The sequence below is a fragment of the Eubalaena glacialis genome, chromosome X, assembly GCF_028564815.1.
Source record: "Eubalaena glacialis isolate mEubGla1 chromosome X, mEubGla1.1.hap2.+ XY, whole genome shotgun sequence".
NCBI classification, from domain to species: Eukaryota; Metazoa; Chordata; class Mammalia; order Artiodactyla; family Balaenidae; genus Eubalaena; species Eubalaena glacialis.
Genome location: NC_083736.1, coordinates 67,228,561 through 67,300,649, shown reverse-complemented (window position 1 = coordinate 67,300,649; position 72,089 = coordinate 67,228,561). Strand labels below are relative to the sequence as shown.

Here is a 72,089-nt window from a genome sequence, read left to right as displayed (position 1 = left end):
GGGTTCCATCTTCCTGTCAATGGTTGTTCATTTTGTCCATTAGTTGTGATTTTGGTGCTCTTGCAAGAGGAGGTGAGCTCACGTCCTTCTACTCTGCCATCTTGAACCAATCTCCTCCTGAATTCTTTATATATTTTTGATATAATCCCTTGTCAGATATATGGTTTGCAAATATTTTTTTCTCATTCCATAGGTTGCCTTTTCCCTTTTTATGGTTTCCTAGCTGTACAGATGCTTTTTAGTTTGATGAAGTCTCATTTGTTTATATTTGCTTTTGTTTCTCTTGCCTGAGGAGAGATATACAGAAAGGTATTGCTAAGAATGATGTCAAAGAGTGTACTGCCTATGTTTTCTTCTAAGGGTTTTATGGTTTCATGTCTTACATTCAAGTCTTTAATTCATTTTAAGTTGATTTTTGTGTATGGTGTAAGATAGGAGTCCAATTTTTTTCTTTTGCATATGGATATAAGTATTCTTCAACACCATTTATTGAAGAGATTATTCTTTCCCTATTGTGTATTCTTTGTGCCTTTCTCAAAAGTTAATTGATTGCATATACACGTGTTTACCTTGTTCTTCTATTCTGTTCCATTGATCTATGTGTCTGTTTTTATGCCTACAGCACTGTTTTTATTAATGTAGCTTTGAAATATAGTTTAAATTCCAGAAGTGTGATGCCTTCAGTTTTGCCTATTTTGCTTCAAGATTTCTTTAGCTATTCAGTATCTTTTATGGTTTCATACGAATTTTTTGATTGCTTTCTTCTATGTAGGTGAAAAATGCCATTGAATTTTAACATATATTGCATTGAATCTGTAGATCACTTTGGATAGTATGAACATTTTAACCATATTAATTCTAATTCTTCCAGTACATGAACACAGGATATCTTTCCATTTATTCGTGTTTTCTTCAATTTCTTTCATTAATATTTTATAGTTTTCAGCATATAGACCTTTCACCTCCTTGGTTAAGCATATTCTTAATTAATTTATTTTTTGATGCTATTGTAAATGGGATTATTTTCTTAAATTCTCTTTCAAATAGTTCATCGTTAACGTATAGGAACAATACTGATTTATGTATATTGGTTTTGTATCCTGCAACTTTACTGAATTTATTAGTTGTAACAGTTTTGTTTTCTTTTATTTTAGTGGAGTCTTTATTGTTTTCTATATGTATCATATCGTCTTGTAAACAGAGAAAGTTTTGCTTTTTTTTCTGATTTGGTTACCTTTTGTACCTTTTTCTTGCTAATTTCTCTGTATAGGACTTCTAGTACTATGCTTAATAGAAGTGGTGAAAGTGGACATCCTTGTCTTGTTTGTGATCTTCGAGGAAAAGCTTTCTGCTTTCCACCATGAATATGACATCAGCTGTGGGATTGTCATATATGATCTTTACTATGTTCCTTTATATTTTATTTTCTGAGAGTAAATAAGTAACGTAAAAAATAAATAAAATAAGGGACTTCCCTTGTGGTCCAGTGGTAATGAATCTGCCTTCCAGTGCAGGGGACGTGGGTTTGATCCCTGGTCAGGGAACTAAGATCCCACATGCTGTGGGGCGACTAAGCCTGTGCACCACAACTACTGAGCTCATGCACCTCAATGAGAGAGCCCGTGTGCCACAAACTACAGAGTCCATGCTCTCTGGAGCCTGCGCACCACAACAAAGTGTCTGTGCCACACTGAAAGTCCCTGCACGCCTCAATGAAGACCAATGTGCTGAAACTAAGACCCCTTGAAGCCAAAAAAAAGTGATTCAGTTATACATATATATATATATTCTTAAAATAAATAAATAAAAATACAGTAAATATTTATTTATTTATAATATTTGCTTTATTTTTATCACAAAAGAATGTTGAATTTTGTCAAATGCTTTTTCTGCATGTATTGAGGTGATCTTATTTTTTTATCCTTCAATTTTGTTTATGTGGTGGATCACATTTATTAATTTGTGTATGCTGAACCATCCCTGCATCCCAGGGATAAATACTGCTTGATTACGTTGTATGATATTTTTAATGTGCTGTTGAATTTGGTTTGTTAATTTGTTATTGAAGATTATATCTTTCTATGAATTGACCACATTTTCATTATGAAGTGACCTTCTTTGACTCTTAACATTTCTGACTTAAAGTCTCTTTTTTCTAACACAAGTATAGCTACCCTTGCTTGTTTTCTGTTTCCACTTGCATGGAATATTTTTTCTATCTCTTCATTTTGAGCTTATGCATCTCGTTGAAGCTGAAGTTAGTCTCTGATAGTCAGTATATTGTTAGGTTTTTAAAAAAAAATCTATCTAGTCACTCCATGCCTTTTGATCAATAAATTCAGTTCATTTACATTTAGAGTAATAATTGGTAGGTAAGAACTTACTAATGTAACTTATTGTTTTCTGGCTGTTTTATAGTTTCCTTGTTCCTTTCTGCTTCTCTTGCTGCCACTCTTATCTAATGTAAGCATTCAGTGCTATAAATTTGGTATTACTTTAGTCATTGCACAGAAGTTGATATGTAGTATTTTTTTTTCATTTAATACCACATGATTATAAATTTCCTTTGAGTATTCCTTTTAACTGTGATTATTTAGAACTGTGCTGTTTATTTCAAAAGTTGTTGAGGTTTTACTGTTTGTTATTTATTTGTACATTTATTCCATTATTATCAGAAAACATACTATGTATGAGTTCAAAACTTTTAAATTTGTGGAAGTTAATTTTATAGCCTGATGCATTCTGTACAGTTATTTTTCCACTTACAAAATATTTTGCCACTTTCTTCTGGTATCCACAGTTTCAAGTTGGAAGTCCGCTACCTTTCTAATTGCTGTTTCCCTTTATGTAATGCATCATGTTTCTCTAGCTGTTTTCCAGAGATTTTTTTTGTCTTTAGTTTTTATAAGTTTGGTTATTATGTGTCTTGGTGTTGCTTTCTTTGGATTTCTTCTATTTGGGATTTGTTCATTTCCCTAAATCAGTATGTTTATGCCTATCATCAAATTTGGGAAATATTCAGCCATTATTTCTTCAAATATTTTTCAGCCTCACAATCTTCTTTCCTTGTGGGATTCTTATTACATGAATGTTATGTATTTTGTCATTTTTCCATGGTTCCCGTGTCTTTGTTTTTAGTTTATTTTTGGCATATTGTTCAGATTGGGTAATCTACTGATCTTTCTTTGAGCCTACTGATTTTATCATCTGTTGTTTCCAACCTATTTTTTACTCCATTCATTGATTTTTAGTTTAAGTTACTGTATTTTTTCATTTATAGAATTCCCTTTGGTTCTTTTTATATATTTTATTTCTTTGTTGAAATTTTCTATATTTTTATTTGTTTCAAAAATACTCATAATTGCTTGTGGAAACACTTATATTATGGCTGATTTAATGTACTTGTCAGAAAATTCCTTCATCTGAATGATCTAGTTTTGGTATCTGTTTATTTTCTTATCTTATGTAAATTGTGGGGGTTTTTGTTTTGTTTTGTTTTTTAGCATGCTGAGTCATTTTTTTATTGTATCCTGAACATTTTAAATTTTATTTTGTGTGACTCTGGTTTCTATTTAGTCTTTCTTTAAAGTCATGAAATCACCCTGTTTTAGGTATGGAATACATGTCTAAATAGGGATGGATGTTCAACTCCGTGTTATGCCCCACTGACATCACTCTTGCAAATGCAGAGTACTGACTCACACACCACCTTTTTGATGGTGAGTAAAAATAGAACTTCAGCTTTCTTCTGAGCTTTACTTACACCTCCTTGGAAACAATAGATCACTTACTGGAACTGCCTTATTGCAGCTTCATGGGAGTGGAGGTTTAACTCTCTGCTAGGCACCACTGACAACAGATTGGGAGAAAGTACTGTATTGACTAGCACACCTTCTTACTGCCTTGCTTCATCCATTGTTGTTGGGGGTGGAAAGGTATCTCCTCACTTGTCCTAGCTGACATAAGTGGAGAGGAAGATTAAGTGCCAACTAGTACCACCTCACACCATCTCCTTCTGTCTTGGTGCTGCTATGTGGAAGTGCAAAATCAGAGAAGGGGAAAGCAGCATGTTGTTTAACATTACCTTGTACTGCCTCATTCCACCTCTCTGTGGGCAGGTGGAGGTGGGTGTCATCTTCCTGCTGGTCCCTACTGACACCAGGGTTGTGGAAAAGCAAAGTGCCAAGCAGCTCCACATCATACCACCTTGTAGTTTCCATGTGAGGGTGGAAGTTGAACTTTCTACTGAGCTTCACTGATACTACTCCTGTAAAAGAAGGACATCAACACACAGTGCTTTACACTAGCTCATTTTGGCCTCCTTGCCACCTCATTACTACTAAGTCAGGGTGGAAATTCTGCTCCCCACTGGGCTCCACTGACATTGAAGTGGGCGTGTGGACTGCCAACTAGCACCACCTCACACCACCTGGTGTTCCATGGTAAGAGTAGCAATTTAGCTTTCTACTGTGCCCTGCTGAAACCAGGAGTTGGGAAAGCAGTGTGCCAATCAGTGCTACCTGTTTGCTGTTGGTGGGAATGTAAGTTCAGCTCCTTGCTGGGACCTGCTGACACTATCTCTGCAATAGCAGAGTTCTAATTCACACTGCCTGTTGCTTCTGGGTGGAAACAAGAGTTTAGCTCCTTACTGGGCCCTGCTGACACCAGGAGTTGCAAAGCAATGTGTTGACTAGTAGCACTCCTTTGCTGTCCGGTGGGGTTGGAAGTTCAGCTTTCTACTGAGACCCACTGACACTACACTGGTGTGGAAAGGAAAGTACTGACTAGCCCTGACCTTCATTGTTCATTCTGCTTTATTGATGCTGGGTGGGCATGGAAACCCAGCTCCTTGCTTGGCCCCACTGATACCACCCAGGTGGGTGAGTCCAAGCATCCTTTACTATCGCCAAGAAGGGATTGAAAGTTCAGTTCCTTGTTGAGACCCACTAACACCATTTATTGTGTCTGTCGATAATTCTGAGTTGCAGTTTTCTCCAATGCCCCATTCAGTAAATGGAAGGCAAAATAAAGACGCAGGCAACTCACCAAGTTCCTAAAGTTTCAAGGTACCTAAACAGTCTATTACCTTCTTTCCACATTTCAGGGCTATTTTATGTTTTATAATATCCATGCTTTTGAATTGTTAAGAGAGGGAACTAGAGAAGATAGGGGTTACTCCATTCTGGCTAGAGCCCAGTAGTATATATTTCAATTGTGTTTACTTCTTACTGTTAGAATATAAAGATAAAATTAATTTTTGCACACTGATTGTGGTTCAAGGTTCTTCCTAAGTTGACATGAATTTGCATAATTATTTGGACTTTACATGTACACAATTTTGTCATCTGTGAAAAGTAACAGCTTTTTCCCATTTATAACAACCATACCATTTATTACCTTTCACTGCTTATTGCAGTGCCTAAGATCTCCATTGCAATAATGAATTAATGCAGTGATGATAGACATTTCTTCTTTGTGCCAAAATGTAAAGGGAATTTATTAAATATTTCCCAATTAAATTTCTGTCATCTGTACGATTTTTGAATATGTTCTTCTATTAATGGAATCCTCTTCTATTCCAAATTTTCTGAGATTAAAAAAATTATACATCTGTATTGAATTTTATCAAATATATTTTCTCTGTATTTTTTTCCTTCTATGTGATTTACAATGATTTTTGAAGATTAAAGAAATCTTGCATTTTTGGACTGAATACTAGTGAGTGTTGTAATATAGTATTTTTCATATATCCCTGCAAGTTATTAGCTTTTATTTTGTAGAATTTTTGGATCTTGCATCTATATAGGCTTGTAATATTCTTTCTTTTCTTGTAGTAACTGAGTCATGTCTTCATATCAGAGTTATGCTGGTTTTCTAAAACAAGCTGGGAACTGTTTGATATTACATATTCTCTGAAAGATTTTGTATAAGGTTATTAAATAAAAATCTTCTTCTTTAAATATTTGGAAGAATTAACTAGTTAAGCCATCTGTATTTGAAATAATTTTTATGAGATAAAGTACAAAAAAGAATTCAATTTTTTCAAAGAATGTTTAGATTACTATTTTTTTCTTTTGTTATTTTTTCCAATAATGCCATCCATTTAATCTTAGATATATATATAGTTTCATACAGCTATTCATAATACTTTATTTTCAATAAGAGTAGACTCGTAAGGTATTCATTTTTTCATATGTGATTTTGGTAATGTGTATTTACTTTTTCTTTCATCTATCTCTTCAATAAACAAAATTGGCTTTGCTTATTGTCTCTATTTTGTGTCTGTTTCTATTTTTTTATTTCTTTTATTATTCTTTTATTCTAAATGTTTGGGTTTGTTTTGTTATTTTTTTTTCCCCTAGTTTCTGAGATGAAAGTTTATGTGACAGGCAGAAAAATGTCCTCATTAAAGATGTCCAAATCCTAATTCCGGGATCCTGTGAGTATGTTGTCTTACATGGCAAAAGATACTTTGCAAAAATTATTAAGTTAAACATCTTGAGATGGTAATGTTAAGTTACATTATCCATATGAGCCCAATGTAATCATAAAAGCACTTTTAAGATGGAGGAAGAGGGTCAGAGTCAGAAAAGTTGAGAAAATAGAAGCAGAGATCAGAGTGATGCAATAGCTGGTTTTGAAGATAGAGGAAGGTGCCATAAGCTAAGGAATGCAGGCAGTATGTAGAAGGTATAAGAGATAAGAAAACAAAGTCTCCGCTGAAGCACTCAGAAAGAATGCAATCCTGGTGAGACCTTGACTTCAGCCCAGTGAAACCCATTTCAGATTTCTGATGACCAGAATAACAAAGATAATTTTGTCTTGTTTTAGGTCACTAATTTTGTGGTCATTTGCTACGATAGCAATGAAAAACTGATGTGATTTTAATACTATCAGTTTAATAGAAAGTAATATGTTTCTAAAAACTAAAACTAATGGTATATATTTTTAACAGAAAACTAATAATATTTTGGTACCAGGAAGAGAGGTGCTGCTGTAACAAATAATTACAAATGTAGAAGTGACTTTGGAATTAGAGTCTGGAAGAATTTTGAGAAGCATGTTTAAAAACAAGTCTAGGGCTTCCCTGGTGGCGCAGTGGTTGAGAGTCTGCCTGCCAGTGCAGGGGACATGGGTTCGAGCCCTGGTCTGGGAAGATCCCAAATGCCGCGGAGAGGCTAGGCCCGTGAGCCACAACTACTGAGCCTGTGCGTCTGGAGCCTGTGCTCCACAATGGGAGAGGCCGCGATGGTGAGAGGCCCATGCATCGCGATGAAGAGTGGCCCCCCCCAAAAAAAAGAGTGGCCCCCGCTTGCCGCAACTAGAGAAAGCCCTTGCACAGAAACGAAGACCCAACACAGCCAAAAATAAATAATAAATAAATAATAAATAAATTTTTAAAAAAAGTCTAGATTGCTTTGAATAGACGATTAGTAGAAATACAGATGTTAATGACTGCTAAAACTCAGAAAGAAGTGGGAGCATGGTACAGAAAAATATATCATCTTAGATATACCTGAATCATCATGAACAGACTGTTTCTAGAAATATGAACTTTAAGGCACTGCTGGTAAACACTCAATGGAGATGAGCAACATGTTATGGAAATTGGAGGCAAAGAATTTCATATTATATAGTGGCAGAAACTTATCTGAATTGTGTTCTGAAGCTATTCTTTTTGTAAAAAGAACTTGTAAATGATGATTTGGATTTTAGCTGGTGATATCTACAGGTAAAGTGATGAAGTTGCAGCATGATTCTTCTTGCTGCTTACAGTAAGTGCAAGAAAAAAGAAATAAACTGAGGGAAAAACTGTTAATTAAAAGAACAAGATGAAGTTAGGAACCAATAACAGGAAGAAAACTGGAAAATATACAAATATGTGGAAATAAACACTGTTAAAAAGCAATAGCCAAGAAAGAAATCAAAAGGGAAATTAGAAAACACAGTGACAAATGATTATAAGAACACAGCATATCAAAATTATGGGATGCAGCAAAAACAGCTGTAAGAGGGAAATGTATAGCTGTACATGGTTAAATTTAAAAAGAAGAATGATTTCAAATAAATAACCTAAGTTTTCTCCTCAAGGAACTAGAAAAAGAAGAACAAACAAAATCTAAAACTAGAAGAAGAAAGGAAATAATAAAGATTAGAACAGAGCTAAACAAAATAGAGAATATGAAAACAGAGAAAATCAAAGAAAGTAAAAGTTGATTCTTTGAAAATATCAATAATACTGACAAACTTTAAGCTAGACTGACAAAGAACAAAAGGAAGAAGATGCAAATAACTAAAATCAGAAATAAAAATGGGAAGGGATGATTCAAGATGGTGTTGATGAAAATATTCAAAAAACAATCTATAATAGGAATATAAAAGAGTTTTATTTGAGCCAAACTGAGGATTACAGCCCAGAAGACAGGGTCTCAGGTAACTCTGAGGAACTGCTCTGGAGGAGCATGGTTTTAGGCACAGTTTTATATCTTGTCAGAACAAAGAACATTAAACAAGTCAAGAATACATTCCTTCAAGTTTTCAAAAAAAAAAAACCCCCAAAAACACAAACCCACAACAGATCAGCACCTACACAATGAGTCAGTATGGCCTTGGCACCTGGGAAGGGAGTCTTATCATTGAAAGGGTACCAGCATTGGCATCCCAGGAAGGGAAACATTTAATCTTCATTTTTAACATGGACATTCTTTACTTCTGGTCAATGCCCCCTTTTCTTTAATAATTAAAGCAGATGTACAATGTATGTTTGATAGGCCACACACAGGTTGTTTTAGTTAGCATGAAATTCAAGTTAACTCATATATAAGCCAAAATGACTTTCCCATACCTCAGTATGTGAAAAATTTTTTATCAGTGATGAAGTAGGAAGATCCTGAACTTGTCTCCTACCATGGACACAGTGAATCTACAGCTACATATGGAAAATTTTTCTCTGGAAAAGACCTAAAAACTAGCTGAGTAACTCCTTCACTTCAGACAAATGAGAAAAAAAGCCACATTAAAGTGGGTAAGAGAGGCTGAGACACAGTCTCACCATAAACTCCACCCCTGGTGTGATGACCCATTATTGGGAGGGAACTATCAGATCCAGAGCTTCTCCCTGAGGCACAAAAAGTTTGTACCCACATCAGGCACCTCAAATTTTAAAACATGCATCTGAGAAATAAGCCCCCAAAACATCTAGCTTTGAAAACCAATGGAGCTCATGTTCATGAGATATAAAGGGCTTTAGCAAGCTGAGAAATGGCTCTTAAAGGGCTTATGAGTGGACTCACGCCAGGACCCAGCACAAAAGCAGGCACTTGAAAAGTGCCCAGACTTTATGTGAAAGAGATTCATTTGCTTATCATAAAGTATCGGCTGAAGGGCAGGCGCCTACTGGGATACTCTCCAGGAACAGAGGCTTGTATGTGCCATTTTCATGCTCTCTCTCTGCCTTCCTAAAGTCAGTGGGCACCATCTTTTCTTTTCTTTCTTTCTTTCTTTTTTAAATTTATTTTTACTTTAGACCTTTTTTGTTGTTGTTCTCAGCAGGCACCATCTTTGTGCTCTCCCTCTATTGCACTTCAGAGCACCTGTAGCTCCCTGATGGGAGTTTTACACACATCTGGTACCCTGATTTTTATTGCTGGTGTCCAGGGAACACCACTTGATTGCAAGTCTTTGGAGGACAGGGGAGTTTGTGTTTCTGTTTCCCCTGGGACTGTAAGAATCAGAGAGAGAGTTCATCACAGACTACCACCCCCAGGACACCGCACAGATAGATGACTAAAAAGATTCCCTCGTCTTTCTGAAAAAGAGGTCTGTTTGCTTGACTAGGAGCTTTTGTCTGAAGGGCAAGCTTCTGGTCTGGCACTCTTCTAGGTGTCTATGGATCTACTCTCAGTGAATGGAGGTCAGTGGATGCAATCTTTGCCCTCTCCCTCTGCCTCACTTGAGCTCATTGGTATCTCCCCGAAAGGAGCTTATAACCTTGTCTGGCATCCCTATTTTTGCAGTTGCTACTAGGGGACACCTTTACATTACTTGGCTCTGGTGGCCAATGGAGATTATGCTCATGTGTCCCACAGGACTGCAACTAATGGAGAAAGAGTTCTTAAAGAGCTACAAACCTCAGGGCACAGTAAGAGGAAACATCCAGGAGCTCAGCCTTTCTGTGAAAGAGGCTGTAGGTTTATAATCATAGTTGCATACAGAAGAGCAGGTTTCTATTTAAATACACATCTAAAGGCTGACTGTAAACCTCTCTAGAGACCTTGGAGTACAGATACTATCTTCACACTCTTCCTCTGGTATGCCCCAGAGCACCAGTATCTCTCAGAGGGGAGTTCTTGCACATGTCTGGTGCACCAGTTTTTTATATCTGGTGCCCTGTTTTTTGCAGCTGCTGTCCTGGGGATGCCCTTGATTATATGGCTCTGGTGGGCAGGGGCCTTGCATTCCTGTGTCCCATGGGACTGTAACAATCAGAGAGACAGTAATTTGCAGGCTTCCACCCCCAAGCCATTGCACAGACAGCAGACTGAAGCATACCCAAACATACCCACAGTATTTCTTTGAGTGAGGCCTATTTGATTGTTCTAAGCTTGGGTCTGAGGGGCAGGCTTCAGCTTTGGCACACGACAGAGGCCTTTGAGTGCATGCATTTGGGAAACAAACAATGCATTTCAGAATTGAGATGACTCAAGATTTTGTTCATAAGCCAGGGGGAATCAACAGGCTCTGGATCTCTCTGATGAAGGCTATTTTTCCATCATTGCTTAGGCTGTTCTATTTTATTATTTACCTATGATGGGCCCTTGCTGTGCAACTGAGTTTTAGTTTCTGTGTATATTTCTAAGAATTATAGAAAGGTAAACAAGTGCAAATTAAAATTTTGCACAGTATTCTCTATAACAAACTGAAATTTAAATATATTTGACGTCAATTGTGTGGGAATTATGGAAATTTTATTGCCAAGGAATGCTCCCAAGTGAAAGATGAGAGAAATATTTCTTTAGTCCCTAATTGCATGCTTATTGTATTTTGTTTTTCAGTCTCTTCTTCTCAATGAGATCTTGATTATTCCCAAACTTTCCATTAAAAAAATCAACTGTCATTTTGCCCTTTATTGGTCCTCTCCTTTACTTCTTTCCGTTATCTTCTTTTTTTCTTGATGTTGATCTTGTATTTGAGCTAGAAATATCCCTATCACTTACAGATTTCTCAGGAAAGAATCTAGATTTTGTGGAACATAAAGCTTATATAATCTGGGATGAGGGAACTCTTTGAGAAAAATTCTATAAATTTATCATAACCAGACAGAGCTTTAGAAGGGACCTGTGCAAGTGAAGGGCCCTGAAGTTTGAGTCTGTGGTAAATCCTCCTATCATTATTAATCCATTCCAGACTTGTTCTTCCTTTCCATTGATTTCTCATTATAAATTTACTGGAGGACAAAATGTAACAGAGCTTTGGCTATTGTTATTCAGTACCCTATTTTCACCAACTATGAGGCAGTCAATTGTGTAAAGAAGCAGCTGTGAACTTGGTAGAAACTCTCAGAGATAAAATTCTTATCAATGTACACCTGTCTCTGAACAAAATTGGCACTAGATGAGATTGGCACTACATGGCACTAGTGTGTATGTATATATATATATATATATATATATATATATATATATATATATATATATATATATATATATATATATATATATATATATATATATATATATTTCCAGCCTTAAAAAGGAATGAAGTTTTGATACATACTACAACGTGGATGAAACTTGAACTCATTATGCTAAGTGAAATAAGCCACATACAAAAGGACAAATATTGTATGGTTCCACTTATACGAGGTAACTTAAAATAGACAAATTCAAGGAGACACAAAGTGTAATAGAGGTTATCAGATGCTGGGGGAAATGAGGAATGGAGAGTTAAACATAAGGGGTACAGAGTTTCAGTTTGGGATGATAAGGCTCTGGAAATGAATATTGATGATGGTTGTACAACATTGTGAATGTACTTAATGCAACTGAATTGTACACTTATAAAATGGTTAAAATTGTAAATCTTATGTTATATATATTTTAGCACAATAAAAATTCAATTATAGTAACTTTTACAATAAATTAATCATAAAAGAATATATAGGGTTACATTTAACAAAGGAAGTACAAGATTTATTTACTGAAAATTACAAAACATTGCTGAGAGTAATTAGAGAAGTCAAATAAATGGAGAGAATTTCCCTGCTCATGGATTGGAAGACTCAGTCTTGTTAAGATACCAATTCTTCCCAAATTGATCTATAGATTCAAGGCAATCCTTATCAGAATTCCAGGCTTTTATTTTATTTTTTTTTTAGAAATTAACAAGCTGATACTAAAATTTATATGGAAATGCAAAAGACTCAGAATAGCCAAAACTCTTTTGGAAAAAGAAGAAAAACAATGGAGGACTTTCATTTCTGAATAAAGAAATTAATATAATGATACATAATCAAGACTGTGGTACTGGCATAAGGATAGACATATAGATTGATGAAACTGAATTGAAAATCCAGAAACAAATCCTTATATTCATGGTTGTGGTGAGTTTGAGGATTTGGGGACTGATCAATGAAAAGACAAGGAGACAAGGTGATGGTAGTATTGTACAACAAGCTTTATTGAGTGGTGTCTGGACCAGGGTTGCATGAGAGGGTAAGTTTCTCACAGCAGAAGACCTTATACAGACTTTTCAATGGGCCATAACCCAGAGGGTGAAGAGGGTAAGGGAATTCCTGGGAGAGAGGTAAATCAAAGAGGGGGCTTAAGTGTCTAGGCGCTGTCCTTCAGCAGAAAGGTGGGCAGTCTTTGGATCAGAGAGCTCCAAAGGGCAGCAGTTTGGGATCTTTTATAGCTACAGAGTTTATCTCTAGCTAGCAGATGTTGGGTGCAGTTTTGTAGGGTAACAGGCAAGCTCTAAATGACCAAAAATATGCTTATTTAGGTATAATTAAAGCAGTTAGATTTGTGAGAATTTGAGTTTGGTTCTGAGGGACTTTGAGCTAAGGGTCCTAGCCTGCTATGATGAATAAACAATGTAGGGGCTGATATACAGGGGTCATCTTTGGTCCATTTATATAACAATGGTCAACTGATTTGTGATAAAAGTACCAAGGCAATTTATTGAGGAAAAGATAGCTTTTTAAACAAATGGTGCTGGAACAAATAGATATCCATATGCAGAAAGCTAAACCAGGGCCCTTGAACTCACACCATCTGCAAAAATTAACTCAAAATGGATCACAGACCTAAATACAAGAGCTAAAACTATAAAACCTTTAGAAGAAAATATAGGAGAAAATCTAGGACCTTGAGTTAGGCAGAGATTTTTTAGTTATGACACCAAAACACAGTCCATTAAAAAATGACAAGTTGGATCTCATCAAAATTCAAAACTCTTGCTCTTCAAAAACACCATCTTAAGTAGGTGTAAAAATATGTGCAGCATACTGGTGGAAAATATTGCAAAACATGTATCAGATAAAGGACTTGTTTGAGAATATGCATAGAACTCTTATACTTCAATAATAAAAAGATAATCATACCAATAAAAATGGGTAAAAGATTTGAAGATGTTATATCAAAATATATGTGAATGGCTAATATGCACATGAAAAAATAATCATTAGGGAAATGCAAATTAAACCACAACAGGATACCTTTTCATACTCACCACAATGGCTAAAATAAAAAAAAGACTTGCACACAAATGTTCATGGTAGCATAATTCATATCAGTCAAAGTTGGAAACAGCCTGTATGTCTATCAATTGGTGAAAAAGTAAACATAGTGTGGTATATCCATGCCCTTAATTCCTATTAAGCAATAAAAAGGAACCAACTATGGATATATGCTATGACATGAATCTCAAAATCTTTATTCTCAGTGTAAGAAGCCATACACACAAGACTACATATTGTATGATTCCACTTATATGAAATATTCAGAAAGATAAAGCTATAAAGACAGAACGTGTATTAACATTGCCTATAATGGAAGTAGGAAGTATAATGGAAATTAACAGTAAATGTTCATGAACTATCATATTGGGATGATAAACATGTTCTGAAATTGATCCATGGTCGTGGTTGTACAACTTGGTAAATTTAAGATCATTGAATTATGCACTTGAAAAGGGTGCATTACATGATATACAAAATATGACCCAATGGGGTTATTTTAAAAATAAAGATGACATGAACATTTTTAATACCAATTTGTTGGTAGCAATATCTGAGAATTCCAATTTCTCTACATACTTGTCAAAGTTTGGAATACTCAGTTTTTTAAAAATTATAGGCATTTCAATTCTCTTTATGTAGTAATCATTTATTTTGTATATATATATGTGTGTTATACATATTTTACCTATTTTTGCTTAGTGCTCATTTTACTTATTGTTTATGTTTTTGTTTGTTGGTTTGGTTTTTTCAGCATTTTATGGTAAAATATACATAACATAAAATTTACTATTTTAACCATTTTTAGTTATACAGTTCAGTGGCATTAAGTACATTCACGTTACTGTGCAACTATCATCACCATCCAGAATGTTTGCATTTTTCTGAACTAAAACTCTGTACCCATTAAATAAAAACGCCCATTTTCACCTGCCCCTAGGCTCTGGCAACCACCATTCTACCTTCTGTCTCTATGAATTTGACTAGTCTAGGTACCTCATATAAGTGGAATTATACAGTATTTGTCTTTTTGTGTCTGGATCATTTCACTTAGCATAATGTCTTCCAGGTTAATAATCCATGTTGTAGCATATGTCAGAGTTTTCTTCTTTTCAAAGGCTGAACAATATTCCATTGTATAAACATACTACATTTTGTTTATTCCTCTGTCAATGGACATGTAAATTGTTTCTAACTTTTGGCTATTGTGAAAAATGCTGCTACGAACATTGTTGGAAAAATATCTGAGACCCTGCTTTCAATTCTTTTGGGTATATACCCAGCAGTGGAATTGCTGGATCATATGGTAGTTCTGTTTATTTTTTTTTTGAGGATCCGACATACTGCATTCCACAGCTGCTGCACCATTTTATCTTCCTCAGCAATACACAAAGTTTCCAATTTCTCCAAATCTTTGCTGACACATTATTTTTTGTTTTCATTATTTTATTATTTTCATAATAGCTAGCCTATTGGATGTGAGGTAGTATCTTACTGTTTTTTTAATTTGCATTTCCCTAATTAATGATGTTGAGCATTTTTTCATGTGCCATTTGTATCTCTTCTTTGTAGAAATGTCTATTCAAGTCCCTTGCCCATTTTTTAATTGAGTTATTTGGGTTTTTGTTGTTGTTGAGTTGTAGGACTCCTTAATATATTCTCTATGTTAATCCTCTATCAGGTATATGACTTGTAAATACTTTCCCCCATTCCCTGGGTTGCCTTTTAATTCTTTTGATAGTATCCTTTGATACACAAATGTTTCTAATTTGAAGTTCAATTTATCTATTTTTTTCTTTCATTGTCTATGCTTTTGGTTTCATATACTTTTGTTTCATGTAATGAAATCACACCATTCCCTTTGTGGTTTCTGTGGCTGCATGTATGACTATGAAGGACTCTTCAATCTTAAAATTAGATGAACATACTTTCTTTTTGCCCTTTAATAGTTTAGTTTACATAGTATATTTAAATAAGTGGATTTTCTTCTAAAATTACATTTTTAGAAACTAAGAACATTGGAATATGTTAATGAGAGGAAAAATTTGAGTCTATCCCAGTTTTACTTTAAAAACACCTCCAGTCTAAACACAACACTTATATAAACAGGTCAGAAAGAAAAGGACCGAAATGTTCACATTAGTTCTCTCAGGGTTGTGAGATTAGTAGTGATTTCAGCTATGCTCTAAAAATTTCCTTATTTTCCAAAATTTAAAAAATAAGCATATACTGTATTTATTATCAGAAAACTACAAGCACTGTTGCTACTACAGAACCAGAAAAAGAAAACCGGAAATGCAGGACTCTTAACTATGGAACTACCCAGATTGATACATGAGCCTGAAAATTGAATTTCGTAAATAATGTAATGATAAACAGTACAGAGAGATTAAGTAAAAAGAAAAATTTACCTACATACTGAAAGACTCTGTAAAGAAATACAACAATATGTAAACAGTGTTTATCTCTGTGATAGTAGTACGATAGAAATTAGTGTTCAAATCTGGAAAAGACAGTTAAAATTTTTTAATTGTTCAATTAATAAATAATCAGCATTGGAAATATGGACAAAGTAAACATCACCAATGATTCCTACCCAAAGGAAATTTTTAAATGACTTCATAGTATTCCATCCTATGAACACTCTAACATATATCTAACCATGTCTTTAATGCTGAGATTTAGATTATTTTCGATAACATTTGTCAAGCAAATGTTAAGATTTAAATATATATATATATTAATTTACATTTGAGCATTTCTTTTAAAAATTCCCAATGGCTTTAAACCCAGCATCAAGAAAGAGGAAGAGGCAAGTCAGTATTAGGACTGGGTTACTGACTATAAGCCAGACAACTGGTTTACAGTCTTGTGTGTTCACTTGCCATATAGTGGGATACAGCATTTTGGCTCTTCATCACAGGCCCTCTTTAACCCAACCTCCATCTAACCATCTAAACTCCTCCTTCCTGTCCCCACTCCCTACCCCAGGAAATGTTAAGAAGGATTTTCCAATCTCAAATTATTGCTCACTTATCATACAGCTTGTGGAAAGTACAGAAAACCAGAATATAGAATATTTAAATCACTGGCAGTTACACCACCCTGAGACCAGCATTTGCTAATTTTTTTCCCTTCTAATCTCTTTTTATAAGTCACCCCCTCCCCCTCCCCCTCCCCCCTCCCCCCTCCCCCCTCCCCCCTCCCCCCTCCCCCCTCCCCCCTCTCCCCCCCACCTCTCTCCTTCCCAGAGCCCAGGGCTAAAATCAAAGGGACAGATTTAGGATTGGTGAATGCCTTGTCTGACATTTTAGTTACTACTTTCTCTTAACTCTTTTGAAATTATAAAAATATAATACCAGTTGAAAACTGAAAGGATAAACTAATAAAACCTGGTTTCTAGAAAACTTGGGTGGTGGTGTGGGACGAGTGGGAGGTGGATGAATCAGCCATATTAGAGAACCTGGGAAAGTGAGCAGAGTTAGAAACTTGATAAATCTATTAATTTATTGGCTCTTAGTTTGTCAATCACGTCAGCCCAGCAAATGAAATTAGAATAGAGTCGTGGGGGAGGGAGGGTGTGACGCAGCAAGCTATTTGCAACAAGAAAATCTAGCCGAGAGACAGCTGCGTAATCATATTGCGGCACCGTTTTTACTTGCAGCAGCTGCTGCTTGCGGAGGACATCAGCCCACTGCGGCTCTCTGCAGTCTCTGGCCCGCTCCTGCAGGACCGGTCACTGCGGCCATTGCTACTCTCTGCACCCCAGCCCGGCCACCGCTGCCTCTGTCCTGTTCTCACAGCCTCAGCACCGCCTTCATCCTGGCAGCAGCCTCGACCGTCGCTCCCAGCTCCCGTATCGCAGTCCGACCACTACCGCACGTTCCACCTCTGCCCCAGCCACCGCCGCTTCTGATATTCCGGTGAGTCTTTCCTTGCGGAGGTCAGGTCTCCTGATCTTGGCGGTAGCCACCTTAGGCGTGTGAGGTCCTTTGAAAAATGGCCGAGTCAGCCGACCACAAGGAACTGTTAGAATCCAGTCAAGAAGAGGCTGGTGATAAGGTAATGATGGAGGGGCCCAGGGAACAGCCGGAGCGCGGTGAAGAAGCCGCCGCGGGGCCTGGGGAAGAAGGGGAAAAAGGTGAAGAGGCTGCTGCTGGGTCCGGGGATGGCGGGGAAAAAGGTGAAGATGCTGATGAGGACTCAGACCCAGACCGTCCAAAAGGACTTATCGGTTATCTTTTAGATACAGACTTTGTTGAAAGTCTGCCTGTGAAAGTTAAATACCGTGTGTTAGCCCTAAAAAAGCTTCAAACTAGAGTGGCCAATCTAGAATCCAAATTCCTAAGGGAATTTCATGGTATTGAAAGAAAGTTTGCTGAAATGTATCAACCTTTATTGGAAAAAAGACGTCAGATAATCAATGCAATCTATGAACCTACAAAAGAGGAATGTGAATATAAATCAGACTCTGAGGACTATGATGATGAGATGTATGATGAGGAAGAGATGTGTGGTATTGAGGAGGGTCTGCTACATGACTACATAGATGAGGATGACGGTTGTGAAGAAGATTATTATGATTATGCTATTGAAGAGGATGATGATGATGATGATGACGACAATGATGACGACGACACCGAGGCAGCTGGAGATGAGAATAAAGAAGAGGATCCTAAAGGAATTCCTGATTTTTGGCTGACTGTCTTAAAAAACGTTGACACACTCACTCCTTTGATTAAGAAATATGATGAGCCTATTCTGAAGCTCCTGACAGATATTAAAGTGAAGCTTTCAGATCCTGGTGAACCTCTCAGTTTCACGCTAGAATTTCACTTCAAACCAAATGAATATTTCAAAAATGAGCTGTTGACAAAGACCTATGTGCTGAAGTCAAGGCTAGCATATTATGATCCCCATCCCTATAGGGGAACCGCGATTGAGTATTGCATAGGCTGTAAAATAGATTGGAATGAAGGAAAGAATGTCACTTTGAAAACAGTCAAGAAAAAGCAGAAACACCGGATCTGGGGAACAATTCGAACTGTGACTGAAGATTTCCCCAAGGATTCATTCTTCAATTTCTTTACTCCTCAAGGAATCAACTCAAAGGGAAAGGATGGAAATGATGATTTTCTACTTGGTCACAATTTACGTACTTACATAATCCCAAGATCAGTATTATTTTTCTCAGGTGATGCACTTGAATCTCAGCAGGAGGGGGTAGTTAGGGAAGTTAATGATGAAATTTATGACAAAATTATTTACGATAATTGGATGGCTGCAATTGAGGAAGTTAAAGCCTGTTGCAAAAATCTTGAAGCAATAGTAGAAGACATTGATCGCTAAAGCAGAGTGTACATGGCCCTGAAATTAATTGCCCTAGATCTAGTTACTCAAGTTATAAGAAGTTAATTACATTCTTGTGTTCTTAATTTTTCTTGTAGTGTCAGTTAAAATGTATGTCTCAGAAATATAAGAGAAGTTCAAATACTAATTCATTTGACCTTGCATTTTAGTAGTAGAATACCTTCAAGAAAGTATTTACTGTGGTAAATGATTTAAGACATATTAATATAATGTGTAGTTTAATCCTTCTGAAGTCCTTTCGTCATGTAGGTATTAATCTGTAGCTGTGAATATTATCAGAAATGCTAAATGATGTCAATATTTATTCCAAAAGAAAATCTTGGGGAACCAACCCAAGGTTCTTTTCCTGTTGTTTGTTTCTTGCATTTTTGTTTTCTTAGGACTTTAGCTAGTGGGTTTAATTTTATTGTGCCTGCTTCAATTTGCAATAAAAATGCAATAGAATTTAAAACTTGAATGCTTAAGAAAAAGCCTGTATATGGTTAAGAATTTCAGGCAAAACCACATTTATTGTTAATAATAGCTTGTTCATAGGCTCTTGTATTTTATGTGACCATGATAAATAATGAAACTTAGTCATATTGAGGTTATCAGTGAAGTGTTAATCACAGTATTCTCCAAAGATTGCCACATATTGCTCTGTGTAATTGTGTAAACTGTAATTACAGTGTATAATTTCTCTTTTCCTATAGTACTTAATCATTCATTGAAAGTGATCACTTTATCATTCTGAAAAGATTTTTCATGTTCCTTCACCACAAAATAAAATTAATAAAAATTTCAGTGTTTCATGTTATAAAAGTGATCTTTTTTTTATTATAAAAGTAATATGTTTATTGGAGTACTGAAAACCATATACCCATTCCCCAAAGATAAGCATTGCTTATGTTTTGATTTATTTTCTACTTTTCTTTTTCTGTGTGTTTATATATGCCTGCAAATTTACTAAAACTCTGCTTAGACGGGCAAAGAAAGTGTATCTTTTTATTGTTTATAACTGATCTAGTCTTAATCATGAGTCCACCTCCACCTCCCAGGGCTGCAGGGAAACAAAAATCTCAATTTTAATCAATCCAGTAAATTCATTGCCATTTAATAATTAAAACACTCCAAAAATAACAGGCTTATGTGTGTTAGTCTATATTTCAGATTTACCTACTCTTCCACAACGTCATCTGGATGTGTAGGGGCTTATATTGCTTTATGACATTGGTTGGGGGTGCACTGACTGGGGACAATGGGATGTGGTTGGTCAGAGAGCTGACTTTGTCCCAGAGCTGATTTTGCCTTCCTCAAGTGTGGAAACCCAGAAATTTGGCTGCCCCCTTTGGCAAACTCTGTGAAGGTCACATCTATCCCTCTGGGATAGCAGCAAACTTCTTAATCTCTTCCATGCCATGTGAGAGCTGAGAGTGGCTAGGAAGTGCTAACTCTATCTCGTTATTGCTGCCTATCCACTCTTCCGTCCCAGGTGGTTGTGATGTGATCCCACAGAATTATAAAATGAAAGTGGAACAAAAGCTCCTCTGCTCGTGACTTATTCTTCCACTATTGAACATACCTCTTCCTTCGGATTTGGGCTCAAAGAGGTAAGTTTATAACATTGCCTGCATTTCTTACCACTGTCTCATCTCTACAATCAACTGGGGAGGAAGGTATGGGCTTTTTTCTCTACTTTTCCTGTCTGGACAGGACCCTCCTCTAATATCGTATCTTTCTCCCAGGGTTAGGAGTAGATGCTCACTTGCTTTTGTCTGGGGTTGCAATAGTTGACAGGATATTGGGAAACAGACAACTTACCATAATCGGGGAACCTGAATCAGGAAACATTTATAGTGTATACTTGATAAATGTAGACTTTTTCACACTTTTCACCACCATTAATCTTGACCTCTATTAAATTCCTGACTCCCTCTAAACCCCTCCCACACACAAAAATTGGGCGACTTTTAATAGTGGTTGCTGTTACTATGCATTAAAAAGTCAGGAACATGGGTGTATCTTTCTTGCTATTTCAGGGAGGAATATCAGACATTTTGAAGTCCCTCCTGTCCCTTTCTCTTGCCTCCATGAAATAGAGCAGTAAAGCTGCTTCTGGGCTTTCTGTAAGGGCAGGCCAGTCCCCTTTGCTGTATCTGTTATGTCAGTGGCCTCCAGCCAAAGACCACCAGGGACATACCAGTAGTTGAACAAGTTGGGTTTATTCATCATTGCTGTGACAGAGAACCGTTGTATGTTATCAGTAAGTGGGTGTTAGAAAACATACTTCAGGATTTGGGCTTTAGTTGCATGATTTGGTGTATGGTCTAAGGAAGTGGGGGTATTGGTAGCTCAATAAATCTTATCTATAGGGAGGAGAAAATAGAACAAAGATAAGGCAGTAATTGATAAAGAGGTTTAGCTACTCATTTTAGCTAGAATGGCAGGGGTGTTTGTTTGGTATTTTGTGGATGTCAAAGTGACCTTGTTTTTGTCTGTGCTTAGACAAAATTAAGAGACCTTGCTTTGTCTCATTTTATTGTGGTCCCAGAGTAACCTTTTCTGAGGTTGGTATTCTATGAGTTGGTTTATCTACACTAGAATAACATGGCCTAGTTGTGAGTACCAGGCCAGCTTCCTGACGTCAGGGACTGCTTTTTATATTTCTTTCTCTTTCACCTCTTCTCAGGAATGCAATTTGATACTATAATCGCTCCCATAGCTTGTGGTGGGATGGAGGTTCATTTGATTTGGGTTTAGACTAGTGTAGAGGTCCTTTAGGCCTTGAGGGTAGGCCATCAGCTTTTGCCCACATGCCAGAGAGACCTGTATTAGGGTTTAGGGCTCAAGTGTGACTAAAAATAGAATTTTACCTTAATTCTTTTTGTAACTGTTCTTAAAAAGTATGTCATTAATATGGTCCTAGAGGGACTGTTGAGCTCGCTGTTAGGCATTGTTAGAATTTTGGTATTCTGAGGGAAAATACTGAAATACATAAATACAACAAAATTTCATTTTGGGGTACATAATAATTTATAGTGTAAATCATAGTATTTAATATTATATATCATACGGCAGAGTGGTTAGTCTTTGAAGCCAGGCTGCTTGGATTCAAATTAGTTGTGTGACCTTGTGCAAGTTACTTTATGTGTCTCAGTTTTCATACCTGTAAAAATATGGTAATAATTGTACAATTACCTCATAGATTATTATGAAGATTTAACTGGTTTATGTAAAGTTCTTGAAATATACATGGCACATAATAAGTGCTATATAGGTGTGTCTATCTTTATTATTTTTATTATCAAGTTTATATCTAAAACACTCAAAATTGTCTGGTATACAGTAAGGGTGCAGTAAATTCTTATTAAATTATTAATAATTGTCCCCCTAATTTGTTTCTAATTTACAAAAAGTAAAATCATATACTTTGCATTTTAATAACAGAATCTCCAAGACTTCTGCAAGTATTAAGAAGGGCTAAGTGGCAAGTTTACCAGCAATACTTACGTTAGTGGCAAGCCTGGTTAATGAAGAAGAAAATAAAGTGACTCTGACTCTGGTGTTCCTCACTGCTGAGTGCATTTATAAGCCTTGTAGCTGTGTACACCAGGCTCAACACTCATCACAGGCCATTTTGTTCACTGGCCAATAAATGCATCATTAAATTAAAATATTTGGAAAACAGAAATAAATACAGAAAATGAAAATCACATGAATTTATATATCATTCATAAGTATATAACAGATTTGATTTTTCAGTTACCACACAGCTATGTGCAGCATGTAGCTAACTATTTGAAAGCAGATAATCTTTTAAAAAGGAATATAAATTACAACTTTATATGGAACGCTTTAACATGTGTGAATGTGTCTTCACTTCCAGCCTCCTTCAAAGCTGCTTATGGCACCTGACCCCTGTGTGCCTCGGCCAGAATTGCCTTCCTTCTTACAGGCCACAGGTACTCTTACACATAGAATATGGTTTCATAAAGCACCGGAACCTGAACACTATTCATCCACTCCTTTTGACCAGCGTGCTTGCACAAAGGCCAAAGAGGAGACTTACACTAGGGGCCTCCATGATGATTCAACCCTATCTCTCCTCCCACCCTGCCATCCATGTATGCTCGTACATGCCCTAGGAAAGAAGTTTTATCAGGACTGGGGTCCTTTATGACCCCTAGTTGTAATTCACTGCCTCTGTAAAATAGAGAATTCGTGTATTGATTTAAACCTCATACAAAAGGTTCTGCTTTCCAATGGAGTGTATCACTGGCCCATGAGAAAAAAGCTTTCCCAGTAGTCTTATTTGCTAAGATTGGTGCTGAAATAAAAATTTCACAAGGCAGCTTCATGAAAATGGTAAAAAATGACTATTTTTATTAAATTTTCTATTTCACACTTAACATGCTCTCAGACTCTCTCTCTCTCTCTCTCTCTCTCTCTCTCACACACACACACACACACACACACACACACACACACACACACACTGGATGATCCAGAATGAGAGGAAGCTCATGGTCAGAGAGATTGACAGCAGGTGGAACCAATATGGAGTGCTTTATCATTTGTTACTTCTCCATCAGCTATCAATGTGAAAGGAGGTAATAAAAATTGATATTGTGTGCATGCTCACATCTGTGCGTAAATATACATGTTTTAATGCAGAATATGCTAGTAACAAGTGGAAATGATACTTAGACAATAATCTTTGTTGTCCAAAATATCAGGTAGTTTGTCAGGAATCCTATGGATAAGGAAAGAGCGAGTGGTTTGCGATGAGTTTTCCTCACTATGATGAGGTATGTTTCTCTTTACAACTTAGAGGAATTGAAAAGGTGCTTTTACTTGCTGAGACCCATATTATGCAATTTCAGACATTTACATTTCTTGGTCAAGTATTAAACTTACATACTCTTACTGTATGGTGTTTGCAGAACACTCCAGCATTAAAGTCCTCAGTAGTGTTTGGGTAAGAGTGGTTATCTCAGTTTTTCAGATGAGAAATCTGAGATCTGATCTCATCGCTTGCGCTCTTTTCATTGCATCATGCTGCCTTCAGTGAAACTGAATGATGCTGCTAGTTTACTTATGTTAAAATGTCTCTACCCATATTAAAGCTGCTTGGTACTAGTACTAGAATAGATATTAACCTAAGTTCCTTTGTCAGGTTTGTTACTTGATTGACTTAGAGTATATGGTAACAGCTAGGCTGAAGCTTTTTAAGAAAACTTCCTAATGCAGCTTAACAATGTAAAAGTATTACAGGAATTAAATCTCATTTCCCCTTAAATATTCTATAATTTACACTTTGGTAATGTGACCTAGTTCTCACTTAGTCATAGATTTAATTTAAATTTATTGCTTTTTTGAAACCTCATTTTAAAAAAAAATCTGGGTTCTTGTCCCTATTGTGAAACTTGTGTATTATGTGACCTGGGTCAAACTAATAAACTCCACTTGTCAGCAGTTTCCTTATCTGTACAATGGAGATAATTAGTAGTGTCTAGGTCATAAGACTGTTTTGATAACTCATTGTGATAAAGACTGTCAAGTACTTAGCACAATGCCTGGCACATAACAAGCCCTAAAACATTAGGTAATTATTATTATAATCATCATCATCACTTCTTAGGATTCTTAGGATCACATTATAATATAATCGGCTTTGTACATAATAGGGACTTAAATTATAGCTACTCTTTTATAGCTTTATATCCCTGAGGTAATCACAAACAGAAGAGGATTTGAGGTGATTAAATGCCACTTTTTCTTTTTTTCTATTTTTATTTGAAATAATTATAGACTCACAGGCAGGTGCAAAAATAGAACATAAAATCATGTGAACCCTGTAAGCTTATGCTTTTTGCCAGATTTTGGGGTTTTTCAGCTTTTATTTACTTGAATATTTTTTCAGCACCACACTCCTGCTCCTTTCTTTCTGGGACCCAGATGACGTGCATGTTAGATCTTTTATTATTGTCACAGGTGTTGTGGTTTTGCTCATTTTTTTCAGTCTATTTTCTTTTTGTTCAGATTGGGTCAATTCTATTTGTGTGTGTTCAAGTTCACTGATTCTTTCCTGCCATTTGCATTCTGCAGCCAGTGAGTTTTTAATTTTGGTGGTTTTATTTTTTCAATGTTATTATTTCTATTTGATTCATTGTTATAACTTCTATTTCTTTGCTGAGATTTTCTATTATTCATTTGTTTCAGTAGTGTTCATAACTGCTTCTTGAAGCATTTAATGATGGCTGCTTTATTAAAATCCTTATCAGATAATTCCAACATCTGAGTGATGTTGGTGTTGGCATCTGTTGATTGGTTTTGCTCATTTGGGTTGTGATCTTCTGGTTCTTGATATGTTGAGTGATTTTTGATTATATCTTGGACATTGTTAGTATTATAAGACACTGGGTCCTATTTAAATCTTATATTTTAGCAGGCTGTCACCCTGGTTAGGTTTAATGTGCAAGTGTTTTTGTTTTTGATGACCTTGACAGTTTTGAGGAGAATCAGTCAGGTACTTTGTAGAATGCTCCTCAATTCAGATTTGTTTGATGTTTCTCTCATGCTTAGACTAGGTTTATGGATTTTGGGGAGGAAGACTAAAGAGGTGAAGTGCCTTTCTCATCACATCGTATTGATGAAAAGTGCCATCAAAATGATATAACTGATGATGTTAACCTTGATCACCTGATTAAGATAGTGTTTGCTAGGTTTCTCCACTGTGAAGTTACACTCCCTCTCCCCCTCCACTTTCCATAATGTTACTCTTTGGAAGCAAGTTAATAAACATAGTCTACACTTAAGTGTTGGGGATTTATGCTACATCAGGAGTATCTACATAAACTATTTAGAATTCTTCTTTGCAAGAGAATATCTCTTCTTCCATTTATGTATATATGTGTTTATGTATGTTTTCATAGACATGTATTTTATGACTTGGGTTATAATCTAATAGTACATTATTTCCTTTGTTACACAGATTGTTCCAGCTTTGGCCATTCGTAGCTCTTTGAGTTGGTTCCTATGTCTCTAGGCATACCCGCATCTTTGTATGTGCCTGGCATTACAAGATGCTACAGACTAATTTTGTATATTCCTATTTCAGTCCTAGAATCAGCCATTTCTCCAAGGATACCTTATTCCTTTTTTTGGAGAATGGTGTCCGAAATCAAGATCTGAGCACTTGGTGGGTTCAGTGCTACTGGGATGTCGTTGCTTCTACACCTTTTCAGTAAACAGAGCTAGGAAATTTACGTATATATGCTAACCTTTGTATACACACATCTCTATAATTATTTCTATTACCATCCATCAGTATCTATATTAAACTAAACATGCTTTCATATTGATTTCTCTGACCCTAATCTGTTACCATATGGATCATTCTAGACACATCCCCTTGCTTCTCTGTAACCTCTCACTCCAACAGTGAAAAATCTGATTCTCACCATCCACTATCTATTTACTTATTTGCTTAATCCCATTATAAATGTTTCAGAATTGTTAACCCATATCCCCAAGAGAAACAACTTAACCAATTACAGTATATTGCTTATGTACAGTCTCAGGAATAATATTTCAATAAAAACTATTCATGTAATTTGAGCAATCTGTGTGCAATCCAAAGTTATGTCATGGGTTTTCCAGAACTTGAGTGTATATTTGTAAAACTGGTACTTCTATCTTTTCCAAATCACAATCCATTTATATGTTTTACCTTTAGATAGTTTATTCATTCATTCAGACTTAGGATGTGTCTACTGTGTTCTTAGTGTGGTCTTATATATAAAGAGAAATGAAATTGTATTTCTGTCATTAGGAACTCGTAGATAAAGGAATTAAAGGGACTGACCTATGGAGGGCAAATCCCAAGAATCTCATAGGTACTGGGAAACCTAAAATGTGAAAAACGAAATACAGGGAGTAGAATCTGATAGTCATTGAGAGTACTACTGTCATTGATTTTTTTTTTTTTTTGGGGGGAATAAGATTGTCCTTGGGGCATCTAAATTATAGGAGATTTTTAAAGAATTTATAACCTATTTTTTGTATTAATAGACTATTTTTAGAACAGTTGAAGATATACATTAAAATTGAGCAGATAGTATAGGAAGTTCCCATATTACCCCCCTCTCACATACACAGTTTCCTCCATTTTTTTTATATTGGTAAAATATACATAATATAAAATTTATAATTTTAACCACTTTAAGTGTGCAGTTCAGTGATATTAAGTACATTCACATTATTGTGAGACAATCACAACCATTCATTCCAGAGCCTTTTATCTTCCCAAGCTGAAACTCTGTATTCATTATACAATAACTCCCCATTCCTCCAGCCCCCAGCCTCTGGAAGCTACCATTTTACTATCTGTATCCATGAATTTGACTACTCCAGGTAACTCGTATGAGTGGACTCATACAATATTTGTCCTTTTGTGTCTGAATTATTTCACTTAGCACTGTGTCTTCAAGAATCATCCATATTGTAGCATATATTAGAGTTTCCTTCTTTTTAAAGGCTGAATAATATTAGATTGTACATGTAAAATACATTTTGTTTATCTATTCAACCGTCGATAAACATTTGTTTTGTCCCCGCACCATTTGGCTATTGTGAGTAATGCTGCTATGAACATGGGTGTACAAATATGTTTGAGACCCTGCTTTTGGGTATATATCCAGAAGTGGAATTGCTGGATTATATGATAATTTGGTGTTTAATTTTTTGAGGAACTGCCATACTGTTTTCCACTATGGCTGTGCTGTTTTACAAGCGTTCAAATTGCTCCACATCTTTGCCAATACATACTATTTTCTGTAGTTTTCTTCAATAACAGACGTCATATTGGATGTAAAGTGGTATTTCATTGTGGTTTTGATGTGAATTTCCCCAGTGATTAGTGATGTTGAGCATCTTTTCATGTGCTTCATGGCCTTTTGTATATCTTCTTTGGAGAAATGTCTATTCAAGTCCTTTATCCATTTTTGAATTGGCTTTTTTTGGTTGTTGTTGAATCATAAAAATTCTTTGTATATTCTGTATATTAATGCCTTATCAGCTATATTATTTGCAAATATTTTCTCCCATCCTAGGGTTGCCTTTTAGCTCTATTGGTAGTATCCTTGATGCAAAAAACTTTTTGATTTTGATGAAATCCAATTTATATTTCCTTTTGTTGCCTGTGCTTTTGGTGTCATATCCAAAAAATCATTACCAATGCCAATGTCATAGTGCTTTGTCCCTATGTTTTCTTCTAAGAGTTTTATGGTTGCAGCTCTTACATTTAGGTATTTGATCCATTTTGTGTTAATTTTTGTATATGGTGGAAGGTAAGGGTCCAAATTCATTCTTTTGCATGTGGATATCCAATTTTTACAGCACCATTTGTTGAAGACTCTCCTTTCCCCCATTGAATTATTTTAGCAACCTTGTCAAAAATCATTTGACCATATATGCGAGGATGTATTTCTGAAGAGTCTATTCTATTCCATTGGTCCATTCTATTCTTACAGTAGGTCTGTCTTTATGCCATTTTCACACTGTTTTGATTAGTGTAGCCTTGTAGTAAGTTTTGATAACAGGAAATATGAGTCATCCAACAGTGTTCTTCCTTTTCAAGATTGTTTGGGCTATTCAAGGTCCCTTGAGATTCCATATGAATTTTAGGATGGATTTTTCTATTTTCACAAAGTTATAATTGGTATTTTGATAGGGATTGCATTAAATTTGTAGATCGCTTTGGGTAGTATTGACATCTTAACAATATTGATTCTTCCAGTCCATGAATATGGGATGTCCTTATGTTTATTTCTGTCTTTCAGCAATATTTCATAGTTTACAGTGTCCAAATCTCTCACCTCCTTGGTTAGGTTTATTCTTAAATATTTTATTCTTTTTGATGCTATTATAAATGGAATTATGGAATGCTCTCTTAACTTCCCTTTTGAATTGTTCATTGCTAGTGCATGAAAATGTAACTGTTTTGTGTATTGATTTTGTATCCTGGAACTTTGCTGAATTTGATTATTAGTTCTAACAAAATTGTGGAATCTTTAGGGGTTTCTGCAAATGTGACCGTGTCATCTGTAAACAGAGGTGATTTTACTTCTTTCAAATTTGAATGCCATTTTGTTTTCATTTTCTTGCCTAATTGAACTGAATAAAACTTTCAATAATATGTTGAATTGAAGAGGTGAAAGTGAGCATCCTTATCTTGTTCCTGATGTTAAAAGAAAAGCTTTCAGTCTTCCAACACTATGATGTTTGCTGTGGGCTTTTCATTATACCCATAATATATATTCCAATAATTGCTTTCTATTCCTAGTTTGTTGAGTGTTTTTTTTAACATGAAAGTGTATTGAATTTTGTCAAATGCTTTTTCTTCATAAATTGAGATGATCATGTGGGTTTTTTCCTCATTCTGTTAATGTAGTGTATAACACTGATTATTTTCATATGTTGAACCATCCTGGTGTGAAAAATTAATGAACAGAAACCTAAATTAAATAGATTTGGGAGACCAGAAGGGGCGTTCTCATGCCTTGTGACAATAACTGAGTTCAACAGGAAGAAGAAAGACTCCTTTTTTTTTCTGGCAAGGTGTCAGGCAATGAAAAGCCATGGACTCTTTGTTTACTATAGCCCTCCCAACCTTCTTTTTTCTCCTTATTAAAGCCTTCTCCTTTCCTTGCCGTGTGTGGACTTGCATATGGCTCACCATGGTTGCAGATGCTGAATTGCAATTCTCTGCTGATCCTGAATAAATCCATATTTCCTGGAGAAATATCTGGTAGTCTGTTTGTTTCAGGCCAACACTTGCATTTTGAGGAATAAATCCCACTGGGTCATGGTGTATAATCCTTTTAACATTGCTGAATTCACTTTGCTGGTACTTTGTTGAGGATTTTTGCATCAATATTTATAAGGGATAATGGTCTGTAGTTTTCTCTTCTTGTAGTGTTTTTGTCTTTCTTTGGTATCAGAGTAAAGCTGTCCTGCTAAAATGAGTTAGTAAGTGTTTCCTCCTCTTCAATTTTTTAGAAGAGTTTGAGAAGGATTGGTATTATTTCTTTAAATGTTTGGTAGAATTCACCAGTGAAGATATCCGGTCCTAGACTTTTCTTCATTGGGAAGATTTTGATTACTGATTCAATCTCCTTTCTGGTTATAGGTCTATTCAGATTTTCTAGTACTTCATGATTCAGTCTTGGTATGTTATATACCCCTAAGAGTTTGTCCATTTCATCTGGGTTATCTAATTGGTTGATGTATCATTGTTCATAGAATTCTCTTATAATCTTGTTAATTCCTATAAAATTAGTAGTCAAAAGTCCTCTCTTTCATTGTTATTATAATTTTAGTAATGTGAGTATTGTCTCTTTTTTTTCTTATTCAGCCTACCTGAAGTTTTGTCAATTTTATTGATTTTTTTTTAAAGTCCAACTTTTGGTTTCATTGATTTTCTCTGTTTTTTTTCCTTCAATACTTTATCTCTGCACTAATCTTTATTTCCTTCTGCCAGTTTTAGTTTTAGTTAGTTCTTTTTCAAATTCCTTTGGATGTAATGTTAAGTCATTGATTTGAGATAGCTCTTCTTTTTGTAAAGTAAACATTTAAAGCAATAAATTCCCTCTTAGCACTGCTTTAATCCATCCCATAAATTTTGGAATGTCTTTTCATTTTCATTTGTCTCAAGATATTTTCTAATTTCCCTTATGATTTCTTCTTTGACCCATTTTTTACAGAGTATATTGTTTAATATCCACATATTTGTGTATTTCCCTTTTCATTCTCCTATTGGTTTTATTTTTTGTTTCATTCCATTGTGATTGGAAAAGATAGTTTGTGTGATTTCTATCTTTTTAAATTTACTAAGACTTGTTTTGTGTCCTTACATAAGATCTATACTAGAGACTCTTCCATGTACACTTAAGAAAAAGTATGTTCTGCTTCTTGTTGGGTGAAGTGTTCTATATAAGCTTATTACATGCACTTGGTTTATAGTGTTGTTCAAGTCCTCTATTTCTTTATTAATCTTCTGTCTGGTGTTATTATTGAAGGTAGGGTTTTAAGACGATTCCTACTATTACTATAGAACTATCTATTTCTTCAATGACACCACTGTCATATTTATTTATGAGTTCTAGTTATATATATGTTTGTTTTATCTTCTTGGTGAATTGACCCTTTTATTGATATATAAGACCCTTCCTTTTGTGTCTCTTGAAACATTTTTTAAATTAATATCTCTTTTATCTGATATTAATATAGGTACCCTGCTTTCTTTTAGTTATTATACGCATGGAATATGTTTTAGACTATTTTACTTTCAACCTAAGTATGTCTTTAGATATAAAGAGAGTCTTTACAGTCAGCATATAGTGGGATCATTTTTTTATATCCATTCTGCCAAACTGTGCTTCTTTCATTGAGGAGTTTAATCCATTTACATGAAATAATTACTGTTAGGAAAATAGCTTAGATTTTGCTATTTTGTTGTTTCCTGTATGTCATACTTTTTTGTCCCTAACTTTCTCCCTTACCACCTTACTTTGTTTTTAGTTGTATAAGTCCTCATGTATTTTGGATATTAATCCCTTACCAGATGTATGGTTTGAAAATATTTTCTTCCATTCAGTAGGTTGTATTTTCACTCAGTTGATTGTTTCCTTTGTTGTGCACAGGTTTTTTGATTTGATGCAATCCCATTTGTTGATTTTTGCTTTTTCCTGTGCTTGTGGTGTCATAGCCTGTGGCAAAGAAATCACTTCCAAGAAGAATGTCAAAAAGCTTTTCTCCTATGTTTTCTTCAATGAGTTTTACAGTTTCTGGTTTTCTGTTTAAGTCTTTAATCCCTTTCGAGTTGTATTTTGTGTATCATGTAAGGTAGGGGTCCAATACAATTTTTCTCCAAGTAGATATCAGTTTTCCCAACATTGTTGAAGAAGCTAGTCTTTCCCCATTGTGTATTTTTGGGATCCTTTGTTGAAGATCAGTTGACTATATCTGTGGGTTTATTTCTGTGCTTTCTATTCTGTTGCATTGGTCTGTATGTCTGTTTTTATTCCAGTACACACTGTCTTAACTACTGTGGCTTTGTAGTATATTTTGAAATGAAGAAGTGTGATACGTCCAGCCTTGTTTTCCTTGTTCAAAATTGCTTTAGCTATTTGGGGTCTTTTTTGGTTCCATATGAATCATAGGTGAAAAACCTCCCAACAAAGAAAAGTCCAAGACCAGATGGCTTCACTTGTGAATTCTAACAAACATTTAAATAATTAATGCCAATCCTTCTCAAATTCTTCCAAAAATTGAAAATGAGGGAACATTTCCAAACTCATTTTACAAGGCTAGCATTGCCCTGACACCAAAGCCAGACAAAGACATTACAAGAAAGTAAAACTACAGACCAATAACCGTGATGAACATAGATGTACAAATCCTCAACAAAATACTAGCAAACCAAATTCAATAGCACATTAAAAGGATCACACACCACAGTCAAGTGAGATTTATCTCTGGGATGCAAGGAGGGTTCAACATAAGCAAATCAGTTAACGCAATACACAACATTAACAAAATGAAGGATAAAAATCACATGATATCTCAACAAATGCAGAAAAAGTATTTGGCAAAATTCAATATCCATTCATAATAAAAACTCTCAACAAACTGGGTATAGAGAAAACGTATCTCAACATAATAAAAGCCATATATAACAAGCCCACAGCTAATATCAAACTCAACAGGGAAAAACTTAAAAGTTTTTCCTCTGAGATCTGGTACAAGGAAAGAGTGCTCCTTTTCTCATCACTCCTATTCAAAACAGCATTGGAAGTTCTAGCCCAAGCAATTAGACAAGAAAAAGAAAGAAAAGGCAACCAAATTGCAAAGGAGGAAGTAAAAATTATATGTTTGCAGATGATGTGATCTTATGTAGAAAACCCTAGACTCCACAAAAAAAATTGATAAAACTAATAAAAAATTTAGCAAAGGTGAAGATGCAAAATTAACATAAATTTGGTTGTGTTTCTATGCACTAATAAGAAACTTTCTGAAAAGGAAATTAAGACAACAATCTCATTTACAGTAGTACCAAAAGGAATAAAATACTTAGAAATAAACTTAACAAAGGAGGAGAAAATTTGTATGCTGAAAATTATAAAACATTGCTGAAAGTAATTAAAGAAGACAAAAAGAAATGGAAATACATCCTGTGTTCATGGAATGGAAGACTTAATATTGTTTAAGTGTCTATACAACCCAAAGCAATCTACAAATTCAGTATAATCCCCATCAAAATCTCAATGGCATTTTTTACAGAAATTGTTACCTGTAGCTTTATCTCATATTTTAAAGACGGGCAATATCCATTATCCAACTTTGTTCTTTTTCAGCGTTGTGTTGTCTATTTTGTCATTTCATATCAATATTAGAATAAGTTTGTCAATATCCACAGTATAACTTGCTGGGATTTTGTTTGGGATTGCAGAGCCCTCATGAATTAAATTAGTGCCCTTATAAAGGTGGTCTGAGAAAAGTCAGTTGTCCCTTCCACCACATGAAGTTACAGTGAAAAGATGTCCACCTATGGACCAGGAAGCATGCTCTCGCCAGACACCAAATCTTCCAGTACCATGATCTTGGACTTACAGCCTCCACAACTGTGAGAAGTAAATGTTTGTTTTTATAATCCACCCAGTTTATTGTACTTTTCTTTTCTTTTCTTTTTTTTGTTAACATTGAATTAAGAACTATCAATGGATGTTTTTAAAAAAATATTTATTTTCTTTTTTTTTTTTGGCGTGTTGGGTCTTAGTTGCAGCACGTGGGATCTTTGTTGAGGCATGTGAGACCTTTCATTGTGGCGTGCAGGCTTCTCTTTAGTTGTGGTGTGTGGGTTTTCTCTCTCTAGTTGTGGCATGTGGGCTCCAGAGTGTGTGGGCTCTGTAGTTTGCACCATGCAGGCTCTCTCATTGAGGCGCACGACCTCAGTAGTTGTGGCACGTGGGCTTAGTTGCCCCACTGCGTGTGGGATCTCAGTTGCCTGACCAGGGATTGAACCCACGTTCCTTGCATTGGAAGGCAGATTCTTTACCACTGGACCACGAGGGAAGTCCCTACTTTTCTTATAGTAACCCAAAAAGACTAAGAGAGTGTTTTTAAACAATTCATATTTAAAGTGGTTATTGATATGGTTGAAATAATATGTACCATACGTGTAGCTGCTTTCTATTCACTCTCCTTGTTCTTTGTTTCTTTTTTTTTCTTTGTCTTCCACTCACCTTTAACCTTATGTGGTTTAATTGGGCTTTTTATGTGATTCCATATTCTCTCCTTTCAACATATCTGTTATAATTCTATTTATTTTAATTTAGTGTTTGCCCTAGAGTTTACAATATACATTTACAACTAATTTAGGTCTATGTTCAAATAACATTATACTGTTTCATAGATAGTTCAGGTACTATGTAACAGTGTTCCAATTCTTCCCTATCATTCTTTATTATGCTGTCATTCATTTCACTTTTTCATAACCTATAATCACCCAATACATTGTAGCTATTATTATTTTAAACAAACTGTTATCTGTTAAATCAATTAATAATAAGAAAAACAAATGGTTTTATTTCACCTTTATTTATTCCTTCTTGAACACTCTATCTTTATATAGGACAGGTTACTGAGCTATATCATTTTCATTCTCTCTGGAGAACGTTTTCTAGCTCTTATTGCAAGGCAAGTTTACTGGTGACAAATTCCCTCAATTTTTGTTTGCCTGAGAAAAGTCTTTATTTCTCCTTCATTTTTGAATGTTAATTTTGCTAACAAAGTTCTAGGTTGGTGGATTTGGGGTGATTTTTTTCTTTCAACAATTTATATATCTCACTCTACTTTCTTCTTATTTTAACGGTTTTTGAAGAGATGTTTCAATGTCACTCTTATCCTTGTTCCTCTATATTTTTTCTAAAAATGAGTTTTTAGTCAGCTAATAAGCCCTTGTGGAAATCAAATGTCTGACCATTAAAGTCTGTTGAAATTTTGTCCTGATGTGTGCACTTTTGAGGTCAATTTGGATTCTAAGCCTGACAAGATAAAAAGGGCTTTGCAACGCCTTGCTTGACCCTTGAACTTGGAACACAACTCTATGGTCCTGCAACACAGCTTGTTTTCTGATGCCGAAGAAAAGTCTCTTGCTTGGTTGGAATCCTGACTTCACGAATTCTAATTGCCTGTACTTAACTCTATATCTGAAACCTAATACTGTTTGCTGTGAACTGCTTCAGTCTCAGCATTAACTATGCTGAACTAAAACTGGATGAAATTGCTCCACTCAAAAAGGAGAACACAGACTCTGATACTGTTGCAGATTTATTTATTTATTTATTTATTTAACATCTTTATTGGAGTATAATTGCTTTACAATAGTGTGTTAGTTTCTGCTTTATAACAAAGTGAATCAGTTATACATATACATATGTTCCCATATCTCTTCCCTCTTGCATTTCCCTCCCTCCCACCTTCCCTATCCCACCCCTCTAGGTAATCACAAAGCACCAAACTGATCTCCCTGTGCTATGCGGTTGCTTCCCACTAGCTATCTATTTTACGTTTGGTAGTGTATATATGTCCATGCCACTCTCTCACTTTGTCACAGCTTACCCTTCCCCCTCCCCATATCCTCAAGTCCATTCTCTAGTAGGTCTGTGTCTTTATTCCCGTCTTGCCACTAGGTTCTTCATGACCTTTTTTTTTTATTTCCTTAGATTCCATATATATGTGTTAGCATACTGTATTTCTTTTTCTCTTTCTGACTTACTTCACTCTGTATGACAGACTCTAACTCCATCCACCTCACTACAAATAACACAATTTCGTTTCTTTTTATGGCTGAGTAATATTCCATTGTATATATGTGCCACATCTTCTTTATCCATTCATCTGATGATGGACACTTAGGTTGCTTCCATGTCCTGGCTATTGTAAATAGAGCTGCAATGAACATTTTGGTACATGACTCATTTTGAATTATGGTTTTTTCAGGGTATATGCCCAGTAGTGGGATTGCTGGGTCGTATGGTAGTTCTATTTTTAGTTTTTTAAGGAACCTCCATACTGTTCTCCATAGTGGCTGTATCAATTTACATTCCCACCAACAGTGCAAGAGTGTTCTCTTTTCTCCACACCCTCTCCAGCATTTATTGTTTCTAGGTTTTTTGATGATGGCCATTCTGACCGGTGTGAGATGATATCTCATTGTAGTTTTGATTTCCATTTCTCTAATGATTAATGATGTTGAGCATTCTTTCATGTGTTTGTTGGCAATCTGTATATCTCCTTTGGAGAAATGTCTATTTAGGTCTTCTGCCCATTTTTGGATTGGGTTGTTTGTTTTTTTGTTATTGAGCTGCATGAGCTGCTTGTAAATTTTGGAGATTAATCCTTTGTCAGTTGCTTCATTTGCAAATATTTTCTCCCATTCTGAGGGTTGTCTTTTGGTCTTGTTTATGGTTTCCTTTGGTGTGCAAAACCTTTTAAGTTTCATTAGGTCCCATTTGTTTATTTTTATTTTTATTTCCAGCACTCTAGGAGGTGGGTCAAAAAAGATCTTGCTGTGATTTATGGCAAAGAGTGTTCTGCCTATGTTTTCCTCTAAGAGTTTGATAGTGTCTGGCCTTACACTTAGGTCTTTAATCCATTTTGAGTTTATTTTTGTGTATGGTGTCAGGGAGTGTTCTAATTTCATACTTTTACATGTACCTGCCCAGTTTTCCCAGCACCATTTATTGAAGAGGCTGTCTTTTCTCCACTGTATATGCTTGCCTCCTTTATCAAAGATAAGGTGACCATATGTGTGTGGGTTTATCTCTGGGCTTTCTATCCTGTTCCATTGATCTATATTTCTGTTTTTGTGCCAGAAAAATACTGTCTTGATTACTGTAGCTTTGTAGTATAGTTTGAAGTCAGGGAGCCTGATTCCTCCAGCTCCATTTTTTGTTCTCAAGATTGCATTCGCTATTCGGGGTCTTTTGTGTTTCCATACAAATTGTGAAATTTTTTGTTCTAGTTCTGTGAAAAATGCCATTGGTAGTTTGATAGGGATTGCACTGAATCTGTAGATTGCTTTGGGTAGTATAGTCATTTTCACAATGTTGATTCTTCCAATCCAAGAACATGGTATATCTCTCCATCTATTTGTATCATCTTTACTTTCTTTCATCAGTGTCTTATACTTTTCTGCATACAGGTCTTTTGTCTCCTTAGGTAGGTTTATTCCTAGATATTTTATTCTTTTTGTTGCAATGGTAAACGGGAGTGTTTTCTTAATTTCACTTTCAGATTTTTCATCATTAGTGTATAGGAATGCAAGAGATTTCTGCGCATTAATTTTGTATCCTGCTACTTTACCAAATTCATTGATTAGCTCTAGTAGTTTTCTCTATGTATAGTATCATGTCATCTGCAAACAGTGACAGCTTTACTTCTTCTTTTCCGATTTGGATTCCTTTTATTTCTTTTTCTTCTCTGATTGCTGTGGCTAACACTTCCAAAACTATGTTGAATAATAGTGTTGAGAGTGGCAACCTTGTCTTGTTCCTGATCTTAGTGGAAATGGTTTCAGTTTTTCACCATTGAGGACGATGTTGGCAGTGGGTTTGTCATATATGGCCTTTATTATGTTGAGGAAAGTTCCCTCTATGCCTCCTTTCTGCAGGGCTTTTATCATAAATGGGTGTTGAATTTTGTTGAAAACTTTCTCTGCATCTATTGAGATGATCATATGTTTTTCCTCCTTCAATTTGTTAATATGGTGTATCACGTTGATTGATTTGCATATATTAAAGAATCCTTGCCTTCCTGGAATAAACCCCACTTGATCATGGTGTATGATCCTTTTAATGTGCTGTTGGATTCTGTTTGCTAGTATTTTGTTGAGGAGTTTTTGCATGTTGCAGATTTAGAACACCCCTGTGTGGGGCCATCAACTATGAAAATATCCTGGATGTTGGGTGGACCATTTGGGTAACATAAAAATGCCCACAGAAAAGGGCTTATCGTCTAATGGGACCTCCTAAAATTGAGCTATTGAATGACTCTTTATTTCTTACACAGAGACTAGTTGCATTTTTAAAAGAAACCACTTTATTGAGGTATGTTATTATCACACACACACAAATAATTGCATTCTTAACTTGTTATTAAAGTTGAAAGCTGCAAGTTGTAGTAGGGCATAGCACAGGACTGTGATTCCTCTACCTACTCATGACAGATTGGACATTTGACCCTTAGTGGAGATGGTTGTGTCGACTGAAAAAATGCACAACCTAAAAGTTGAGAATTATGGGGTTTTTTTGGCAGACAAAACTGAGGACTTAAGCGCAGAAGACAGCCTCTCAGATAGCTCTGAGGGACTGCTCTGACGAGGTAAGGGAGGAGCCAGGATGTATAAGGGTTTTTGCAACAAAAACCAGGTAGTCAGAACATCAACAGATTACTGTTAATTAAAGAAAACCAGACATCTCAAGTTAATGAATTTAGTGCTCTTCTATATATGGGAAGATGCAAGAGTTTGAGCTCATTGAAATCATTCCTTTGCTATGCATCTTAACTACCTAGGGCCAGTATGCTGCTTTTCTCCATCCTGAATCCCGTCTGGGTATAGTAGGTGGCTGCAGTGCTGATGGCTTGATGGCTGCAACATCTCTTGTTTACTTATATGGTAGGCAACATTTTTAATCCACAGCTGGATGTTGATGGCTTGCAGTGTTTGACTTTCTGGATTAGTTGCACTTTGCAACAGTAGACTGGTAGCCTGACTCTACTTCTCTCACCTTTCTCTTGGTACTCACACCTTAGTAAAGTACTTTGTTTATTCAATACAGATGTCTCCAGAATGGCATTGCTCTTTTTGTGGCTTCTCACTGGATAAATGATCAGGACAAATTGATTAAACATTATATAAACACACTTTGAAATTTTTTGAAAATTAAGGATTTGGTCAGAACATGATCTGGTTAAGTCACGTAAAATTGTTTTTCTGTGAAAATGTTTTGGTCCTTCTTTCATAAAACTCATCCATGTGAATGGTCTGGATGAGATGAAAATATGGGAGAAATGTAAATTATGATTATTGAATAAGACACACTGACTTTATAATAACCCAGAAAAAAAAACAGGTACCCAGGGAAACATGAGAGTGGGGTTGGGGATGGGTGGATGGATAAGAAATTAGAGACCTTTGTCTTTCAGAGCTGTACCTGAAACCTTCCCTCCCCTCAATAAAAGCACCAACGTTATCTTCTAAGTTGTTCAGAGTGTTTTGAATTCAAACTGACTATGGAGCCTAAGCTCACACCTGACCATGCTGACTATGAGACAGCAGGGGGTATCCTGCTGCATTTTCCATGAAGAGCACCTCCATATGTCCTTCACACTCACAAAGCAGATGATCTGGTGTCATGGACAAGCAAAACTGTTTGGAACTGATCACATTCAGACAGTCTTCTTAAAAAACCAAGGACTAAACTGAATTAATTGGACCAGACTGGGGCAGAAAGTCCCCTATGGGAGGCCACATTAGGGGCCTACATGACCAACCTCCAATAAAAACCTTGGTCACTCAGTCTCTAGTGAGCTTCCCAGCTCACTGCTGGAGAAATTCATTACTGGAGAAATTAAGTGCCTATGGTGAGACATCTCTCAAAAAAGACTCTTGGAAGCTCTTGGTCTCCTCTAGCCTTTGACCCATAGGCCTATTCCCTTTGCTGATTTTGATTTGTATCCTTTACTATAATACATTTTGGCTGTCACTATGACTATATGCTGAGTCCTATGATCAGTAGCGAAAGTCTGAGTTGTCTTGAACACCCTCATACAGTGGATGTTCAAAAGGATTTATTATAGGATTTGCATTTGTTTTAGGTGATTAGGGAGAAGATTTAAGCAAGCTAGGCTTTACTCTGGATTGGGTGATGTCAGGAGGTGGAGGCAGTTCTATGACTTCATACTTTTAAAATGTGTTATCTAAAAATAAGGGCGATTAAAATGAGGCGAAAACTAATTGGTAAAGTAACATCATTTACTCATGTTGGCCAGGATAGGGGCATGTTCGGTCATTTTTGTGCTTTGGAAAATGTCCATGTATTTTTCTGTGTTCAGACACTATTACTAAGTGTGTCCTTTTTATCTTGGTTCATTATGGTCACAGAGTGGCATTCTCTTATGTTGGTGGTGTAAGATTATTTATATTCAACAGGAGAGCACCAAGAACTACTTGTGTGCCAGACCAGCTCCTGGTGTCAGTAGCTGCTTTTCTTTTCTCAGATTTATGCTATGTAGCAATTTTTCCTGTTGTTGGAATTATTTTGATAAATTTTCCTAGATGATTTTTATAAATTTAACTTGTCTAAATAGAACATAGGAAGGGACTCAAGAGATCAGTGATTTATTTCCAGTATTACTACTGATTGACCTTATTATGACCCAAGGCATCATTTTCCAGGTGGAGAAGCTAGAGGAGAAAATATGCTGTGAAGATTTTACAATAAAATTCTCAAGCTCCAAACAAAACGGCATTTATAAAACACACTTTGAAAAAGATTGGGGGTGCTTTTGGAAAAATAAGTAGTTTCTATCTGTAAGTTAGAAATAAATGGTCTTTTATTTTCTAAAAGTTCATTTTGACTTTAAATGATAGTAAGGCCATAAAGGACAGGGAAGTTATAACATGAAAAATTAACTAAATTTGTAAGTAATAGAGTTTTCATTTTTTATTCGTATGTGTTTAATAATAGGAACATCCATTAAACATAATCTATGTAAGATGTAAGACTGGTATGACTTTGTCTGTGGAAACAAGTGTCCATTTGTTTATTTTTTAGAGGATTTTATTGGGAGGTCAATTAGTGGGATAGTTGTTTTTGGTGGTGAGGTGGTATGAGTATACTGGGGATTTAAAAGCCCAGTGAAAGCACTTGACATCTATGCATAAAGAAGCCAAACCTAGGGCCTCATTGACGTTCCATTTCCTTCATTCTGTTATGCAGATTCCAAGGGGGACATATTTGTATCAGCTATGTTGTCATCAGAAGACAATTTAGTCAATTCACTGGAGATTTTGGTTTTTTTGGAAACCCATGGATTAATTTCTCTAAACTTAATATCTTGAAATAGATCCATGTGATTTAATTTGCCCCATGTTTGGAGTATCTACTTTCATGTGCCACACAGCTAAAGGGTGTGTCTAGATAGATAGACAGACAGACATAGATAGATAAAAAATAAACTGCCAGAAAGTGTGCATCCAATACTTGTCAACCTGTTTTTCTGATTTTATTCCATTCTTTTAAAATTAGAAATATTATAGGGCTATGTAGGACTTTTATTGTCAGCTAATTAAAGTTCCATGATATTTATAAAAGAGGCATAATTTTCCATAGTTAAATGAAAGATAAGCTAAAGCAACCTGCACTGTTTGGAAATTGGTAATTTATATTTGTCCTTATGGAAATTTAGGGGAAGAAACTTTTTCAAGGAAAGAGCAGTAGTTATTGAATTGTTACTTCATGCCAAATAAAAAACTTTTCTAACTACTTTGTGTATAGTTGTAATGTGCATAAGTCATGTTTTCATTTGGAACAATATAGTCATTGCAACTAGAACTGTAAGTTTAAACAGAAACAGTTCAATAGTGTTATTTGTGTTTCCGTCATTGCATTTGGATATCATGAGAATATGTGTCTTAGCCTTCTTAATTTTCTGAAAACCAGTTTCCTTTCTCAAAGTTGAAGCCAGCTGGTAACATTTCTAGGATGATAGATGTCCAAAAATTTTAGTCTACTTGTCATCTAGAAATTAGATGATGGGCAGCGAGTGTTTTGAAATCCTTAGGGTGTGCAAGATACTTAAGCCATATATTCAAAGAAAAAGTGTAAGCTAACTGGGGCCTGCTATGGGCAGAAGACACTGAAAGTAGCAGATTATTTTACTGTGGCCAAACTACCTGAATCTCTCTGGTGAGTTGAGCTCTTTCTGCAGGGAGATGAGTTGTTTACTATTGGAAAGACTTGGGCTTCTTCTTTATTCTCCTCTAATTCATTCATTTATTCATACATTTATTTATTCATGTCTCTAATTATGCAAATTGAGTATGAATTGTGAAAATATAGTTAGGAAATACTAATAAACGAATAGAAAAACAAAGCATTGAAATTACTCCAAATTCCACAACTCCAGGTGTAGCAACTACTGGCTCTGTGTTATTTAACCTTTGTTAAAGAAAAATTAATCTGACACTCATTAAAATGGTAAGGAAGACTTTATTCAGGACTATTGTGATAAGTATTAAGACTGTTACAATAGGGGAGAGAGATCTGACTCAACTCCAAGTACAAGAACGAGTGAGGATTTATAGCCAAGGAGCAGGTTGGAGGGGTAAGTGGATGGAAAATTACTAACAGAAGACATCAAGGATAGGAGTAATTCTTGCTAAACTGATCTAAAAGGATTCTTGCTGAAGACAGGCCAGGGTGATCAGCTATCACCTGGGGGATGGTGGGGGGTGAGGAATTTGATCAGATATCAAGGGTAGGAGGGTTCTCTCTAAACTGGCTTAGCAGGATTCTTACTAAAATCAAACCAGGTAGGCTTGAGGACAATTTTGAAAAGGCCTAGTCAAAAAGAGGGCTTAGAGGAAATTGTCTAAAGTTTGGTCAAAGAGAGAGTCTTTGTCACCTTTTACACTTTGTCAATGCAAGTTAGAGGTGTGTGTGTGTGGTGTGTGTGTGTACATAGGAGAGATTAGGAAAAAGAAAACAAATTTGGGTTCCTAGTATATATTGGATACTTCATGGCAATGTTTAATTTTGTGTAATCAGGTATTTCCCTTTTGGTTTGAAAACTTCTTATATGGCTATAAAGTGAAATTTGCAAACAAGTCACATGAATGATTCTATCTTTTATTTTTATTCATTTATTATTATTAAATTATTCAAATCACTTAAATATCAGTGAATAATCTTTAAAATGGTAATTCTGAAGACTATTTATTGACATGGGAAGATCCTTTTGATAGGAACCTAAAAGAGGAAAAAAGGCAGGTATGGAAGAGTCAATACTATGTGATCTCAATTTTTCAAAATCTCTATTTGTTATTCACACCCAAAGAGGAAAAGAAGGGAAGGCATCAATATATTCACATTAGTTCTCTCAGAATGGTGAGATTGCTAGTGGTTTTATTACCTACTACAAGTTTCTTACTTTCCAAATTTTCTAAAATGAGCTTGTATTATATTTATCAGAAGAGGAAAAATAATTTTCTAATTATAGAATTAAAAACAGAAACAAGCAATGTAGGATTCATAATTATAGAACTATGGGACTGACACATGAGCCTGAAACTTCATATGTTATTTGAACCTTCTACCTTCAGTCTATTTTAAATGAAATATGTTTTAATCAAACACAGGCACACAGACAAATTATAGTGGTTAAATATTTACATAATATTTACTGAGGGAAGGAACATCTTTTCTTTACTTTCTACTTAAGCTCCTTGCTCCATCCTCTACACAAAGTACCTTCTGGGACCTTCCAATTTTTGTGACTCTCTACCATAGGTCTTTTAGCCCAATGAGAAGAATTTCTTCCCTGTTTTCTTTCTCCTCCTTCTACTCCCATTTCTTCTCCTCTTCCCGTCCTCTTCTTTTCCCTCATTATTATCAAGAAAGTTTTTTAAATGGAAATTTGGTTGTGTGGAAAGTAGCACAGGCACCACATCAACTATAAAACAACCAGTCACCCATCCTTAGAAACCTATCATCTAAAAGGGAGGTTGTGTGGTAGAGTGAGAAGAAGCACTGCAATAATACAGTGTTTACAGTTTTCTAAATTAAAACACACACACACACACACACACACACACACACACACACATCTAAAAACCTGGAAAGAAATACACTAACACTCTATGATTACTTCTGTGATTATGACACAAAAAACGGTTAACTGTTAAATTTGGAATATAATAACAAACACTCTTTAAAAATCAAAATCTTTAAGTTATATGTGATCAGTATTGAAGTATGGACAAGAAAAAACTAGTTGGTTTCCCTACCGTAGGAAATTTATTCCATCTTGTTAATACATTATCATGTCTTTAACTTTTTCCCTAGTGCCAAGTCGTTGAATATTTCCAATTTATTCAGAATTTCAAGGCAAATGTTTTGCTTTTAGGAATATTACTTCACATTTGAGTATCCTTTTGTTTTACCTCCAAGACAGCCAGCATGGAGGGAGGGTAATTTGCAATTCAGCAGCAGTATTCTGGGATATTGATAATTCAGGTGTTAAGTGTTAACTAGTCATACATATAACTGTGGGCACTGGTCACCATAGACCCTCCTTTACCCCCATTCCATCTCATCTCACTCTTCCCTAGTAAATGTTATCAGAGTTGATACAACTTTAAAAGAATGTACACTGTTCATAGAGATTCTGAAAATCCAAAATTAGAAAATAAAAGAAATCTCTGGGGAGTCAACATCGCTTAAAGATCTTCATTGTTAATATTTTAGTGTTTTACCCCCTTCTCTCTTCTTCGTGTATTTGAATATAAAAGACTCTCCCCCCTCCCGCCCTGCACATGTGTCCTTACAGTAGGAGATAAAATAATGTAATAATCTCAATGGGCTAAAGACATTCCTATTGTTTGTTTGTTTTTGTAATCAGTTGACATTATAGCTGCAACCTTGAGCTCTTTTGGAATTTTTTTAACTGTAATACTCGTTAAACATGGGATAAAAAGAAAGCATATACGTTTTAGAAAAGGTTATTGAACAACACTCAATTAGTGGTCATCCGTATTAGATCTATTAATTTTCCATATAAGAGAGACTTGGAAGTCACGTTTCAGGCCTCTAACAACTCCCTTAGCCTGTACTTTTTGCTCTTCTAAGATAAAGTTTTCTCAGGTTTACTTAAGATCTAGGTTAGTCCCAATCTGCTCCTCCTCTACTAGATTGTCCTCAACCCCTCCAGTCTAGAAATTTTGGAGCCTTACCGCTGGGAAGGGGCGGGGCGCTGGAAGTGTGATGGATCTAATCATTCATTGGACAAGAGCTTGTCAATCACAGCTACCCAGCAAATAAGGTGAGCTTTGAAGCAAAAAGTTTAGAGAGTCATCCTCTGAGAAATCGGCTTGAGGCACCTCCTCCTTTTGCTTAGGCAGCTAGTGAGAAAGGTCATTTAGTGGGCTGCTCGGGCTGCAGCCTTAGGCTTGCTCCGGTATTGCACCCGCCTGCCCCTCTGCTGCTTCCTCCCCCTCAGTCCAGCTTCCGCAGCAGCCTCAACCGCTTCCGTTTCTGCCTCCATCTTAGCCCCCGCCGGTGCCCATGTCTCAACCAACTGCCGTCCACTCCACTTCGGTGAGTCTTTTCCTGTGAAAAAGCTAATGATGGAAGGGCTTGGGGAACAGGGTGCAGCCGGTGAAGAAGGCCCATTAATCGGCGCGGTGGCAGCCGAATCCTCTCCACAGGCCTTGATGGGGTACTCCTTAGATGAGGACTTTACTGAGAGCCTGCCTCTGGCAGTTAAGTACCGAGTGTACGCTCTCAAAAAGCTTCAGGCCAAATCCGGAGGCCTAGAAGCCAAGTACCTGAGGGAATTTCTTTCCATCGAGAGGAAATTTGCCGGCATCTATTGGCCCTTATTGGAAAAGAGACGCCAGATCATCAATGCGCTCTACGAGCCCACGAAAGAGGAGTGTGAGATGAAGTCCAAGGCCGAGGACTATGATTATAATGAGGTGGAAGATTATTCTAATGCTCAGATGCAGGGTCCGGAGGAGAATCCGGAGTATGAGGACTTGGAGGAGTACTTCGAGGAAGATTTCGAGGATGTGGAGGAGGTGTTTGGGGAGTATGGAGGAATCGAGGGACATAATGTGGACGAAGAGAAAGAGGAGCCTACAGGGATCCCCGATTTCTGGCTCACAGTTTTAAAGAACGTCGAGGAGATCTCTCCATTGATTCAGAAATATGACGAGCCCATTCTGAAGCTCTTGCGAGACGTGAAAGTCAAGTTTTCAAAACCCGACGAGCCGCTCGCCTTCACTCTGGAATTTCACTTTGAACCCAACGACTACTTCACAAATGAGGTGCTGACCAAAAACTTATACGCTCAAGTCTAAGCTGCATTACTCTGACCCCCACCCCTTTAGGGGATCTGCGGTGGAGCATTGCATAGGCTGCAAGATAGACTGGAAGGAGGGAAGGAACGTCACTGTGCAAATGGTCCTGAAGAAGCAGAGGCACAGGTTTTGGGGACTGATGCGCACAGTGACCCAGGAATTTCCCCAAGAGTCCTTCTTCAACTTCTTCAGTGCTCTCCGGTGGGGTCTGGATGCCGATGAAGATGAGGAAGACGTCTTCATTGCTCACACTTTGCGCACCTTTGTCATCCCTAGAGCTGTGCTGTACTTCACAGGAGAAGCACTTGAGACCGAGCAAGAGGGGGTGATCAGGGAATGTAATGAGCTGGCTTATGACAAAGTCGTTCATGAGAACGGGTTGGCTGCTGTTGAGGGTGCTAAAGGCCAAAGCCTGGACCCCCAGGCAGAAGATATTGATCGCTGAAGCAGGGAGGTTGGTGTATGTGGGCCCCCAGGTTAAGAGCCTGCCTGCGTTTACAGTAACCAAAACTCAACCATAAGTTACTTACAGTCTTAAAGTGTTGTCTCTTCCTGGTACTCTCAGTATAAAACTATGTCCAAATATATTTAACAATGCATTCCATCTAGCACTCCAGTAGTGTAAACTTTTTAAGGAAATGTAGAAGGCAGTGAATTCTCTAAGCATATGTAAACCTTGCTATTGTGAATTCATGGCTTTTGTCAGGTTGCTGTTAGTTTCTAGCCATGATAAATTACCAGAACTGATAACTGAGATATATCTGTTTGGAGATTTTTTTTTTTTCCTGGAAAAAGCAAAGCGAGATTGCCCCTGTTCCCCAGCCTTCTTGGTGAATGGGCTTTATTCTGTTTGCACTAACTGTGCCTTCAACTCTTTGTTATAGAAATGCAGCAAGTTATACTAAAATGCACTTGATTTGTAATTTGAGAAACTACTAGCATAAGAATAAACATTTGCAGCAAAACTACATTTGTTATTGACTGTTAACTTGTTTATAGGCTCCTGTATTTTATGTGATATAGTGATCTACTCAGAAACCCAGCTGTATTATTGTTTATCAGTGAGGTATAGTTAAAACCGTTTTCCCTAAATCCATAAATTGTGCCATGTACTTCTGCAAAGTGGGGTTAAAGTATGCATTTTCTTTTCTGGAATGTTCCTCCCTTTTATGGAAATTACATGATTAGTTAAGCTTTTTCCTTATGTTTGTTCATTCTAAAATAAAGTTAATACAAATGTTAAACACTGTGTTTCTTCTGAGGGTATTGGAGTTAAGGATATGGCCTTGTCCCTTCAAGTACCAGGTGGAGGCTTTGGTTGGGAGTTATTAGCAGATCAGGTTTATCCTTTGGGTATAGTATGCACTGTTCCTAGGGCCCACTACACTTTTAAGAGTCTACAATGATGTTCTGATTTGTTTTAAAATCAGAAGAAACTGAATATTATAATAATAACAATGTATACATAATAATCTGTCCTAGATTATTTTTGTCTTATACCAAAAGAGATGTAAAATATTATTCGTTTATGTATATATGAATATCATAGAGAAAAAGGGGCCAGGAAGGTAAAACTACCTAGACTCCATGAAAATCACAATGAGGCCCTGGGTCCCACCATTAGAAATAAGTGAAGGAGGGAGGTCATGGAGTGGTTGAGAGGGGTGGTAATGTGACAAAGGAGAAGAAAAGAGGGAGGGGAAGAAGGAAAGAGAGGGACAAGCAGTGATGGGTTCTTCAAGGAAAGGGGAATAGAGGGCCTCCAGGCTCAAGGAGCAGTAAATGTCCTGACTAGCTGGAGGGGAGAGGGTTAACAGAATGCTGGAGAGGGAGAGGTGGGGCCAGAGCCCTGTTTGGACAAGGCCTAGGAGAAATTGGAGTGGGCTTGGCAAGGGAGAAAGAAAAGGACTGGAGAGGACAGAGGAGGGGGAAAGGAAGGTAAGGACAGTGAATGAGAGGTCTGGAGGACAGAGAAGCAGAGGATGAAAGGGTGACGCTTATTAGAGATGAAAAAGCATTCCTTGCCATGAGGTTGCTGAAGTTCAGGTTTTATGGTTTTGGTATATTTTGCAAAAACTTTAGTACCCTGTCCAAGAAGAGGGACCCGAAAGGGAACTAGAGGAACATCGGTCTATTGTAAGTAACCTTTAATCATGCTCTTTCGTTGCCAAAATACATACACATATGAATTCACTAATTTTTATTAAACACCTTATATTGTACTATTTCTGTGTGCCAGACACTGTTCTAAGCACTTTACAAGTATTATCCTCTGTAATATTTATTTTATAAATGAAAAAGTAGTAAATGTAGCAGAGAAGAATTAATTATAATACCAATTAATACTTTCTTCCAAACCCCACTTTAACTGTTAACAAGCGTATAATTTTGTATCCTGCTTTAAAAAAAAAAAACTTACCATTATAGCATTAGTGTTTTCCTGAACTTTACATTTTAAAAGCTTAATTATTAATGATCATGCAGTATTCCAATGTATGAGAACACAATTTAACTATTATTTTAATGTTGGTTATTGGTTTCTAATTTACATAGTGAAGTAGGCAAATGTTCTATTTTCTAATATTAAGACATTTTATTCAAGTTTCTTTTTTTAATTTTGCCTTCTAAGACTTTTGCAAACTCTCTGAGAGCTAAATGGCAAATCAGAAGCAGGAGTCAAATCAAATCATTGATTAGCCAGAAGTTCAATGAGAAATATAGTCACTAGACTGTAACTTGATCTTTCACATGTATAGTCACAAACCTTTCCTACTCAACATGTATAACAAATCCTTTTCCTGCTCCCTGCACCAAAAATTTTTCACACATTTTTTGAACATGCAAGAACTTGAGAAATAGAGTTCTCTTGAGCCTTTTTAGGAGAATGATAAACTTTAGGCCACCAAAAAAAATGAATGGAGGATCTAATGCAAAAGTACCAATGGTGAGCATTAAATCAACTTAACTATAGGACTAAGATTATGAACATATATGGTTAAACAGAAAACAATTTAAATTTTATGAGCACTATCAATGTGAACATAATATAACTAGCAAAAGTTGGGACTAGAAGGGGGATTTCTTCTTTTATAGCTGAGGATCAAAAAATCTGGCAAGGTAAGTAACAGACATAAGTATATATTTAAATAATGCCCTACGAAAAACAGTATAATCAACAAAAATTAGATACTGATTTTTTTCCTATCATTGCTCATGATAACAAATCAATAGATACTTTTTAAAGAAATCAGTAATTAAACATTAAATAAAATTGTGTTTATAAATGTAACAACTAGAAAAAAAGGCAAATTTTCCAAATTATCAAAAGGAAGATTCAAAACTAAACTAAGAAAATAAGTACTGTATAATAAATAAGGAGAAAAAAGAAAAACAGAAAACCTAAAACAGATGTGGTTAGTGAAATAAGATATAACATTTGACTCTCCTTGTCTGGAAAATGCTTCCTTAGATATCCTCATGAATATCTCTCACCTCTTTCAAATATCACTGTCTCAATAAGGCCTACCTTGACCACCCTACTTTAAATTGTATGTGCTTCCTACATATACTCACAATTTTCCCTTACCCAGCTTTGACTTTCCCCCGTAGAAAATAGCACCTTCTAACTCACTATATGATTTACTTATTTGTTATTTATAGTGTTGATTGTCCTTTCACAGTAGAATATAAGCCTTGTGAGAGCAAGGATTTTTGTTCATTGATGTTCATTGATTTTTTTTTTTTAACATCTTTATTGAAGTATAATTGCTTTACAATGGTGTGCTAGCTTCTGCTTTACAACAAAGTGAATCAGTTACACATATACATATGTTGCCATATCTCTTCCCTCTTGCATCTCCCTCCCTCCCACCCTCCCTATCCCACCCCTCTAGGTGGTCACAAAGCACCGAGCTGATCTCCCTGTGCTATGCGGCTGCTTCCCACTAGTTATCTATTTTACATTTGGTAGTGTATATATGTCCATGACACTCTCTCACCCTGTCACATCTCACCCCTCCCCCTCCCCATATCCTCAAGTCCATTCTCTAGTAGGTCTGTGTCTTTATTCCCATCTTGCCACTAGGTTCTTCATGACCTCTTTTTTTTTTCCCTTAGATTCCATATATATGTCTTAGCATACTGTATTTGTTTTTCTCTTTCTGACTTACTTCACTCTGTATGACAGATTCTAACTCCATCCACCTCATTACAAACACCTCCATTTCATTTCTTTTTATGGCTGAGTAATATTCCATTGTATATATGTGCCACATCTTCTTTATCCATTCATCCGATGATGGACACCTAGGTTGCTTCCATGTCCTGGCTATTGTAAACAGAGCTGCAATGAATATTTTGGTACATGACTCTTTCTGAATTATGGTTTTCTCAGGGTATATGCCCAGTAGTGGGATTGCTGGGTCATATGGTAGTTCTATTTTTAGTTTTTTAAGGAACCTCCATACTGTTCTCCATAGTGGCTGTATCAATTTACATTCCCACCAACAGTGCAAGAGTGTTCCCTTTTCTCCACACCCTCTCCAGCATTTATTGTTTGTAGATTTTTTGATGATGGCCATTCTGACCGGTATGAGATGATACCTCATTGTAGTTTTGATTTGCATTTCTCTAATGATTAATGATGTTGAGCATTCTTTCATGTGTCTGTTGGCAATCTGTATATCTTCTTTGGAGAAATGTCTATTTAGGTCTTCTGCCCATTTTTGGATTAGGTTGTTTGTTTTTTTGTTATTGAGCTGCATGAGCTGCTTGTAAATCTTGGAGATTAATCCTTTGTCCGTTGCTTCATTTGCAAATATTTTCTCCCATTCTGAGGGTTGTCTTTTGGACTTGTTTATGGTTTCCTTTGCTGTGCAAAAGCTTTTAAGTTTCATTAGGTCCCATTTGTTTATTTGTGTTTTTATTTCCATTTCTCTAGGACCTGGGTCAAAAAGGATCTTGCTGTGACTTATGTCATACAGTGTTCTGCCTATGTTTTCCTCTAAGAGTTTGATAGTGTCTGGCCTTACACTTAGGTCTTTAATCCATTTTGAGTTTATTTTTGTGTATGGTGTTAGGGAGTGTTCTAATTTCATACTTTTACATGTACCTGTCCAATTTTCCCAGCACCACTTATTGAAGAGGCTGTCTTTTCTCCACTGTATATGCTTGCCTCCTTTATCAAAGATAAGGTGACCATATGTGCGTGGGCTTATCTCTGGGCTTTCTATCCTGTTCCATTGATCTATATTTCTGTTTTTGTGCCAGTACCAAACTGTCTTGATTACTGTAGCTTTGTAATATAGTCTGAAGTCAGGGAGCCTGATTCCTCCAGCTCCATTTTTCGTTCTCAAGATTGCTTTGGCTATTCGGGGTCTTTTGTGTTTCCATACAAATTGTGAAATTTTTTGTTCTAGTTCTGTGAAAAATGCCAGTGGTAGTTTGATAGGGATTGCATTGAATCTGTAGATTGCTTTGGGTAGCAGAGTCATTTTCACAATGTTTATTCTTCCAATCCAAGAACATGGTATATCTCTCCATCTATTTGTATCATCTTTAATTTCTTTCATCAGTGTCCTATAATTTTCTGCATACAGGTCTTTTGTCTCCTTAGGTAGGTTTATTCCTAGGTATTTTATTCTTTTTGTTGCAATGGTAAACGGGAGTGTTTTCTTAATTTCACTTTCAGATTTTTCATCATTAGTATACAGGAATGCAAGAGATTTCTGTGCATTAATTTTGTATCCTGCTACTTTACCAAATTCATTGATTAGCTCTAGTAGTTTTCTGGTAGCATCTTTTGGATTCTCTATGTATAGTATCATGTCATCTGCAAACAGTGACAGCTTTACTTCTTCTTTTCCAATTTGGATTCCTTTTATTTCTTTTTCGTCTCTGATTGCTGTGGCTAACACTTCCAAAACTATGTTGAATAATAGTGGTGAGAGTGGGAGAGAGAGTTGTCTTGTTCCTGATCTTAGTGGAAATGGTTTCAGTTTTTCACCATTGAGGACAATGTTGGCTGTGGGTTTGTCATATACGGCCTTTATTATGTTGAGGAAAGTTCCCTCTATGCCTACTTTCTGCAGGACTTTTATCATAAATGGGTGTTGAATTTTGTCGAAAGCTTTCTCTGCATCTATTGAGATGATCATATGGTTTTTCTCCTTCAATTTGTTAATATGATGTATCACGTTGATTGATTTGCGTATATTGAAGAATCCTTGCATTCCTGGAATAAACCCCACTTGATCATGGTGTATGATCCTTTTAATGTGCTGTTGGATTCTGTTTGCTAGTATTTTGTTCAGGATTTTTGCATCTATGTTCATCAGTGATATTGGCCTGTAGTTTTCTTTCTTTGTGACATCTTTGCCTGGTTTTGGTATCAGGGTGATGGTGGCCTCGTAGAATGAGTTGAGGAGTGTTCCTCCCTCTGCAATATTTTGGAAGAGTTTGAGAAGGATAGGTGTTAGCTCTTCTCTAAATGTTTGATAGAATTCGCCTGTGAAGCCATCTGGTCCTGGGCTTTTGTGTGTTGGAAGATTTTTAATCACAGTTTCAATTTCAGTGCTTGTGATTGGTCTGTTCATATTTTCTATTTCTTCCTGGTTCAGCCTCGGCAGGTTGTGCATTTCTAAGAATCTGTCCATTTCTTCCAGGTGGTCCATTTTATTAGCATAGAGTTGCTTGTAGTAATCTCTTATGATCGTTTGTATTTCTGCAGTGTCAGTGGTTACTTCTCCTTTTTCATTTCTAATTCTATTAATTTGAGTCTTCTCCTTTTTTCTCTTGATGAGTCTGGCTAATGGTTTACCAATTTTGTTTATCTTCTCAAAGAACCAGCTTTTAGTTTCATTGATTTTTGCTATTGTTTCCTTCATTTCTTTTTCATTTATTTCTGATCTGATCTTTATGATTTCTTTCCTTCTGCTAGCTTTGGGGTTTTTTTGTTCTTCTTTCTCTAATTGCTTTAGGTGCAAGGTTAGGTTGTTTATTCGAGATGTTTCCTGTTTCTTGATGTAGGCTTGTATTGCTATAAACTTCCCTCTTAGAACTGCTTTTGCTGCATCCCATAGGTTTTGGATCGTCGTGTCTCCATTGTCATTTGTTTCTAGGTATTTTTTGATTTCCCCTTTGATTTCTTCAGTGATCACTTCGTTATTAAGTAGTGTATTGTGTAGCCTCCATGTGCTTGTATTTTTTACAGATCTTTTCCTGTAATTGATATCTAGTCTCATAGCGTTGTGGTCGGAAAAGATACTTGATACGATTTCAATTTTTTTAAATTTACCAAGGCTTGATTTGTGACCCAAGATATGATCTATCCTGGAGAATGTTCCATGAGCACTTGAGAAAAATGTGTATTCTGTTGTTTTTGGGTGGAATGTCCTATAAATATCAATTAAGTCCATCTTGTTTAATGTATCATTTAAAGCTTGTGTTTCCTTATTTATTTTCATTTTGGATGATCTGTCCATTGGTGAAAGTGGGGTGTTAAAGTCCCCTACTATGATTGTGTTACTGTCGATTTCCCCTTTTATGGCTGTTAGTATTTGCCTTATGTATTGAGGTGCTCCTATGTTGGGTGCATAAATATTTACAATTGTTATACCTTCCTCTTGGATCGATCCCTTGATCATTATATAGTGTCCGTCTTTGTCTCTTGTAATTGTCTTTATTTTAAAGTCTATTTTGTCTGATATGAGAATTGCTACTCCAGCTTTCTTTTGATTTCCATTTGCATGGAATATCTTTTTCCATCCCTTCACTTTCAGTCTGTATGTGTCTCTAGGTCTGAAGTGGGTCTCTTGTAGACAGCATATATATGGGTCTTGTTTTTGTATCCATTCAGCCAGTCTGTGTCTTTTGGTGGGAGCATTTAATCCATTTACATTTAAGGTAATTATCGATATGTATGTTCCTATTCCCATTTTCTTAAATGTTTTGGGTTTGTTATTGTAGGTGTTTTCCTTCTCTTGTGTTTCTTGCCTAGAGAAGTTCCTTTAGCATTTGTTGTAAAGCTGGTTTGGTGGTGCTGAACTCTCTCAGCTTTTGCTTGTCTGTAAAGGTTTTAATTTCTCCATCAAATCTGAATGAGATCCTTGCTGGGTAGAGTAATCTTGGTTGTAGGTTTTTCTCCTTCATCACTTTAAGTATATCCTGCCACTCCCTTCTGGCTTGCAGCGTTTCTGCTGAAAGATCAGCTGTTAACCTTATGGGGATGCCCTTGTGTGTTATCTGTTGTTTTTCCCTTGCTGCTTTTAATATGTTTTCTTTATATTTAATTTTGATAGTTTGATTAATATGTGTCTTGGTGTGTTTCTCCTTGGATTTATCCTGTATGGGACTCTCTGTGCTTCCAGGACTTGATTAACTATTTCCTTTCCCATATTAGGGAAGTTTTCAACTATAATCTCTTCAAATATTTTCTCCGTCCCTTTCTTTTTCTCTTCTTCTTCTGGGACCCCTATAATTCGAATGTTGGTGCGTTTAATGTTGTCCCAGAGGTCTCTGAGACTGTCCTCAGTTCTTTTCATTCTTTTTTCTTTATTCTGGTCTGCAGTAGTTATTTCCACCATTTTATCTTCCAGGTCACTTATCCGTTCTTCTGCCTCAGTTATTCTGCTATTGATCCCATCTAGAGTATTTTTAATTTCATTTATTGTGCTTGTCATCGTTTCTTGGTTCCTCTTTAGTTCTTCTACGTCCTTGTTAAATGTTTCTTGCATTTTGTCTATTCTATTTCCAAGACTTTGGATCATCCTTACTATCATTATTCTGAATTCTTTTTCAGGTAGACTACCTATTTCCTCTTCATTTGTTAGGTCTGGTGTGTTTTGACCCTGCTCCTTCATCTGCTGTGTGTTTTTCTGTCTTCTCATTTTGCTTATCTTACTGTGTTTGGGGTCTCCTTTTCACAGGCTGCAGGTTCGTAGTTCCCGTTGTTTTTGGTATCTGTCCCCAGTGGCTAAGGTTGGTTCAGTGGGTTGTGTAGGTTTCCTGGTGGAGGGGACTAGTTCCTGTGTTCTGGTGGATGAGGCTGGATGTTGTCTTTCTGGTGGGTTCGTCCACGTCTGGTGGTGTGTTTTGGGGTGTCTGTGGCCTTATTATGATTTTAGGCAGCCTCTCTGTTAATGGATGGGGCTGTGTTCCTCTCTTGCTAGTTGTTTGGCATAGGGTGTCCAGCACTGTAGCTTGCTGGTCGTTGAGTGAAGCTGGGTCTTGATGTTGAGATGGAGATCTGTGAGAGATTTTCGCCGTTTGGTATTACGTGGAGCTGGGAGGTCTCTTGTGGACCAGTGTCCTGAAGTTGGCTCTCCCACCTCAGAGGCACAGCCCTGATGCCTGGCTGGAGCACCAAGAGCCTTTCATCCACACGGCTCAGAATAAAAGGGAGAAAAAATGGAAAGAAAGAAAAAAAGAGGATAAAATAAAATAAAATAAAGCAATTATAATAAAAAATAAGAAAAAAAATTATTAAGAGTAAATTTATTAAGAAAAAAAAATTTTTTTTTAATTTTTAAAAATAGATTTATTAATTTTTTATACTGAAAATAAGAAAAAAATTATTTAGAAAAAATTTATTAAGAAAAAAAATTTTTAATTTTTTAAAATAAAAAATATGAAAAAACTTATTAAAAATTTTTTTAAAAATAGAAAATAGTGAAAAAATTATTAAGAAAACATTTATTAGGGAAAAAAAAAATTTTTAAGCCAAAAAAAAAAAAAAAAACAAAAACGGACGGACCTAACCCTAGGATTAACGGTGAGAGCAAAGCTATACAGACAAAATCTCACCCAGAAGCATACACATCTACACTCACAAAAAAAAGGAAAAGGGGAAAAGTTAATATATCCTGCTCCCAAAGTCCATCTCCTAAATTTGGGATGATTCGTTGTCTATTCAGGTATTCAACAGATGCAGGCACATCAAGTTGTTTGTGGAGCTTTAATCCGCTGCTCCTGAGGCTGCTGGGAGAGATTTCCCTTTCTCTTCTTTGTTCGTACAGCTCCCGGGGTTCAGCTTTGGATTTGGACCCGCCTCTGCATGTAGGTCCCCTGAGGGCGTCTGTTCCCCGCCCAGACAGAACGGGGTTAAAGGAGCAGCTGATTCGGGGGCTCTGGCTCAGTCAGGCCGGGGGGAGGGAGCGGTATGGAAGAGGCGGGGCGAGCCTGCGGCGGCAGAAGCCGGCGTGACGTTGCAGCAGCCTGAGGCGCGCCGTGCGCTCTCCCGGGGAAGTTGTCCCCGGATTACGGGAGCCTGGCCGTGGCGGGCTGCACAGGCTCCCGGGAGGGGCGGTGTGGAGAATGACCTGTGCTCGCCCACAGGCTGTTTGGTGGCGGCAGCAGCAGCCTTAGCGTCTCATGCCCGTCTCTGGGGTCCGCGCTGATAGCCGCGGCTCGCGCCCGTCTCTGGAGTTCGTTTAAGTGGCGCTCTGAATCCCCTCTCCTTGCACGCCGCGAAACAAAGAGGCAAGAAAAAGTCTCCTGCCTCTTCGGCAGCTGCAGACTTTTTCTCGTGCACCCTCCCGGCTAGTTGTGGTGCGCTAGACCCTTCAGGCTGTGTTCACGCAGCCAACCCCAGTCCTCTCCCTGGGATCCGACCGAAGCCCGCGCCTCAGCTCCCAGCCCCCGCCCGCCCCGGCGGGTGAGCAGACAAGCCTCTCGGGCCGGTGAGTGCTGCTCGGCGCCGAGCCTCTGTGCGGGAATCTCTCCGTTTTTCCCTCTGCGCCCCTGTTGCTGTGGGATCCGCGCTGATAGCCGCGGCTCGCGCCCGTCTCTGGAGCTCGTTTAGGCGGCGCTCTGAATCCCCTCTCCTTGCGCGCCGCGAAACAAAGAGGCAAGAAAAATTCTCTTGCCTCTTTGGCAGCTGCAGTCTTTTTCCCGGACTCCCTCCCGGCTAGCACCGAAGCCCGAGCCCCAGCTCCCAGGCCCCGCCCGCCCCGGCGGCTGAGCAGACAAGCCTCTCGGGCTGGTGAGTGCTGGTCGGCACCGCTCCTCTGTGCGGGAATCTCCGCTTTGCCCTCCGCACCAATGTGGCTGCGCTCTCCTCCGTGGCTCCGAAACTTCCCCCCTCTGCTAGCCGCAGTCTCTGCCCACGAAGGGGCTTCCTAGTGTGTGGAAACCTTTCCTCCTTCACAGCTCCCTCCCACTGGTGCAGGTCCCGTCCCTATTCTTTTGTCTCTGTTATTTCTTTTTTCTTTTGCCCTACCCAAGTACGTGGGGATTTTCTTGCCTTTTGGGAGGTCTGACGTCTTCTGCCAGCGTTCAGTGGGTGTTCTGTAGGAGCAGTTCCACGTGTAGATGTATTTCTCATGTATCTGTGGGGAGGAAGGTAATCTCCGCGTCTTACTCTTCCGCCATCTTGCCCCTCCCCTCGTTCATTGATTTTTGATCCTGGTTCATCGATGTATCCCAAGCACCTATAATGGTGCCTGGCACAAGGTAGCTGCTCAATAAACATTTGTTAAATATATTAATCAATATCTGTCTTACTAAATGTGAATGGGATAACTCATCTAGGAATTTATCCTACAAATACACATTTGCAAAAGTACATGCTCAAGGATATTTACTGTAGCACTGTTATAGTGAAATAATGGGAAAATTTTCAAGTCCATTGGTAAGGTCTATTTACATAATTACGGTCCATCTCTACAGTAGACATTCTTAAACACTATGAGACAGCTATATACACCAATGAAGAATAACCTCTAAGGTAAAATGTTAAGTGAAAATAGCAAGATGTTGAACACTATATTAGACTATCATTTTTGTAAAATTTAAAAAATATATAAAAGGATTTGATCACATATTGATCATGTATTGATTCTGTACTCTTCTGCAAAGATACATGAGACCATAGTAATGGTGGTTGCCTTTGTGGAAGGGAATAAGGACATAATGGTGGGAGGGAGACTTCCTCTTAATCTATGCTTTTATCACATGTGTGTAGATCTCATGGGCATAAAAACTGGGCCTCTGGGAAGGCTTTGGAAGGAGAGCTTAATAAATAGGAGAGCTATTTATAGAGCTTAATAAAATCCTCTTAATAAAGAGGTTTGGATTATTCTACCTAAAATATTGGGAGGAATTTGTTTCTGCTCTAGTTGTTTTTTTATAACTATTTGCATCTTTAATGGCTTGTTTGATTTCAAGAGAGAAATGAGAAATAGGGCCCATTAAAATGTAAAGAGACTGGAGCCTGAGGTAGCAGAAATGTATAAGGGACCTTTTTAAAATAGGAATGTGTGTTAATTTTAAGTTTTTATTACTGCAGTGTACACTTACCTCCCCCATCTCATATATTTGCCAAAATCTGTTATATATACAAAGAACTTATGTGTATGGTCCCAGATGTAAATCAAGTAAATGGGTTTTGTTCATATCTGAGTCCATATAGCTTGTAGAGATAATGGGATAGCAAGAGTGTCTACCAATCTAACTTATTCAGCAAAAAGTATACCTAAGAGCCATGAGTGAATGGATATTGCAAAAGCCATTTTCCTTCACAATTAGTTCTCTTTAAAATTGATTGGTCTAGTCTGATTCTTTGATTCTCAAAGGATCTAGTACACCAACTGGTATACTGGAGTATTGGAGTGTGTGTGTGTATTCCTTTAAAATCCAGTAGTAGATATATAATTTATTTAACTCCTTTTTCCCTGCCAGAATTCCATGAGTTTTACAGTGAGAAAACAACTTGATTCTTACCTTACTCCATGACTTAGTAGTTGTGTGATTTATTTGGCAATGATTTAACTTACTAAGTTCTGATTTTCTCATGTGTAAAGTATCTATCCTTATGTATATATATTGTGTATTCCTAGGATATCTCCCCATTCTGGCAAATATCCCTTTCTTTTTGGAAAATTGCTCCTCTTCCCACTCCTAGAATTTTGGTTCTAGTGGAGGTTGTATCTCTGGCCACAGAAGTGCTCATGTGATTCAAGTCAGTTCCATCTGAGTCCATCCCTAGAATTTTTCCAATTGAATCTAAGGAAGACAATCTTTTTGTCTCAAGTGGCAGGGCTAGGATAAAATTAGTCCAAGCCATGCAGCTAACCACAGTTCCATCTTCGTGAAGCCTGAAGTTCACATTCCTTCCCTGGTTTCTGCTTTCCTAGAGCTTTCAAATTCACCTGTTCAGCTCTTTCTTTGATTCAGTAAGTATTTTTTCAATATATATATTTTTTCCTACATAGAGCTTGCTTTCTATCATGGGTATGTAAATTATGTCTACCTCACTAAATTACATCTATGCTCACAAAGTTGTCAAATGCTAGTAAATGGTATGGTAAATGCTTATCCTAATGCACTACACGTAGACACTCAGTGATACTATAGCACATATAAGAGGAATAAAGAAATAATTATTGCTACTTATAATCTCACACTACTCTCTAGGTGTGGAATTGGTAACCAGGGGGCCTTTTGTTTATTGGTAAAATTGAATATGCACATTTGAAGGAATTAGGACCTAAATTACTCTGCAAGCGAATAGAGGAGATAATCTAGAACCAGGGGAGGGCAAGGAAGAACTCTGGTTTAAGGTACAAGGGAGAAGAGATGCATTAAATGGGCAATATTATCTCCAAAGATGATTTCATGTGTGGACAAACTATAAAAATAAATACAATATATTCAAAATATTGACTTGATATATAGTTTACTAATTGATTATAATTAAATTAATTACAGTTTCTTACCTTAGAACTGTGAAAATTCATGACTTATACTTGGATCAGCAAAGTATATTTGGGTATATGTGGGCAAAGTCTCATTTTACTGCATTATAAAAGAGTGATATCTTACACCAGTCAGCTTATTTCATTTTTAATTACCTAAAATTAATAGTCAAGAAAACAAAGTTTCTAAAATTATTTTAAGGAGAAATGGATAAAAGATAAAGAAGACATAAAAAATTGTATCAAACATACTTTGTCCTACCATGAATAAAACTTTTTCAGTTCAACAATTTTTTTTCTTAGTAATTGTTCTCATCTGCCTTTTCAGTGTTATTTCTACCTATTGTCAATATTTACATCAAGTTGTTTTAGCAGTTACCTGATTAACTCTAAAAAATGCATTTATATCTGTATTACTTGAATTATCAATATCAGTTCTGCTTATTCCACTGATTCTCCACTGTGAAAGATGAGCAATTTAGCTCCCATTCCCTGCTTTCATCTCCAAGTCTCAGTACCTTAAAATGTTTTTAATGCTCATATTAGTAACATTTATAACATTACATACACTTAGAGCTTTCTTTCTTTTTTTTAAAACACCTTTATTGGAGAATAATTTCTTTACAATGGTGTGTTAGTTTCTGCTTTATAACAAAGTGAATCAACTATACATATACATATATCCCCATATCTCCTCCCTCTTGCGTCTCCCTCCCACCCTCCCTTTACCACCCCTGTAGGTGGTCACAAAGCACCTAGGTGATCTACCTGTGCTATGCGGCTGCTTCCCACTAGCTATCTATTTTACATTTGGTAGTATAAGTCCACGCCACTCTCTCACATCATCCCAGCTTACCCTTCCCCCTCCCCATGTCCTTAAGTCCATTCTCTATGTCTGCATCTTTATTCCTTTCCTGTCCTGCCCCTGAGTTCTTCAGAACCTTTTTTCTTTTGTTTTTTTTTTTTTAGATTCCATATATATGTGTTAGCATACGGTATTTATTTTTCTCTTTCTGACTTACTTCACTCTGTGTGACAGTCTTTAGGTCCGTCCACCTCACTACAAAAAACTCAATTTCGTTTCTTTTTATGGCTGAGTAATATTCCATTGTATATATGTGCCACCTCTTCTTTATCCATTCATCTGTCAATGGACACTTAGGTTGCTTGATGTCCTGGCTATTGTAAACAGAGCTACAATGAACATTATGGTACCTGACTGTTTTTGAATTATGGTTTTCTCAGGGTATGTGCCAAATAGTGGGATTGCTGGGTCATATGGTAGTTCTATTTTAGATTTTTAAGGAACCTCGATACTGTTCTCCATAGTGGCTGTATCAATTTACATTCCCACCAACAGTGCAAGAGGGTTCCCTTTTCTCCACACCCTTTCCAGCATTTTTGTTTGTAGATATTTTGATGATGGCCATTCTGACTGGTGTGAGGTGATACCTAATTGTGGTTTGGATTTGCATATCTCTAATGATTAGTGATGTTGAGCATCCTTTCATGTGTTTGTTGGCAATCTGTATATCTTCTTTGGAGAAATGTCTGTTTAGGTCTTCTGCCCATTTTTGGATTGGGTTGTTTGTTTTTTTGATATTGAGCTGCATGAGCTGCTTGTAAATTTTGGAGATTAATCCTTTGTCATTTGCTTCATTTGCAAATATTTCTCCCATTCTGAGGGTGGTCTTTTCGTCTTGTTTATGGTTTCCTTAGCTGTGCAAAAGCTTTTAAGTTTCATTAGGTCCAATTTGTGTGTTTTCGTTTTTATTTCCATTTCTCTAGGAGGCGAGTCAAAAAGGATCTTGCTGTGATTTATGTCATAGAGTGTTCTGCCTATGTTTTCCTCTAAGAGTTTTATAGAGTCTGGCCTTACATTTAGGTCTTTAATCCATTTTGAGTTTATTTTTGTGTATGGTGTTAGGGAGTGTTCTAATTTCATTCTTTCACATGTAGCTGTCCAGTTCTCCCAGCACCACTTATTGAAGAGGCTGTCTTTTCTCCATTGTATATTAATGCATCCATTATCAAAAATAAGGTGTCCATACATGTGTGGGTTTATTTTTGGGCTTTCTATCCTGTTCCATTGATCTATATTTCTGTTTTTTTGCCAGTACCATATTGTCTTGATTACTGTAGCTTTGTAGTATAGTCTGAAGTCAGGGAGCCTGATTCTTCCAGCTCCGTTTTACTCTCTCAAGATTGCTTTGGCTATTTGGGGTCTTTTGTATTTCCATAAAAATTGTGAAATTTTTTGTTCTAGTTCTCTGAAAAATGCCATTGGTAGTTTGATAGGGATTGCATTGAATCTGTAAATTGCTTTTGGTAGTATAGTCATTTTCACAATGTTGATTCTTCCAATCCTAAAACATGGTATATCTCTCCATCTGTTTGTATCATCTTTAGTTTCTTTCACCAGTGTCTCATAGTTTTCTGCATACAGGTCTTTTGTCTACTTAGGTAGGTTTATTCCTAGGTATTTTATTCTTTTTGTTGCAATGGTAAATGGGAGTGTTTCCATAATTTCTCTTTCAGATTTTCCATCCTTAGTGTATAGGAATGCAAGAGATTTCTGTGCATTAATTTTGTATCCTGCTACTTTACCAAATTCATTGATTAGCTCTAGTAGGTTTCTGGTAGCGTCTTTAGGAGTCTCTATGTATAGCATCATGTCATCTGCATACAGGGACAGCTTTACTTCTTCTTTTCCAAATTTGATTCCTTTTATTTATTTTTCTTTTCTGACTGCTGTGGCTAAAACTTCCAAAACTATGTTGAGTAATAGTGGTGAGAGTGGACAACCTTGTCTTAATCCTGATCTTAGAGGAAATGTTTTCAGTTTTTCACCATTGAGAATGATGTTGGCTGTGGGTTTGTCATATATGGCCTTTATTATGTTAAGGTAAGTTCCCTCTATGCCTACTTTCTTGAGGATTTTTATCATAATTGGGTGTTGAATTTTGTTGAAAGCTTTAACAACATCTATTGAGATGATCATATGGTTTTTCTCCTTCAGTTTGTTAATGTGGTTTATCACATTGATTGATTTGTGTATATTGAAGAATCCTTTCATTCCTGGGATAAACCCCACTTGCTCATCATGTATTCACCTTTTAATGTGCTGTTGGATTCTGTTTGCTAGTATTTTGTTGAGGATTTTTGCATCTATGTTCATCAGTGATATTGGCCCTTAGTTTTCTTTCTTTGTGACATCTTTGTCTGGTTTTCGTATCATGGTGATGGTGGCCTTGTAGAATGAGTTTGGGAGTTTTCCTCCCTCTGCTATATTTTGGAAGAGTTAGAGAAGGATAAGTGTTAGCTCTTCTCTAAATGTTTGGTAGAATTCGCCTGTGAAGCCATCTGGTCCTGGGCTTTTGTTTGTTGGAAGATTTTTAATCACAGTCTCAATTTCAGTGCTTATGATTGGTGTCTTTATATTTTCAATTTCTTCCTGGTTCAGTCTCAGAAAGTTGTGCTTTTCTAAGAATTTGTCCATTTCTTCCAGGTTGTCCATTATATTGGCATATAGCTGCTTGTAGTAATCTCTCATGATCCTTTGTATTTCTGCTGTGCCAGTTGTTACTTCTCCCTTTTCATTTCTGATTCTATTGATTTGAGTCGTCTCCCTTTTTTTCTTGATGAGTCTGGCTAATGGTTTATCAATTTTGTTTATCTTCTCAAAGAACCAGCTTTTAGTTTTATTGGTCTTTGCTTTCGTTTCCTTCATTTCTTTGTCATTTATTTCTGATCTGATCTTCATTATTCCTTTCCTTCTCGTAACTTTGGGTTTTTTTTTGTTCTTCTTTCTCTAATTGCTTTAGGTGTAAGGTTAGGTTGTTTATTTGAGAAGTTTCTTGTTTCTTGAGGTAGGATTGTATTGCTATAAACTTCCCTTAGAACTGCTTTTGCTGCATCCCATAGATTTTGGGTTGTCGTGTTTTCATTGTCATTTGTTTATACGTAGTTTTTGCTTTCCTCTTTGATTTCTTCAGTGATGTCTTGGTTATTTTGTAGTGTATTCTTTAGCCTCCATTTGTTTGTATTTTTTACAGACGTTTTCCTGTAATTGATATCTAGTCTCATAGCATTGTGATCAGAAAAGATACTTGATATGATTTCAATTTTCTTAAATTTACCAAGGCCTGATTTGTGACACAAGATATGATCTGTCCTGGAGAATGTTCCATGAGCACTTGAGAAGAAAGTGTATTTTGTTGCTTTAGGGTGGAATGTCCTATAAATATCAATTAAGTCCATCTTGTTTAATGTATCATTTAAAGCTTCTGTTTTCTTATTTATCTTCATTTTGGATGATCTGTCCATTGGTGAAAGTGGAGTGTTAAAGTCCCTTACTATGATTGTGTTACTGTCGATTTCCTCTTTTACGGCTGTTAGCATTTGCCTTATGTGTTGAGATGCTCTTATGTTGGGGGCATAAATATTTACAATTGTTATATCTTCTTCTTGGATTGATCCCTTGATCATTATGTGCTGTCCTTCTTTGTCTCTTGTAATAATCTTTATTTTAAAGTCTATTTTGTCTGATATGAGAATTGCTACTCCAGCTTTCTTTTGATTTCCATTTGCATGGAATATCTTTTTCCATCCCCTCACTTTCAGTCTGTATGTGTACCTAGCTCTGAAGTGGATCTCTTGTAGACAGCATATATATGGGTCTTGTTTTTGTATCCATTCAGCCAGTCTATGTCTTTTGGTTGGAGCATTTAATCCATTTACATTTAAGGTAATTATCAATATGTATGTTCCTATTACCTTTTTCTTAATTGTTTTGGGTTTGTTATTGTAGGTCTTTTCCTTTTCTTGTGTTTCCTGCCTAGAGAAGTTCCTTTATCATTTGTTGTAAAGCTGGCTTGGTGGTCCTAAATTCTCTTAGCATTTGCTTGTCTGTAAAGGTTTCAATTTCTCCATCGAATCTGAATGAGATCCTTGCTGGGTAAAATAATCTTGGTTGTAGGTTTTTCCCTTTCATCACTTTAAATATGTCCTGCCACTCCCTTCTGACTTTCAAAGTTTCTGCTGAAAGATCAGCTGTTAACCTTATGGCGATTCCCTTGTATATTATTTGTTGTTTTTCCCTTGCTGCTTTTAATATTTTTTCTTCGTATTTATTTTTTGATAGTTTGCATAATATGTGTCTTGGTGTGTTTCTCCTTGGATTTATCTTTTATGGGACTCTCTGCACTTCCTGGACTTGATTGAATATTTTCTTTCCCATATTAGGGAAGTTTTCAACTATAATCTCTTCAAATATATTCTCAGTCCCTTCCTTTTTCTCTTCTTTTTCTGAGACCTCTATAATTCGAATGTTGGTGCGTTTAATGTTGTCCCAGAGGTCTCTCAGACTTTCCTGAATTCTGTTCATTTTGTTTTCTTTATTCTGCTCTGCAGTCGTTATTTCCACTCTTTTATCTTCCAGGTCACTTATTCGTTTTTCTGCCTCAGTTATTCTGCTATTGAGTCCCTCTAGAGAATTTTTAATTTCATTTTTGTGCTGTTCATCATTGTTTGTTTGTTTTTTAGTTCTGTGAGTTCTTGTTAAATGTTTCTTGTATTTTCTCCATTCTATTTCTAAGATTTTTGATCATCTTTACTATCATTACTCTGAATTGTTTTTCAGGTAAACTGCCTATTTCCTCTTCATTTCTTTGGTCCGGTGGCTTTTTACCTTGCTCTTTCATCTGCTGTGTGTTTCTCTGTCTTCTCATTTTGCTTAACTTACTATGTTTTGGGTCTCCTGTTCGCAGGCTGCCAGTTTGTATTTCCCATTGTTTTTGGTGTTTGCCCACAGGGCTAAGGCTGGTTTAGCAGGTTGTGTAGGCTTCCTGGTGGAGGGGACTCGTGCCTGTGTTCTGGTGGATGAGGCTGGATCTTGTATTTCTGTTTGGCAGGACTGTGTCCGGTGATGTGTTTTGGGGTGTCTGTGACGTTATTATGATTTTAGGTAGCCTCTCTGCTAATGGGTGGAGTTGTGTTCCTGTCCTGCTAGTTGTTTGGCATAGGGTGTCCGGCACTCTAGCTTGCTGGTTTTTGAGTGGGGCTGCGTCTTAGCATTGAAAATGAGATCTCTGGGAGAGTTTTTGCCATTTAATATTACATGGAGCTGGGAGGTCTCTGGTGGACCAATGTCCTGAACTGAGCTCTCCCACCTCAGAGGCACAGGCCTGACACCCGGCCAGAGCACCCTGTCAGCCACATGGCTCAGAAGAGAAGGGAGAAGAAAGGAAAGAAAAAATAATAATAAAATGAAAAGAAATTTTTTAACTATTAAAAATAATAAAATTTAAAAAGTAATAATAAAAAAAAAGTAGGAAAGAAATAAGAGAGCCACCAAACCAAAAAACAAATCCACCAAGGGTAACAAGTGCTAAAAACAATATTAAAAAAAAAAAGAAAATGGGCAGACAGAACCCTAGAACAAATGGTAGAAGCAAAGCTATACAGACAAAATCACACAAAAAAGCATACACATACACACTCACCAAAAGATAAAAAGGAAATATATATATATACTAAAAAAAAGGAAGAGAGCAACCAAATCAATAAACAAGTCTACCAATGATAATAAACTCTAAATACTAAACTAAGATAAACATAGAACCAGAAACCAGTCTGTCGCATACAGCAAACCCCAAGTCTACAGTTGCTCCCAAAGTCCACCACCTCAATTTTGAGATGATTCATTGTCTATTCAGGTATTCCACAGTTGCAGGGTACATCAAGTTGATTGTGGAGATTTAATCTGCTGCTCTTGAGGCTGCTGGAAGAGATTTCCCTTTCTCTTTCTTGTTCGCACAGCTCCTGGGGTTCACCTTTGGATTGGCCCCGCCTCTGCGTGTAGGTCGCCTGAGGGTGTCTGTTCCCACCCAGATAGGACGGGGTTAAAGGAGTAGCTGATTAGGGGGCTCTGGCTCACTCAGACGGGGTGGAGGGAGGGGTACGGAATGAGGGGCGAGCCTGTGGTGGCAGAAGCCATTGCAACAGCCTGAGGCGCGCCATGTGTTCTCCCGGGGAAATTGTCTCTGGATCACAGGACCCTGGCAGTGACAAGCTGCACAGGCTCCCAGGAGGGGATGTGTAGATAGTAACCTGTGCTTGCACTCAGGCTTCTTGGTGGCTCCAGCAGCAGTCTTAGCGTTTCATGCCCGTCTCTCATGTCCGCGCTGATAGCCGCAGCTCGAGCCGTCTCTGGAGCTTGTTTAGGCAGTGCTCTGAATCCCCTCTCCTCACGCACCCTGAAACAATGGTCTCTTGCCTCTTAGGCTGGTCCAGACTTTATCCCAGACTCCCTCCTGGCTAGCTGTGGTGCACTAGCCCCCTTCAGGCTGTGTTCATGCAGCCAACCCCAGTGCTCTCCCTGGGATGTGACCTCCAAAGAAGCCAGAGCCTCAGGTCCCAGCCCCCACCCGCCCTGGCGGGTGAGCAGACAAGCCTCTTGGGCTGGTGAGTGCTGGTTGGCAGTGATCCTCTGTGCAGGAATCTCTCCGCTTTGCTCTCTGCACCCCTGTTGCTGCACTCTGATCCGTGGTTCCAAAGTTTCCCCCCCCCCGCCACCTCCACCCCCCGTCTCTGCCAGTGAAGGGGCTTCCTAGTGTGTGGAAACTTTTCCTCCTTCACAGCTCCCTCCCTGAGGTGCAGGTCCCGTCCCTATTCTTTTTCCTCTGTTTTTTCTTTTTTCTTTTGCCCTACCCAGGTACGTGGGGAGTTTCTTGCCATTTGGGAAGTCTCAGGTCTTCTGCCAGCGTTCAGTAGGTGTTCTGTAGGAGTTGTTCCACATGTAGGTGTATTTCTAGAGCTTTATTTCTTGAATAATAACTTTAGACAGTATTTCTTGATTTCCCACTTTGTAAGATATAAGTTTTCTCTATTTCTTTCCATTTTACCTTTGAATTCCATGGACTATATAATACATTTTACATTTATAGTTACTGCAGTAACTTTCCACTTTGTATACAGCAGTATGTTCAGATAAGTACAGAGTTATAATAAAATATTGCATAATACTAGAGGACATTTGTCTGTATTTTTTTCGGAGAGATTCTATGTAATTAAACTTTCTGAGTCCTTGCTTATTTGAAAATATCGGTTTTCTTCACACGTGATTGATACCTTAGTAGTGTAGAATTCTAGTCCCTTCCTCTGAATCTGGACTTGCTCTACAGTAAAATGTCTATTCATGTTTTTGCACATTTTATAATTGGATCTTTTATTGGATAAAACATATATGACAGAAAATTTACCACTTTAACAATGTTAAGTGTAGAATTCAGTGGTATTAAGTATAGTACAGTGTTGTGCAACCTTTACCACTATCCTTTTTCAGAATTTTTTTCATTACCCCAAACAGAAACTCTGTACCCATTAAACAAGTCCCCATTACCTCTCTCTGCAGTCCCTGGAAACCTCTATTATACCTTTCATCTCTGTGAATTTGCCTATGCTAGGTACCCCATATAAGTGGAATCATACAATATTTGTCTTTTTGTGTCTGGCTTATTTCACTTAGCATAATGTTTTCAAGGTTCATCCATGTTGTAGCATGTTTCAGAATTTAATCCCTTTTTAAGACTGAATAATGTTCCTTTGTATGTATATACTACATATTGTTTATTCATTTATATATTGATGGACTCTTGGGTTGTTTTCACCTTTGACGATTGTGAATAATTCTGCTAAGGACATTAGTGTGCAAGCATCTGAGTCCATACCTTTAATTCTATCAGGTATATAAATAGAAGTGGAATTCTGTGTTTAATTTTTTATGGAATTGCCATGTTGTTTTCCACAATGACTGCACTGTACTACATTCTCACCAGCAATGCACCAGAGTTACAATTTTTTCACATCTTCACCAAAACTAATTTTCTATTTTTTAATAATAGCCACCCTAATGGGTGTGAAGTAGTACCTCATAGAGGCTTTGATTTTTCATTTTTCTAATGTGACTAGTGATATTGAATATTTTTTCATGTGCTTTTTGGTCAGTTGTATATCTTCTTTGGAAAAGAGTCTATTCATATACTTTGTACATTTTTGAAATGTATTGTTTGATCTTTGGCTGTTGTTGAGTTGTAACAGTGTTTGAATGTTAAGGATACTAATCCTTTAACAGATATATTATTTGCAAATATTTTCTCCTATTCTGCAGGTTTTCTTCTCACTAGTTAGTGACCTTCGATGCATGAAAGTTTTTAATTTTGATGAAGCCCAATTTGTCTATTTTTTCCTTTTTTCACCTGTGCTTTTGGTGTCATCTAACAAATAATCATAAAATCTAAAAGCTATAAAGCCTTTCTCCTGTGTTTTCTTCTAAGAGTTTCATAGTTTCAGCATTTATGTTTAGGTCTTTAGTCTATTTTCAGTTAGTTTTTGTATATTACATAAAGGGTCCAACTTCATTTGTTCACATGTGGATATTGAGTTTTCTCAGCACCTGATGTTGAGAAGACTGTCCTTTCTACATTGAATGGTCTTGGCACCCTTTTCAAAAGTCAATGCAGAAGTCTATTTCTGGGCTTTCTGTTCTGTTGCATTGGTCTGTATGACTGTGTTTATGCCAGTACCATACTCTTTTGATTACTGCAGCTTTGCAGTAAATTTTGAAATCAGAAAATGTGAGACCTCCAACTTTATTTTTCTTCTTCAAGATTGTTTTTCTTTTTCAAGATTTGGTTCCCTTGAGGATCTGTGTGAATTTTAGAATGGGTTTTTCTATTTCTAAAAAGAAATATTGTAAGGATTTTGATAGGGGTTGAATTGAATCTATAGATTGCTTTGGGTAGTATTGTTATTTTAAGAATTTTCAGGAGATAAGCTGTACCACCAAAAAAGTGTTATTCAAGATTTAGGAACCAAGATGGCGGAGTAGAAGGACGTGCTCTCACTCCCTCTTGCGAGAACACAAGAATCAAAACCAGCTGCTGGAAAATCATCGACAGGAAGACACTGGAACTCACCAAAAAAGATACCCCACATCCAAAGACAAAGGAGAAGCCACAATGAGATGGTAGGAGGGGCGCATTCACAGTAAAACCAAATCCCATAACTTCCGGGCGGGTGACTCAAAGACTGGAGAACACTTATACCACAGAAGTCCACCCACTGCGGTGAAGGTTCTGAGCCCCACGTCAGACTTCCCAACCTGGGGGTCAGGCAACGGGAGGAGGAACTCCTAGAGAATCAGACTTTGAAGCCTACTGGGATTTGATTAGAGGACTTCAACAGAATTGGGGGAAACAGAGACTCCACTCTTGGAGGGCACACACAAAGTAGTGTGTGCATTGGGACCCAGGGGAAGGAGCAGTGACCCCAGGGGAGACTGAACCAGACATACCTGATAGTGTTGGAGGGTCTGCTGCAGAGGTGGGCGGTGGCTGTGCCTCACTGTGGGGACAAGGACACTGGCAGCAGAAGTTCTGGGAAGTACTCCTTGGCATGAGCCCTCCCAGAGTATGACATTAGCCCCACCAAAGAGCCCAGGTAGGCTACAGTGTTGGGTTGCCTCAGGACAAACAACCAACAGGGAGGGAAGCCAGCCCCACCCATCAGCAGTCAAGTGGATTAAAGTTTTACTGAGCTCTGACCACCAGAGCAACAGTCACCTCTACCCACCACCAGTCCCTCCTATCAGGAAACTTGCACAAGTCTCTCAGATAGCCTCATCCACCAGAAGGCAGACAGTAGAAGCAAGAAGAACTACAATCCTGCAGCCTGTGGAACAAAAGCCACATTCATAGAAAGATAGTCAAGATGAAAAGGCAGAGGGCTATGTACAAGATGAAGGAGCAAGATAAAACTCCAGAAGAACAACTAAATGAAGAAGAGATAAGCAGCCTTCCAGAAAAAGAATTCAGAATAATGATAGTGGAGATGATCCAGGACCTTGGAAAAACAATGGAGGAAAAGACCAAGAAGATGCAAGAAATGTTTAACAAAGACATAAAAGAATTAAAGAACAAATAAACAGAGATGAACAATACAATAACTGAAATGAAAACTACACTAGAAGGAATCAACAGCACAATAACTGAGGCAGAAGAACGGATAAGTGACCTGGAAGACAGAATGGTGGAATTCACTGCTGCGGAACAGAATAAAGAAAAAAGAATGAAAAGAAATGAAGACAGCCTAAGAGACCTCTGAGACAACATTAAACACAACAACATTTGCATTATAAGGGTCCCAGAAGGAGGAGAGAGAGAAAGGATGCAAGAAAATATTTGAAGAGATTATAGTCGAAAAGTTCCCTAACATGGGAAAGGAAATAGCCACCCAAGTCCAGGGAGCACAGAGTTTCCCATACAGGATAAACCCAAGGAGAAACATGCCAAGACACATAGTAGTCAAGCTGGCAAAAATTAAAGACAAAGAAAAATTATTGAAAGCAGCAAGGGAAAAACGACAAATAACATACTAGGGAACTCCCATAAAGTTAACAGCTGATTTCTCAGGAGAAACTCTGCAAGCCAGAAGGCAGTGGAATGATATACTTAAAGTGATGAAAAGGAAGATCCTAAAACCAAGATTACTGTACCCAGCAAGGATCTCATTCAGATTCGATGGAGAAATCAAAAGCTTTAGAGACAAGCAAAAGCTAAGAGAATTCAGCACCACCAAACCAGCTCTACAACAAATGCTAAAGGAACTTCTCTAAGTGGGAAACACAAGAGAAGAAAAGGACCTACAAAAACAAACCCAAAATAATTAAGAAAATGGTCATAGGAACATACATATTGATAATTACCTTAAACGTGAATGGATTAAATGCTCCAACCAAAAGACACAGGCTTGCTGAATGGATACAAAAACAAGACCCATCTATATGCTGTCTACAAGAGACCCACATTAGACCTAGGGACACATACAGACTGAATGTGAGGGGATGGAAAAAGATATTCCATACAAATGGAAATCAAAAGAAAGCTGGAGTAGCAATACTCATATCAGATAAAATAGACTTTAAAATAAAGAATGTTACAAGAGACAAGGAAGGACAGTACATAATGATCAAGGGATCAATCCAAGAAGAAGATATAACAATTATAAATATATATGCACCCAACATAGGAGCACCTCAATACAT

The 72,089-nt window shown here is 37.0% G+C and overlaps 2 protein-coding genes across 2 annotated transcripts; both read left to right on the top strand.

Moving 5' to 3' along the window:
* Positions 1 to 17,356: 17,356 nt before the first annotated feature.
* On the top strand, positions 17,357 to 19,143 carry LOC133082228 (nucleosome assembly protein 1-like 2). Its single transcript, XM_061178738.1, has one exon. It carries the CDS (start codon positions 17,738 to 17,740, stop codon positions 19,085 to 19,087), a length of 1,350 nt encoding a protein of 449 aa, XP_061034721.1. The 5' UTR covers positions 17,357 to 17,737; the 3' UTR covers positions 19,088 to 19,143.
* A 26,275-nt stretch (positions 19,144 to 45,418) lies between these two features.
* On the top strand, positions 45,419 to 46,940 carry LOC133082306 (nucleosome assembly protein 1-like 2). The gene is given in 2 exon segments (XM_061178851.1): positions 45,419 to 46,271; positions 46,273 to 46,940. Coding segments are annotated over 2 exon segments (1,182 nt in total). The 5' UTR covers positions 45,419 to 45,557; the 3' UTR covers positions 46,741 to 46,940.
* Positions 46,941 to 72,089: the final 25,149 nt, after the last annotated feature.

Excerpts from the sequence above, each read along its gene's own strand:
- LOC133082228 (XM_061178738.1), top strand. The coding sequence starts at position 17,738 with ATGGCCGAGTCAGCCGACCACAAGGAACTGTTAGAATCCAGTCAAGAA.